This window comes from Coregonus clupeaformis, unplaced genomic scaffold (genome assembly GCF_020615455.1).
Source record: "Coregonus clupeaformis isolate EN_2021a unplaced genomic scaffold, ASM2061545v1 scaf0226, whole genome shotgun sequence".
NCBI lineage: Eukaryota > Metazoa > Chordata > Actinopteri > Salmoniformes > Salmonidae > Coregonus > Coregonus clupeaformis.
The window spans coordinates 433,560-505,648 of NW_025533681.1; the positions used below are offsets into that span (position 1 = coordinate 433,560).

General features: G+C 41.1%; 2 protein-coding genes and 1 long non-coding RNA gene across 3 annotated transcripts; 1 reads left to right on the forward strand and 2 right to left on the reverse strand.

Moving 5' to 3' along the window:
* Positions 1 to 527: 527 nt before the first annotated feature.
* Positions 528 to 4,220, reverse strand: LOC123484197 (ribosomal RNA processing protein 36 homolog). Its single transcript, XM_045214257.1, has 8 exons — positions 4,100 to 4,220; positions 3,105 to 3,588; positions 2,704 to 2,836; positions 2,371 to 2,437; positions 2,154 to 2,258; positions 1,879 to 1,956; positions 1,665 to 1,782; positions 528 to 1,247 (listed from the first exon to the last, which is right to left on the reverse strand). The coding sequence occupies exons 2-8, from the start codon at positions 3,580 to 3,582 to the stop codon at positions 1,111 to 1,113; spliced, it is 1,116 nt and encodes a 371-aa protein (XP_045070192.1). The 5' UTR covers positions 3,583 to 3,588; positions 4,100 to 4,220; the 3' UTR covers positions 528 to 1,110.
* Positions 4,221 to 6,451: 2,231 nt separating this feature from the next.
* LOC123484200 lies at positions 6,452 to 7,116 on the reverse strand. Its single transcript, XR_006658427.1, has 2 exons — positions 7,027 to 7,116; positions 6,452 to 6,660 (listed from the first exon to the last, which is right to left on the reverse strand). It is a non-coding gene; the product is annotated as an uncharacterized LOC123484200 (long non-coding RNA).
* Positions 7,117 to 24,890: 17,774 nt separating this feature from the next.
* LOC123484201 lies at positions 24,891 to 59,571 on the forward strand. Its single transcript, XM_045214265.1, has 20 exons — positions 24,891 to 25,797; positions 31,758 to 31,922; positions 32,296 to 32,414; positions 32,828 to 32,945; positions 33,288 to 33,365; positions 33,894 to 34,009; positions 44,302 to 44,455; positions 44,769 to 44,911; positions 45,012 to 45,105; positions 45,420 to 45,572; positions 47,413 to 47,562; positions 49,369 to 49,578; positions 49,874 to 50,020; positions 50,378 to 50,530; positions 52,898 to 53,115; positions 53,390 to 53,573; positions 53,761 to 53,919; positions 54,264 to 54,602; positions 56,443 to 58,170; positions 58,994 to 59,571. The coding sequence occupies exons 1-19, from the start codon at positions 25,291 to 25,293 to the stop codon at positions 58,144 to 58,146; spliced, it is 4,911 nt and encodes a 1,636-aa protein (XP_045070200.1). The 5' UTR covers positions 24,891 to 25,290; the 3' UTR covers positions 58,147 to 58,170; positions 58,994 to 59,571.
* The last annotated feature ends 12,518 nt before the right edge of the window (positions 59,572 to 72,089 follow it).

Here is a 72,089-nt window from a genome sequence, read left to right on the forward strand (position 1 = left end):
TTCAAGAAATGTTCACATTGTATCTGTGGTGGCACCAATGATGTTTTGGGACAAATGCTTGCAGTTTTCCCACTATTGACTAATGCATTCCATACTTAGTGAGTGTGCTTGAGGGTTAGAGAAGTCCTAACAACAGATAAATCAATCACGAGTAGTATAGGCCAGCACTGAGGCACTTTGGAAATACATTTTGCGAACAGCTCCATGCACCTAATGGAATGCCAAATGTGTACAGGGGAGAAGTACATGGTGTAGCATTGTGGTTGAGTACCCAAAATATATTTGAAAGATGTCTATGACCCATCTAATGCATTTTCTTGCAAGTAAACCCATTGATTAAACAAAAACTGTTTTTAGTCAGGATACAGTCTCGAACTACACACAAAAGTGATCCGCTGTGACACACCATTGGTGAAAACAATGATTTGACAATGTGAGTGCACTTGTGTGCCATCCGACCAAGTTTGTCAATTAATAATCTTAACATTGATGCTAGGTTTGTTTGAGGAGAGGATTGACACTCATGATACTTTCAATTACGTATATTTAATACAAAAATGACCCTTCTGCATGTTCCAATTAAATAACATGATACATACAAACCATATGCAATTGCATTGTTAGTCCTCATAAAAACATACAAAATCAACAGTGTGCTTTCAGCAATTCCTCACCGGGAAGACGATATGAAGTACTAGATTATATACCGTAGTTGTGATTAAGTCCTCCCCTGTGACACCTCCATGGCCATGATAGGTCCGCATTTGCTTGGCTTCAGTCTCTTTCAGCCCTCTCCTAACCTTATTGGCTCAGTCCAAACTTGAGATGCACGCAAACATCTTGGACTCTCACATAAATCATACATTGTTAATGGGATTTCAGACCAAAGTTCAAGTTACTCACATGCATCTCAAGTTAGAAGAGTGGCCCTTGGTTGATTGCCCCTTAGTAAAAAAACTAAGCTGTGTAAACTGTTCCTGGGACAGCTTCTGAGGCCAAAATGTCCCATCATCATCATCAGGACAAATAAAACTGCAATACTTTTCCTGGGCCAGTTTCTGCGGCCAAAATGTCCCATCATCATCAGGACAAATGTCCCAATCAGGACGGTCACTTCTGCTGGAAAGGCAGCTTCCTACGGTCTTTGCCAGCATTTCTCTTCCTCTTCTTGCTGAGGAAGTTTTCCAGCTTGCCGCTCTTCTTCAGTTCGCTGTACTTCTCTGCCAGCTCCAGCTTCTTCTTGTCGGCTGTGAGAGGGTTAAGAGAGCAGAGTAAGGCTTTGAGTAACCTATCTGCACTTTCACCGTAATGGCATTTCTACAACAAGTGTCTTGTGGTCAATGAAGATGACGTTTGGACAGTGATACAGTCTCTTATTCCATTGTAATATGTCTGAATCACTATGTGAAAAAAACATAAGAGATTCCCCACCCAACCAAACAGGGTACGGCATTGTATTACAGTCCAGTGACAAATTCAGAGAGGGGTTCAACAATATTGCATTGTTGTTGCCTTGACTATAGAACTGTATCATATCTGAAGTTAAGAGCTTTACAACATAGAAAAATAATGTCTATAGAGCAGAATAAATAGACTTCAGAATAGAATAAATAGACTATAGAATAAAATGTCATGCTTTACACCCCGACTGGTAATACACTTACATTTCTTGAGGAAGAAAGGCTTCAGTCCCTGGCCCGCCATCTCTCTCTGTTTCCTCTTGAACTCTAGCTCCTTCTCACGCTGCTGTTCCCGGCTCTTCCGGGCCCGCTCCTGGTTCTCCTGAATTGAGAAGGAATCAGGTGAGTTCTAAGAAAAAGCAGCCCTCATTCTAAAACTTATTTGCATGGGTGTGTGTGTGTTCAGCAGTTAACTCACCATTCTTTTCAACAGGAACTGAAGTTTCTCCTTCTTCTGGTTGCTCTTTAATGGTTTCTTGAGCTTCTTCTGCACTACCTATATATACACACACCACAAAGAATGGACACAATTAAAATCAGTGATAGTCAAATGTAAAAATCTTGAGGACAAGCAGGACCATGATGTACAAAAGATATGCAGAACAAGTCCTATTAAAATGAATGTCTAAAATGAAAAACAGACTGATATGGACTAGACAAATATGGACTGATTAGACTTTATCGTTTTCACACATCTCTCTCGCGCTGTTTGATGTCGTTGATGAATCTGTAGGTTTTCTCAAAGATCTCCGGTTTGTATTCACCAGACAGATCGTCAAATCGAGGGTCTCTTGATACCTGGGGGGAAAAACACGTGACATACAATTACAGCATGCAACAAGATGGGTTGAGAGGTCAACAGCAACATTTTGGAGATGTCAGTCTACAAGAGACTTCAGAAGTGCCTTACTGTTTTCTTGACAGGAACTACTTGTCTGAGAAAAGGGGCGGGCCTCTTGGCTGATATCTCCATGGGCCTTAAAACAAAATACAATGTTTGAGAAATCATTTTTAGAAGTTTAAATACATATACCATCCCCACAGTTCTGAAATAACAGCTTTTCTCCAAAACGACTTACCGATACTGAATGTATGTATTGAGTGTAACACATACAATGTGGTTCACATAGGAATCAAAAACCCATAACACTGGTATTGAGAGCGCCATCCATGCTCCAACCAACTGAGCTATTGGAATGGCCTTATTCTAATGCATGAAGGTGAACAGACAATTGGACATTACCTATTCTTGTTGAGGCGTTTCTTCGTGAGTGTTTGTTTTGCCTTGGTTGTGCCGTAGGCTATTTCATTATAGACCTTTGTCCCCACCTTGTTTTGAAGCTCCAGAATGTCCTCAAAAGACATTGTTGAAAGTTCTGTAAAAATGATAAAGAACAATGAAGGATTCGCTGGCTCGCTTAGAATACATCACATTTCACTAGTAGATAATATTTTATTACCTTATGTTTAAATTACAAATGCAGACAATTTCCATTTGGTTACAAATTGTATAGGTATAGTTCAGTATGGCTATAGGATTTGTTCTTCGTAAATGAGATGGAGAACACACCAAACTATCCTATAGACCTAACATTTGTTCCTGGGAGATCAACTGCAGTGAATGAAACTGTGCTTACGATTTACCTTTTTTAATGTCGTCTTTTGTTTGTATTTCACCACTGTTTACAGTTTCCGGTTGTTCTGTGTCATCTTCGACATCCTCGGAGTCCTCAGTGTCACTACCCAAACCTGTCTGGTCTTCATCATCATCATCACCAGTACCAGCAGCACCATCACTCTCTACATTTTCAACCTCTGCATCATCTTCATCATTAGCCTCCTCTTCGTCACTGTCATCCTCAAGAGATTCTCCCCCACTCAAACTGTCCTCCTCTTCCTCTCGTCCAGACTCTTCCTGGTCTTCCTCGCTGATACCTGAGGAGCTCCTTTTACTGAATAAGGCAAAGTTTTGTTCCAGCTCGGAGTCTTCATCACTACTGTCAGGGGATTTCTTTGACAGACTTTTGGTCTTTTTTGACTTGTTATCCAAGCTAGACACAGTGACAGCCACTTCTTGATGTTGCTTTCGCTTCATGGTTGCTTTCTGGTGCCCGGAGGACATTGTGGACTGTGAAAAGAAACATACACTTTGTAAGCGAGTGAGCTAAGGCTATGTGGCCTGAAATGGATTTAGGAAGCCTACTTTGTGATTGTTGTTATTGTTTAAAATCGACTAAGGGTGAAACACCTCTACACATAATATGTTGCTATGAGGCTGCACGTTCTAGCTACACGTAGACCTACAGGTACCAGAAACAGCACGCGTATTTAGAGTCCTTAGAAACGGTGGCTCACCTGCCTATGGCGAGAAAGGTTACATAAAACCCCTTTATTTTGTGACATGTAGAAATAATATCTCTCAACGCAAGTCCCCGGCGTTCACTCCACCCCCCGAATAGAAAACAGCTCGTGTACCAGGCGTAGTGAGGCCTTGTCTTACATGGCTAATGTTACTAGTTGACGTTAGCTATAGTGGCTAGCTTGCAACAAAAAGCCAAACCAACAACAACAACGGTGGATATAACACGGTAGCGTATTGTTTTTGGCGAAAGAGTTAAGTAGGTACGTTAACGACTTACATTTATATGAACGACGATCCTTAGAAACGAACTATAATAGCAACGAGCCCAAGATGTTATCCACGTGGGTTTATCTTTGAGTTGTGTACTGTTAGCCAGCTAGCTAAATTCTGTCTGAATGATTCCCGTGTAGTATTTAATCGACCAACGGGGGGCACTGTTGAATAGGTATTGAGATGCAGGCAAATGCGGGACCAAAGATTTCTGTGTGTGGGAAGTTGCCTTAAATTTGACCTTGTTACAATGCTGAAATGTTCCAATTCAATGCACCTTTCTCTGTCTATCCTAACAAAAACGCGTTGCTCAGTCCCCGATGCACTTCATAGCTTTACTCTGGATAAAATTGGACAACAATGTTCAATTTTTTTTGTCATTCTCATTGGTAGGTAGGCTTACTTGCAGAGTGAAAAAAACGGTCCTGCTTTAAATTATGTTCAGCTTATAAAGGCTTCATAATGCCTTCCTAAGCACTACATGAATGTGTTACAAAGCATCTATAACCGTATGTTATGCATTATAAAGGGTTCATAAATGTGGCATAACTGTGTGAAATAATCACCAATATCAAATGTGACATAACCCACTTATGTTGAATATGATATAAACATGTGACATGTTGTGCTGTAGGATGGCCCTCGCTCTAAAGTGAAGTCATGTTAGTCACATTACACCTAATCTCGTTCCCAGACACTTCTGCCCAAATGCTCGGAAGGTCCAACGCATCAAACTTGGCCTTCATTAGTTAGGATTAGGTTTCAAATCACATTTTAAGAAGATAAATTGTGGAAATAGGTAGGGTTTAGCAATAATTATGACTTTGTGGCTGTCCTTCCTTTTTATTGACACTTTATGTAGTGTCCTGTAATACTTAGTTTGAAGTGAGACACTTTCAGTCATTCATAACACATCCATAAAGACTATATCACATGACACTGTACTTACTTTAAAGTCAGAACCCTTTGGTAATGTATAACACATACAGTACCAGTCAAAAGTTTGGACACACCTATTCATTCCAGAGTTTTTCTTTATTTTTACTATTTTCTACATTGTAGAATAATAGTGAAGACACCAAAACAATGAAATAACACATCTGGAATCATGTAGTAACCAAAAGTGTTAAACAAATCAAAATATATTTTATATTTGAGATTCTTCAAAGTAGACACTCTTTGCTTTGATGACAGCTTTGCACACTCTTGGCATTCTCTAATTTGTACATTTACATTTTAGTCATTTAGCAGACGCTCTTATCCAGAGCGACTTACAGTTAGTGAGTGCATACATTTTTCATACTGGCCCCCTGTGGGAAACGAACCCACAACCCTGGCATTGCAAGCGCCATTCTCTACCAACTGAGCTACAGGGGACTCTCAACCAGCTTCATGAGGTAGTCACCTGGAATGCATTTCAATTAACAGGTGTGCCTTGTTAAAAGTTAATTTGTGGCATTTCTTTCCTTCTTAATGTGTTTGAGCCAATCAGTTGTGTTGTGACAAGGTAGGGGTGGTATACAGAAGATAGCCCTATTTTATAAAAGACCAAGTCCATATTATGGCAAGAACAGCTCAAATAAGCAAAGAGAAACGACAGTCCATCATTACTTTAAGACATGAAGGTCTTTGAACGTTTCTTCAAGTGGAGTCGCAAAAACCATCAAGCGCTATGATGAAACTGGCTCTCATGAGGACCGCCACAGGAAAGGAAGACCCAGAGTTACCTCTGCTGCAGAGGATACGTTCATTAGAGTTGCCAGCCTCAGAAATAGGCAATTAACTGCACCTCAGATTGCACCTCACAGAGTTCAAGTAACAGACACATCTCAACATCAACTGTTCAGAGGAGACTGCATGAATCAGGCCTCCATGGTCGAATTGCTGCAAAGAAACCACTATTAAAGGACACCAATAAGCCAACAGGTGCTCAGCATATGTGGGAACTCCTTCAAGACTGTTGGAAAAGCATTCCTCATGAAGCCGGTTGAGAGAATGCCAAGAGTGTGCAAAGCTGTCATCAAGGAAAAGGGTGGCTGCTTTGAAGAATTTGTTTAATACTTTTTTGGTTACTACATGATTCAATATGTGTTATTTCATAGTTTTGATGTCTTCACTATTATTCTACGATGTAGTAAATAGTAATAATAACAAAAAACCCTTGAATGAGTAGGTGTGTCCAAACTTTTGACTGGTACTGTACATAAATTCCATGTATCATATGATCCTGTACATACTATAAAGTCAGACACCTTTGGTCATTCATAACACATACATAAAGGCTTAATGATGTAAACACAAATGTATAAACACTTAGGGAATTCACTAACAGCTAAAACAAATAAACATGAAAGACATGTTTAAAGCATTTCCTTTTATTTTTACATTTTTAAAACAATACAAATACATTAAGTTTTAAAAAGTCCAGCAATTTAATTAAATTGAACATTACACAGGGCTGTGAATAGTGTAGCCTGTGACAGGTACCAGACACAAAGATCAGGAGCTTGTCCCTGAGTTGGTGGTTGGTGGTTCTTGCCTGCTGGAGGTACTGTATGTTGGCTAAACCTTAAAAGTAACAACAAAGAAAGTTAGCAGGTCGGTTAGGAAACACCATCTGGATAAAGGCATTTCTGTGCTGCGCCAGAAATAATCTAAATGGGGAGATGGGAAACTCCATTCTCTTCGTATTATTATATTCCTCTTTCATTTGCTAATCTCATGATGTGACTATGAGACGTGGCTGTTTCCAGGGGGATTTTTATTTAGCTGAGCATTCTAGCTAGCTAAATCTCATTAGCTAGCTACCTAGCTAGCAATTGCTGTGAAGTCACCAAAATTATTTGAAATAAAGATTGAGCTACGTATGTAATCTAAATCAACACTTAACTACTACAAACTCATTTTAATTACAATAAATAAAGGTTCACTTACTTGTTTTTCGCTATCCAGTGGGCATTTGATTTGTGAACTCATCATGTGTGCTTACTGCACTGCAGAAACACTGCTAACCAAACAACAGTGCAGGGCATGTGTACTGAATTAAAGGGCAACTACACAAAAAAATTGAAGTTTCTTAGATTTGTCCTAGATCTCAAAAGTATTCCCCTGATGTGGTTTAAGCATTGTTGTGAACACAGAAAATCTAATGCTGTTGTTTTTCTATTAAAAAGGTATGAAAAAACGGGGAAAACCAGATTGGCTAGGCATCCAAGTGGGAAAGTGGTTGGGCCATCCTAGATATGTTTTAGAGTAAAAAAATATATACAATTTAGCAGACACTTCTATCCAAAGAGACTTACAGGCATGTGTGCATACATTTTTACGTATGGGTGGTCCTGGGACTCGAACCCACTATCCTGGCATTGCAATGCTCTACCAAGATGCATGACAAGGTGATAAATGCTTTGTGAAGCCTCAATATGATTTATGACGCCTTTATTAAGTGGTGCTTATGCCACCCTTTATAAAGCACAGGTTTATGTCATATTTGACCTAGTGGGTTAAGTCACATTTGACATTGGTAGTTATGTCACACAGTTATGCCACATTTATGAACCCAATATAGAGCATGACATATGGTTATAGATGATTTGTGACACATTTATGTACTGTTTATGAAGGCTTTATGAAGGCTTTATGACGCCTTTATAAGCTGCACATCATTTAAAGTGGGACCAAAAAAACATCTGAATCATGATATTCATGACATTTATTATAGGAAGACTATGCAACAGCAGCCAGGTCCCCGCCACTGTCAGAGCACCTCAACTGTTACACCAAGAGGTCTCAACCTCTTCATGAGGTTTCTAGATGTTGTAAGGTCTAGTTTCAATGTCTGTTTTACATAGGCTTAATTACACAGGCTACATTTGTACTTTGGGATATTGATGTTGGAATATGAGGCTTAATTGTGAAAAATTAATATATGAAAATGTAACTTTTTTGTGACCCACCTTCTCCTCAGAAGACAATCCGTTTTTGCGAGAGAGAGAGAGAGAGAGAGAGAGAGAGAGAGAGAGAGAGAACAGCAGATCAAGTGGTGTAGAGGTGCTATTCTACCTGTACCTCAAAAGTCCCGGCCTTGGGTAGAGGCAAGAGAACAGTATCCCCACTATCCTGAGATACATCCATATGCACAATGAAGCCCTACCTTTCAACAGGAACACCAATGCTCAAGAGACCACCAGAATGATCCTGCGGGGCAGAGGTGAATGCCACCTGTACCACAAAAGCTTGGGCCTCGAGTAGAGGCAGTAGAACACACTTGAAGGGTTAATGTACAGTGCATTCAGAAAGTATTCAGACCCCTTGACTTTTTCCACATTTTGTTACCTTACAGCCTTATTCTAAAATTGATTAAATATTTTTTTTGATCATCAATCTATACACAATACCCCATAATGACAAAGCAAAAACAGGTTTTTAGAAATGTTAGCAAATTTATAAAAAAGAAAAACTGAAATATCACATTAACATAAGTATTCAGACCCTTTACTCAGTACTTTGTTGAAGCACCTTTGGCAGTGATTACATCCTTGAGTCTTCTTGGGTATGATGCTACAAGCTTGGCACACCTGTATTTGGGGAGTTTCTCCCATTCTTCTCTGCAGATCCTCTCAAGCTCTGTCAGGTTGGATGGGGAGCGTCGCTGCACAGCTATTTTCAGCTCTCCAGAGATGTTTGATCAGGTTCAAGTCTGGGCTCTGGCTGGGCCACTCAAGGACATTCAAAGACTTGTCCCGAAGCCACTCCTGCGTTGTCTTGGCTGTGTGCTTAGGGTCATTGTCGTATTGGAAGGTGAACCTTCGCGCCAGTCTGAGGTCTTGAGAGTTCAATCGTGGTTTCATCAGACCAGAGAATCTTGTTTCTCACGGTCTGAGAGTCCTTTAGGTGCCTTTTGGCAAACTCCAAACGGGCTGTCATGTGCCTTTTACTGAGGAGTGGCTTCTGTCTGGCCACTCTACCGTAAAGGCCTGATTGGTGGAGTGCTGCAGAGATGGTTGTCCTTCTGGAAGGTTCTCCCATCTCTACAGAGGAACTCTGGAGCTCTGTAAGAGTGACCATCAGGTTCTTGGTCACCTCCCTGACCAATGCCCTTCTCACTCGATTGCTCAGTTTGGCCCGGGCGGCCAGCTCTAGAAAGAGTCTTGGTGGTTCCAAACTTCTTCCATTTAAGAATGATGGAGGCCACTGTGTTCTTGGGGACCTTCGATGCTGCAGAATTGTTTTGGTGCCCTTCCCCAGATCTGTGCCTCGACCTAATCCTGTCTCTGAGCTCTACGGACAATTCCTTCGACCTCATAGCTTGGTTTTTGCTCTGACATACACTGTCAACTGTGGGACCTTATATAGACAGGCCTTTCCAAATCATGTCCAATCAATTGAATTTACCACAGGTGGACTCCAATCATTTTGTAGAAACATCTCAAGGACGATCAATGGAAACAGGATGCACCTGAGCTCAATTTCAAGTCTCATAGCAAACAGTCTGAATACTTATGTAAATAAGGTATTTCCGTTTTTTTATTTGTAATAAATTTGCAAACATTTCTAAAAACCTGTTTTCGTATTGTGTGTAGATTGATGAGGAAAAAAAGGCATTTAATCCATTTTAGAATAAGGCTGTAACGTAAAAAATGTGGAAAAAGTCAAGGGGTCTGAATACTTTCCGAATGCACTACAGTACTTTCGTGAAGTGAAACATCAGGGTGGTTGTCTGTAGAGTATGGAAGTGGAACTGAGACTAGTGAGGGAGAAGTCTCCACGACCGATTCTTCTGTCCTCTGAATCTTATTTTGTTTTCTGATTAAGTTGATTAATTTAATTATATGTGAGCAATGATTTATAATTGATTTTGAGGTCAATGTCAAAATAAGTACAAATAGCTGGGGGATTCCAGCGTTATGGACATTACATTTGCATGCAAAATCACAACTTTAATGTCTCAGAATGGAGAAACAAAATATAAATGAAACTTTTGATCTGAGTTTATAAGTCTTAACGCTGCAACGACAGTGTTGCAGTACTTGAGTCCAGGACTCCCAATTTTCATGACTTGTGACTCGACTTGGACTCGAACATTGTTGACTTGGACTCGCCTTCTCGACCATTGGTGACTTGGACTCGCCTTCTCGTAACTTGTATTTGCACTTCCACTGGATAGGCTAATCTGATAAACAGAATATGAGCAGCACTTGGTGCGCAGAGCGGAGAGGGTTCGGTTCTCTAGCTGCGGGAAGGGATGCGCCACATCTGGCACACACAGCCTACATCAGCTGGTGAGCTGCAGGGGCGCAATCGATGATTGTGGGCAGGCAGGCTTCGCTCAGGTTCTTACTCCGATCATAGGCTACACATCGCGCAAGTTACTTTCTTGCTTCCCTGTAACCACCAGTCACCAGCCTAATATTTTGCTTTGCCTGGTTAAGAAACACAAACAGCTTTGCGAAATTGCAAACAATAGTATTGAGTTTAATAGTAAAACAACAGTCTAGCTCTCTCTCCCCTTGAGTAGGCCTATAGAAAAGTAGACTGTATTTGAATTTGTCGTCTCTCTCTACCCTCCCAATCCCCCACCCCATCCCATAGCCAGGTTCTGACAAGTCATCCTTTTGTTTTTACTCTGTAATAAATAAATAAAAACACATATCAGTGGGTGATTACAAAAAAGTATCTGAGAGCCTGACAGGAGCAATAGCCAATTCAATCTGACATGAGCAATAGCCAATTCCGTCTAAAGACCATTCATCCATTCAAAACACCATTACTGATTTGACATAACTATTGAACATTATATTAAAATAAATATATGTGTGAGCCTGTGTACTGTATGAATGACATTTGTTTCATAGGCTATTGCATATTGAAGGCAATTATGACCATTGGGCAAGGAGGAAAATCTTTGCGTTACTTCAATACTCACATGTAAATCTTCCCGCCAGCCCGCCACTAGTTGTTGCTGGGCAGGTTTCTACCAAATCGAAGCCACATCAATAGAGGTGTTAATCTAGAAACAGAAGAGCATTGAGCCAGTAAGCCGGCAGTATGAGCGAGCAAAAAAAACAGCAGTAAACAAAATAGCAAATACTGTATGTCTAAAGAACCCCTAATCATGTGTTTTGCTTTCAAAAGTTTTTCAACAGATGGTGCAAAGAGAGTGGCGCAATGTCAAATATGTAACAGAAAAATAGAAGAGAAAACCGGAACCACGTTGAACTTCAAAACTCAGACCCAGTGACTCAGACTTGAGCACTGGGACTCGGACTTCAGCCATAGGGACTTGTGACTCGACTCGTGGTCCTCTGTAGCTCAATTGGTAGAGCATGGCGCTTGTAACGCCAGGGTAGTGGGTTCGATCCCTGGGACCACCCATACGTAAAAATGTATGCACGCATGACTGTAAGTCGCTTTGGATAAAAGAGTCAGCTAAATGGCATATTATTATTATTATTATTATTGACCATTGGTGACTCTGACTTGGACTCAGACTCGACTCGGACTTACCCATAGGAACTCGTGACTCGACTCAGACTCAAGCACAGGGGACCTGGGACTCGACTCGGACTCAAGGTTTAGTGACTCGACTACAACAATTTTAGTTGCAGTTGCAGGTTGCAAGTGACATCATTTCAAGCAACTTTGCTGTTACATGAAGCAACTCAAACACGATTAAAATTACATGCAACAGCCAATCAAATTGAAGCTGCTTCTGTCATATTGTTTGAGAATTCGTTATTGTATAAGGATCGATTTAGACAAAATGTTGGCTGTACAAGTTAGCTAGCTAGACACAATTTAATTGCCAGCACTGTTTGATCAAGCTAGCTAGCAACAAGCTAACCAAGCTAGCAACAAATTTGCTACAATGAGGGAAAAAAGTATTTGATCCCCTGCTGATTTTGTACATTTGCCCACTTACAAAGAAATTATCAGTCTATAATTTTAATGGTAGGTTTATTTGAACAGTGTGAGACAGAATAACAACAAAAAAATCCAGAAAAACGCATGTCAAAAATGTTATAAATTGATTTGCATTTTAATGAGGGAAATAAGTATTTGATTTCTGGCTCCCAGGTGTCTTTTATACAGGTAACGAGCTGAGATTAGGAGCACACTCTTAAAGGGAGTGCTCCTAATCTCAGCTTGTTACCTGTATAAAATACACCTGTCCACAGAAGCAATCAATCAATCAGATTCCAAACTCTCCACCATGGCCAAGACCAAAGAGCTCTCCAAGGATGTCAGGGACTAGATTGTAGACCTACACAAGTCTGGAATGGGCTACAAGACCATCGCCAAGCAGCTTGGTGAGAAGGTGACAACAGTTGGTGCGATTATTCGCAAATGGAAGAAACACAAAATAACTGGCAATCTCCATCGGCCTGGGGCTCCATGCAAGATCTCACCTTGTGGAGTTGCAATGATCATGAGAACGGTGAGGAATCAGCCCAGAACTACATGGGAGGATCTTGTCAATGATCTCAAGGCAGCTGGGACCATAGTCACCAAGAAAACAATTGGTAACACACTACGCCGCGAAGGACTGAAATCCTGCAGCGCCCGCAAGGTCCCCCTGCTCAAGAAAGCACATATACAGGCCCGTCTGAAGTTTGCCAATGAACATCTGAATGATTCAGAGGAGAACTGGGTGAAAGTGTTGTGGTCAGATGAGACCAAAATCGAGCTCTTTGGCATCAACTCAACTCGCCATGTTCGGAGGAGGAGGAATGCTGCCTATGACCCCAAGAACACCATCCCCACCGTCAAACATGGAGGTGGAAACATTATGCTTTGGACAGGACAACTTCACCGCATCAAAGGGACGATGGACGGGGCCATGTACCGTCAAATCTTGGGTGAGAACCTCCTTCCCTCAGCCAGGGCATTGAAAATGGGTCGTGGATGGGTATTCCATCATAACACTGACCCAAAACACACGGCCAAGGCAACAAAGGAGTGACTCAAGAAGAAGCACATTAAGGTCATGGAGTGGCCTAGCCAGTCTCCAGACCTTAATCCCATAGAAAATCTGTGGAGGGAGCTGAAGGTTCGAGTTGCCAAACGTCAGCCTCAAAACCTTAATGACTTGGAGAAGATCTGCAAAGAGGAGTGGAACAAAATCCCTCCTGAGATGTGTGCAAACCTGGTGGCCAACTACAAGAAACGTCTGACCTCTGTGATTGCCAACAAGGGTTTTGCCACCAAATACTTATTTCCCACATTAAAATGCAAATCAATTTATAACATTTTTGACATGTGTTTTTCTGGATTTTTTTGTTGTTATTCTGTCTCTCACTGTTCAAATAAACCTACCATTAAAATTATAGACTGATCATGTCTTTGTCAGTGGACAAACGTACAAAATCAGCAGGGGATCAAATACTTTTTTCCCTCACTGTAGCTAGTGCATGTTGAACAATTTTAGTTGAAACTGGTCAGAGAGAGGTCTGGGTTCAGTTAAAATATATATATTTATATTTATTGACTTCCAAACCATGTACATAAACCTTTACTAGCCCTGACGCCAGTATTTATTTATACAGCTCCCGTTTTAGGTCTCTTCTGTCCACCTTGATCACGGTTCCAGTAGCACTGACAGCTGTGTTGTCGACATAACAACTGGGCCGGAGTTCCGAACCTTCGAATGGATCATGTGGCAAAAGCATTCATTTTGATTGGCTGTTGCTTGCAACCAGTTGCACAAAGTTGAAAAGTTTCAACTGGATGCAACCAAGTTGCAGATCAGGGGCATAGGCACAGGTGGGCCTGGGTGGGCGCAGGCCCACCTAATCAGAAGTCGGTAGTTTACATACACCTTAGCAAAATACATTTAAACTCAGTTTTTCACAATTCCTGACATTTAATCCTAGTAAAAATACCCTGTCTTAGGTCAGTTAGGATCACCACTTTATTTTAAGAATGTGAAATGTTAGAATAATAGTAGAGAGAATGATTTATTTAAGCTTTTATTTCTTTCATCACATTCCCAGTGGGTCAGAAGTTTACATACACTCAATTAGTATTTGGTAGCATTGCCTTTAAATTGTTTAACTTGGGTCAAACGTTTCGGGTAGCCTTCCACAAGCTTCCCACAATAAGTTGGGTGAATTTTGGCCCATTCCTCCTGATAGAGCTGAGTCAGTTTTGAAGGCCTCCTTGCTCGCACATGCTTTTTCAGTTCTGCCCACACATTTTCTATAGGATTGAGGTCAGGGCTTTGTTATGGCCACTCCAATACCTTGACTTTGCTGTCCTTAAGCCATTTTGCCACAACTTTGGAAGTATGCTTGGGGTAATTGTCCATTTGGAAGACCAATTTGCGACCAAGCTTTAACTTCCTGACTGATGTTTCGAGATGTTGCTTCAATATATCCACATAATTTTCTGTCCTCATGATGCCATCTATTTTGTGAAGTGCACCAGTCCCTCCTGCAGCAAAGCACCCCCACAGCATGATGATGCCACCCCCGTGCTTCACGGTTGGGATTGTGTTCTTCGGCTTGCAAGCCACCCCCTTTTCCCTCCAAACATAACGATGGTCATTATGGCCAAAAAGTTATATTTTTGTTTCATCAGACCAGAGGAAATTTCTCCAAAAAGTACGATCTTTGTCCCCATGTGCAGTTGCAAACCGTAGTCTGGCTTTTTATGGCAGTTTTGGAGCAGTGGCTTCTTCCTTGTTGAGCGGCTTTTCAGGTTATGTCGATATAGGACTCGTTTTACTGTGGATGTAGATACTTTTGTACCTGTTTCCTCCAGCATCTTCACAAGGTCCTTTGCTGTTGTTCTGGGATTGATTTGCACTTTCGCACCAAAGTACGTTCATCTCTAGGAGACAGAACGCGTCTCCTTTCTGAGCGGTATGACGGCTGCGTGGTCCCATGGTGTTTATAATTGCGTAATATTGTTTGTACAGATGAACGTGGTACCTTCAGGCGTTTGGATATTGCTCCCAAGGATGAACCAGACTTGTGGAGTTCTACAATTGTTTTTCTGAGGTCTTGGCTGATTTCTTTAGATTTTCCCATGATGTTAAGCAAAGTGGCCCTGAGTTTGAAGGTAGGCCTTGAAATACATACACAGGTACACCTCCAATTGACTCAAATTATGTCAATTAGCCTATCAGAAGCTTCTAAAGCCATGACATCATTTTCTGGAATTTCCAAGCTGTTTAAAGGCACAGTCAACTTAGTGTATGTAAACTTCTGACCCACTGGAATTGTGATACAGTAAATTATAAGTGAAATAATCTGTCTGTAAACAATTGTTGGAAAAATTACTTGTGTCATGCACAAAGTAGATGTCCTAACCGACTAAACTATAGTTTGTTAACAAGAAATTTGTGGAGTGGTTGAAAAACGAGTTTTAATGACTCCAACCTAAGTGTATGTAAACTTCCGACTTCAACTGTATATATAGATATCAAAATGTCTTACCTGCTTGTGACTGTAGGAGAATCAGCAACAGTCACTTTTTGGCACTCTGTTTTCAAATCAAATCAAATCAAATTTTATTGGTCACATGCGCCGAATACAACAGGTGCAGACATTACAGTGAAATGCTTACTTACAGCCCTTAACCAACAGTGCATTTATTTTAAACAAAAAAAGTAAGAATAAAACAACAACAAAAAAAGTGTTGAGAAAAAAACAGCAGAAGTAAAATAAAGTGACAGTAGGGAGGCTATATATACAGTAAAATAAAGTGACAGTGGGAGGCTATATATACAGGGGGGTACGTTGCAGAGTCAATGTGCGGGGGCACCCGATAGGAGGTAGTTGAAGTAATATGTACATGTGGGTAGAGTTAAAGTGACTATGCATAAATACTTACTTAACAGAGTAGCAGCAGCGTAAAAAGGATGGGGTGGGGGGCAGTGCAAATAGTCCGGGTAGCCATGATTAGCTGTTCAGGAGTCTTATGGCTTGGGGTAGAAGCTGTTGAGAAGTCTTTTGGACCTAGACTTGGCACTCCGGTACCGCTTGGCCATGCGGTAGCAGAGAGAACAGTCTATGACTAGGGTGGCTGGAGTCTTTGACAATTTTGAGGCCTTCCTCTGACACCGCCTGGTATAGAGGTCCTGGATGGCAGGGAGCTTTGCCCCAGTGATGTACTGGGGCCGTACGCACTACCACTCTGTAGTGCCTTGCGGTCAGAGGCCCAAGCAGTTGCCATACCAGGCGGTGATGCAACCAGTCAGGATGCTCTCGATGGTGCAGCTGTAGAATTTTTGAGGATCTGAGGACCCATGCCAAATCTTTTTAGTCTCCTGAGGGGGAATAGGCTTTGTCGTGCCTCTTCACGACTGTCTTGGTGTGTTTGGACCATGATAGTTCGTTGGTGATGTGGACACCAAAGGAACTTGGAAGCTCTCAACCTGTTCCACTACAGCCCCGTCGATGAGAATGGGGGCGTGCTCAGTCCTCTTTTTTTCCCGTAGTCCACAATCATCTCCTTTGTCTTGGTCGTTGAGGGAGAGGTTGTTGTCCTGGCACCACACGGCCAGATCTCTGACCTCCTCCCTTAGGCTGACTATCGTTGTCGGTGATCAGGCCTACCACTGTTGTGTCGTCGGAACTTAATGATGGTGTTGGAGTGCGTGCCTGGCCATGCAGTCATGGGTGAACAGAGAGTACAGGAGGACTGAGCACGCACCCCTGGGCCCCCGTGTTGAGGATCAGTGTGGCAGATGTGTTGTTACCTACCCTCACCACCTGGGGCGGCCGTCAGGAAGTCCAGGATCCAGTTGCAGAGGGAGGTGTTTAGTCCCAGGATCCTTAGCTTAGTGATGAGCTTAGAGGGCACTATGGTGTTGAATGCTGAGCTGTAGTCAATGAATAGCATTCTCACGTAGGTGTTCCTCTTGTCCAGGTGGGAAAGGGCAGTGTGGAGTGCGATAGAGATTGCATCATCTGTGGATCTGTTGGGGCGGTATGCAAATTGGAGTGGGTCTAGGGTTTCTGGGATTATGCTGTTGATGTGAGCCATTATGCTGTTGTTTTCTCCCCCTGCCTCTGTGTTAATTCCAAGCTGTGCTGTTCATGAGATTCTTCATATACAATTTATAATATTCTCACCCACCAGACTATTGTCAATGTAATCTTGTCTTTAGGCTAACTATTATTATATGTGTCAAATTTGTTTTGATATAGTTTAGGTGTAGTATCAATTGACATGTCCTCTTAAAACTGCTTATAAAAAAATAGTGTGTTAGACTTATTTAGGATAAGTCAAGGATGGGGGGACATAACTTTTAAAATGGCAGAGGAATTTAAAAAGTACATTCGTTTTGAGTCAATACGGAGCTCTCGGCTCTCCTAGTGTTAAATTACATTTGTGGCCACCTAGCCTAATATCTCCTGGTTGCTGAGCCAGTGAGAGGTTGCTAAGCCTATTGTGATTATTACTATTATATCTGGGCATTATGTTTTATTCTCATAGTCTATTAATTATAGGCCTTTGGTTTAATATGTGTAGTTCTATGTGAGTCGCTTGTTAAATGCAAGAGTCATGGATTTACATAGGCCTAGAAGACTATTTGGTCTGTAATACTAAATCACATGTTAGATGGTTTGTTGTGTGCGATTGATTACAGTAGGGTATAGGGTATGCTTTTATGATAATTTAATGATGATTTGAGTGCCCAAAAACAGTTTTCCCCTTACAGAAATGGGAAGTTGTGAAATGTAAACATACATTTACAGTGGGGAAAAAAAGTATTTAGTCAGCCACCAATTGTGCAAATTCTCCCACTTAAAAAGATGAGAGAGGCCTGTAATTTTCATCATAGGTACACGTCAACTATGACAGACAAATTGAGAAAGAAAATCCCAGAAATTCACATTGTAGGATTTTTTATGAATTTATTTGCAAATTATGGTGGAAAATAAGTATTTGGTCACCTACAAACAAGCAAGATTTCTGGCTCTCACAGACCTGTAACGTCTTCTTTAAGAGGCTCCTCTGTCCTCCACTCGTTACCTATATTAATGGCACCTGTTTGAACTTGTTATCAGTATGAAAAGACACCTGTCCACAACCTCAAACAGTCACACTCCAAACTCCACTATGGCCAAGATCAAAGAGCTGTCAAAGGACACCAGAAACAAAATTGTAGACCTGCACCAGGCTGGGAAGACTGAATCTGCAATAGGTAAGCAGCTTGGTTTGAAGAAATCAACTGTGGGAGCAATTATTAGGAAATGGAAGACATACAAGACCACTGATAATCTCCCTCGATCTGGGGCTCCACGCAAGATCTCACCCCGTGGGGTCAAAATGATCACAAGAACGGTGAGCAAAAATCCCAGAACCACACGGGGGGACCTAGTGAATGACCTGCAGAGAGCTGGGACCAAAGTAACAAAGCCTACCATCAGTAACACACTACGCCGCCAGGGACTCAAATCCTGCAGTGCCAGACGTGTCCCCCTGCTTAAGCCAGTACATGTCCAGGCCCGTCTGAAGTTTGCTAGAGTGCATTTGGATGATCCAGAAGAGGATTGGGAGAATGTCATATGGTCAGATGAAACCAAAATCTAACTTTTTGGTAAAAACTCAACTCGTCGTGTTTGGAGGACAAAGAATGCTGAGTTGCATCCAAAGAACACCATACCTACTGTGAAGCATGGGGGGTGGAAACATCATGCTTTGGGGCTGTTTTTTCTGCAAAGGGACCAGGACGACTGATCCGTGTAAAGGAAAGAATGAATGGGGCCATGTATCGTGAGATTTTGAGTGAAAACCTCCTTCCATCAGCAAGGGCATTGAAGATGAAACGTGGCTGGGTCTTTCAGCATGACAATGATCCCAAACACACCGCCCGGGCAACGAAGGAGTGGCTTCGTAAGAAGCATTTCAAGGTCCTGGAGTGGCCTAGCCAGTCTCCAGATCTCAACCCCATAGAAAATATTTGGAGGGAGTTGAAAGTCCGTGTTGCCCAGCGACAGCCCCAAAACATCACTGCTCTAGAGGAGATCTGCATGGAGGAATGGGCCAAAATACCAGCAACAGTGTGTGAAAACCTTGTGAATACTTACAGAAAACGTTTGACCTGTGTCATTGCCAACAAAGGGTATATAACAAAGTATTGAGAAACTTTTGTTATTGACCAAATACTTATTTTCCACCATAATTTGCAAATAAATTCATTAAAAAATCCTACAATGTGATTTTCTGGATTTATAATTCTCAATTTGTCTGTCATAGTTGACGTGTACCTGTGATGAAAAGTACAGGCCTCTCTCATCTTTTTAAGTGGGAGAACTTACACAATTGGTGGCTGACTAAATACTTTTTTCCCCCACTGTATAGGAGCAGTTTCCCAGACAGAGTTTAATTCAATTCAGGACTAGGCTAATTCTACTTAAATTAATCCAGATTTTTAAAAATTGCTTTCTGAGACGTTGCTTAACTTCAGATTAATTAGTTCTACACTGGGGAGTCCCAGACTAAGGTAAGTAAGGACTAACCAGTTAATCTTTGTGAAGCCTAATTAGATTAACGATGTACACTTGGTGCTGACCCGAGGATGCTTCAAAAACCAGAGATGGGACACTAATACATAAGCATTGTGTGGAATTGGAGCAAGTCACCTAAACCAAACAAAGGAAAGGAGGTAAAAGGAAAACGTTCAAAGAATTTCAGTGACTGAAAAAACCCTCTTGAAGTGAATTGTGTCAAACCACCAAATTATCGATAACAAACAGCATGATTCATCAACAGAAAACAAGAAAAATAATGCCTGGACTCCCATTTGTAATGAAATCAACTCAAATAAAAAAGAAACAAAAGGATGCTACAATAACTTCAGGTAAGATACTGTATTTATTTTTGGCCCACTTTTACAAATCAGAGTCACTTTTAAATGTTTGTTTTCTTGTGTAACACTACACAGTGGGGCCTAAATGTATTTGTGTGACAGAAATATAACACAAACAGTATAATATATCATTGCTAATATAATTTCTATATCGTCTTGTCTTTCTAAGGTACCCTGGAAGGTATCCCTGATGATGACCATTTGGACAGTTCAGATGTGGACCTTTCCAGTCCTCATTTTGTAGGACACATTCATTCAACATGTGCCATCCCCGGACTGCAGGGAATATGTAATGTTGTCAGTCATCTCGTGCGCTCCCATAATAAAAATTATGTCATGAACTCAACTCTTGAAGAAATGTCTAGAGGCAGATGATCACCATAGCTTGGAGGGGATAAGACAGGATGAAGGTCAGCCCGCTACATCTGCAGCAGCCAGGAGGGAAGATTGTGTCACTAACCCGGGCCGGAGGACAAAGACAAAGAGGCTGAGCATGCATGAGAAACTGGCCATGGAATTTCCTGAGCACAAACTAATGTATTTAAAAGAAGAGCATGATATGAAGATGCAAATCCTTCATGTTGAGTTGTCTATGAAGGAGGAGGAGAGAAACAGGAAGCATCAGCAGTACCAATGTTCTTCTCGAACCAGCACCAGTTTGGGGTCCCGATATTTCCCTTTGTGAATTAAAAACCTTTTTGTTACCAATCCATGGCTATTGTTTGCTTCAATCACTTGAGCTATCTTTGTTGTGAGAAGTGCTGCATAGCAAAAGCTTCTCTGCAGGGTTGTCCAGTTCTGTCATTGTCTGCCTCAACCATGGGAACATATGGGACATCTTCATCTTCAATGCGAGGATCTGGGCAACCATGCTGTTTGAGGTCATTGATCTGGGCAGCCATGCTGTTTGAGGTCATTGATCTGGGCAGCCATGCTGTTTGAGGTAATTGATCTGGGCAGCCATGCTGTTTGAGGTCATTGATCTGGGCAGCCATGCTGTTTGAGGTCATTGATCTGGGCAGCAATGCTGTTTTGAGGTCATTGATCTGGGCAGCCATGCTGTTTGAGGTCATTGATCTGGGCAGCCATGCTGTTTGAGGTCATTGATCTGGGCAGCCATGCTGTTTGAGGTCATTGATCTGGGCAGCCATGCTGTTTGAGGTAATTGTGAAGCACTGCTGTTGCAATTATGACAATGCAGCATCTTCTTGGTTGAAAGCGCAATGTGTTTCTGAGACACTGGAAACGACTCTTCCATTTGGTATTTTTTGTATTTTATTAGGATCCCCATTAGCTGTTGCGAAAGCAGCAGCTACTCTTCCTGGGGTCCACACAAAACATGAAACATGACATAATACAGAACATTAATAGACAAGAACAGCTCAAGGACAGAACTACACATAGCACACATAGCCTACATATCAATACATACACACAAACTATCTAGGTCAAATAGGGGAGAGGCGTTGTGCTGTGAGATGTTGCTTTATCTGGGTTTTTTTTAACCAGGTTTGCTGTTCATTTGAGCAATATGAGATGGAACGGAGTTCCATGCAATAATGGCTCTATAAAATACTGTACGCTTTCTTGAATTTGTTCTGGATTTTGGGACTGTGAAAAGACTCCTTGTGGCATGTCTGGTGGGGTAAGTGTGTGTGTCAGAGCTGTGTGTAAGTTGACTATGCAAATAATTTGGGACCACACGACTGGACAAAACTAGACTTTCTTTTTGGAGTGTGGTGTCAAAAAAGCAGAGCATCTCTTTATTACAGACAGACCTCTCCCCATCTTTACAACCATTGGATCTATATGTTTTGACCATGACAGTTTATAATCTAAGGTAACACCAAGTAATTTAGTCTCCTCAACTTGTTCAACAGCCACACCATTCATTACCATATTCAGCTGAGGTCTAGAACTTAGGGAATGATTTGTACCAAATACAATTCTCTTAGTTTTAGAGATGTTCAGGACCAGTTTATTACTGGCCACCCATTCCAAAACAGACTGCAACTCTTCGTTAAGGGTTGCAGTGACTTCATTAGCTGTGGTTGCTGATGCGTACTGTATATGGACACACATGCTTTGTTTAATGCCAGTTGCAGGTCATTGGTAAAAAATAGAAAAGAGTAGAGGGCCTAGGGAGCTGCTCTGCGGTACAGCGCACTTTACATGTTTGACATTAGCGAACAATCCATTAAAGAAAACCATTTGAGTTCTATTAGATAGATAGCTCTGAATCCATGATATGGCAGAGGCTGAAAAGCCATAACACATAGGTTTTTCAACAACAGGTTATGGTCAATAATATCAAAGGCTGCACTGAAATCTAACAGTACAGCTCCCACAATCTTCTTATTATCAATTTATTTCAACCAATCATCAGTCATTTGTGTCAGTGCAGTACATCTTGAGTGCCCTTTTCTATAAGCATGCTGAAAGTCTCCATATACCAAAAATACGCTCCACTGCACCTCTGGTGCGAATATGAGCTTGGTTGTACCGTTGTTGCTCAGGTCCTATTGCATGAAGATAGGGGGTGAACATTAAGTTGGTCTGTGCATACCCACTGTCCCAAGTATGATTCCACTATGTTGTCCTCCTTCAAGCTGAGCATACAAAGAGTAGTTTTGGAAAATCCTTGAGTCATGAGTTACACCTTTCCGACGTGCAACAATGTTGGAGAACTGCAAATTGGGAGTGCACACACTTTGTACATTTATTGAGAACCAGTTTTTAAGATTCCTGTACTCCTCCGCATCTGCTGTAGAGGGACACTTGATGGGAATATGACTTCCATTTATACAGTCAATGACTCCAGGGAAGTTCCCATAGTCATATAACTCTACCTTGTAGTTGGGCAACAGCATAAGGGAACTTCATGTAATCGTCTTTCAGTTCACATACACCATTGCAGACTTGTGGACTATTATGCATGATGGAAGGTTCCAGATGCCAAAAAACTAAATGTCAGCTGCATTTTCTTTGTATGGAAACAGTCACGAAAATTGATTTAATCAAAATCATTCAGTGGGTTGCTCCTGTCTATAACCGCCCTTCTGTCTTGCCTTGGAGGTGCTCTTTGATCCTCATTGAAATAGTCCAGGTAATCCATTTTCTTCCTTTGCCAAGGTCAACCTGGGGGCCAACATCCATTCATCTGAAGACTGAAGACTTTGACCAGGTTTAATTTAAGCTTTCACTTAGATCTAGATTCATTCTAATCGTACTTCTGGAAATCAGACTTTTAAAATCTAGACTAGGGCAAATCTGAGACTATTTTAAGCAATGTCTGAGAAATGTAATTTCAGTTAGTCCAGTTTAAAAGTTAAATTTAGTCTAGGATTAGGTTTAATTTGTGTCCGCGAAACAGCCCCATAGAGTTTGTTTTATGGTAGGATCAAGATGGTCAGATTTATATTTAGATACTGCATATTGAAATTAATTCTGGAATGTTTAATGTTTCATTAGCATCATGGCAAAATGAAAATGTCTAGTTACCCATGGTGGTATAAGTGTTGCATGAAAACGCAGGAGTACGTCACTGAACTCTTTGTTCTTGCTATCAGCAATACAAGAGCTGTCAAGACATGGTAAGGGGATGAGCTATAGCCATAGGAATTTGAGGTCATGTAGCTACAGTACATAAGATGGTTGGTTGTTGGAACAGGAAATGGACAGGGCTATTTCATGATTTAAGTGTTTTTGGTCCTCATGGTGTTGACCCAAAGTCACTTCAGTTGAGCCTCGAGGGAAAGGGGGTATGGGGTGTAAGGGTAAAATACAAACATGAGAAGAGTGTTCATTTGTGAGAGTGAGCAAGTTAGCATGGTGTAATGGTGTTGTGTTCATAAATCAACTAGGGAATTTCCCTACATCTTGTATAAGCCAAATATGTGAACACCGTTCCACCAGAGTATAGGATTACACAGTGAAATATTTGAGAAAACAAATAATCTTCTTTCTACAAAACCCCAATCTATCTCCATGAAACAAAAACAGGTATTTTCTCCTGTTCCTATTAGAACAAACAACATTGTATAAGTCCCAGTCCACATACAGTATAGGCCTATGGCTTATAACATGGAAAATACCTGTAAGTGATTGCCAAAGAAGTACAGAGGATGTTACAGTAGCCTGATGTAGTTTGACCCATAGATAGGACACCTGGTTCAAATCAAGTGGAAGCCTGAGGTCTGAGTAAGCACAATGTGTTTCCTATGCTTGTCTGTAAATGTTTGGACGGTGACTGTGGAACTAGGAAAAGAAGTGGAAAAATTGCATTGGATTTTGTTACTCCTCAAAACAAACTCATAGCGATTGTTATGAAAAATGTGTGAAAACTATTAGAAAAGACAATTGAATCTTGAGGCATATTTGAGAACAAACAAATACCTACACCTTTCGTCTTTGTGGAACAAACATTTTACAATTTGACCAGTTATGGAGAGAGAGAAAGAGAGAGAGCAGACTGTGCAGACGTGAGATCTAGAGGTGCTGCATGTTTGTTGTTCTTGGTAAAAGCATTACCTCATTGTCCAGCTGTGACTGAGCAGAACGAGAGAGCACGAGAGAGAGAATTTACCCCTCTGTTACTCTACTCATATCTGAGCATGGAGCTTTTTGTTTTGGGAGGACGTTTTTACAGCTCCAGTTTACAACCCTCAGTCACTCTAACTCTGCCCAGCCCTTGACAGAAAGTGGTGACCTCACTCCTCTTTAATGAAACTTCCCCCTCTCTTTCCCTCCCTATTTTTTCATTTTTTCTAAGAGAGCAGCCAGGCAGCAAGCCAGACACTTTCCCTTTTTGCTCAGCTCTCTCTCTCTCTCTCTCTATTCGCTCAGCTCTCTCTCTCTCTCTCTCTCTCTCTCTCTCTCTCTCTCTCTCTCTCTCTCTCTCTCTCTCTCTCTCTCTCTCTCTCTCTCTCTCTCTCTCTCTCTCTCTCTCTCTCTCTCTCTCTATCTCTATCTCTCTTTCTTTCTCTCTCTCTCTCTCACTATCAGCTTTGTGGTTGCTCAGAAGAGGCACTCCTCCCTCCTCGGCTTCTCACATTGGTTTCCCCTGACATGACACAGGCGCTGTAGCTCAGTTGATAACTTCGAAACAGACAGAAGGGGACGTCCTATTGTGTGTCCTTTCCTTGTCTTCCTCTCCATGAGGTGCAAGGAGACGGGTGGATTTTTGAGTGAGTTTTGCTCCTGACTATTCTTTGGGGAAAAGTGCGTTGTTCATTCAAGGATTCGTCTTGTTTTTCCTCTCACTCTGAACTTCTGATACTGGACATTGCGGTCGATGAGGTGAGAGATCTGTATTGTTTTGTTAGTTCTTGTCACAGTATGCCCATCTAGACTAAACTGCAGAGCTATCAAGAACCATGTCTGAGGGTGTCGTCAGAAAAATCCAACCCTTTACCATTGGGACCAGGCTGTCTGTCCCCTCCGAAGCCAAATGCCAGGAGTTCGTAGACGTCTGTCTGCCGAAGTCTGCTGCTCCGAACAAGTTGGAGCTACAGAACAACCTACATGACCAAATGTCCCTTTACATGGGCCAGTCCCAGGGGTGGCCTGGGACTGGGAACTCAGAACTCCCACAACTGGCCGCCCAGATCGACGCTTCAACTCTAGAGGGACATCAGGATGAGAGAGTGGAGGAGGACAGGAATTCTGTGTCCCCCACTGCGTCCTCCAGGTCCATCAGGAAGATCGCTATTTGCCGGAACGCCGAGACGGTCCCCGACATGTCCCTGTGTGACTCTGACCTGGCCACCTCAGTCAGGTCCACATCGGAGACCATCCGAAGCAACAACAACAGTGTTCACCCAAAACCGCCCTCCTTGATGGTAGAGGACGACTTGGAGAAGAGGTCCAACTCTCAGTCTAAGGTAACCTTGGATTGCAGTTGTTTTATTCATTGTGTCTCACATGTTATTGAGTTGGGATAGGCTACAAGCCATGGTGAATGTCTCAACCAGTGTTGTTATGGACATTTGTTTTGTTTCTGTTAGTTAATGTAACCAGTGTTAACCATTCTCAAGCTTTCTGAAAGCAAATTCATTGACTTGTTTACTCTAAAGAGAGTAAGAGCCAAAAGGCAATAGGAGGATTGGGAATTAAATCCATAACCACAAAACCCAGTGTTAGTAATGTTTTGTTTTTCTCCCTCATTTCACATACTATGTAATGCTCTCATTACGTAATAGTGTTTTTTCACATACTAATAATTACTGAATTTGCGGTTACTGACTAAGCTGAGTAACAACATCAGAATCTTTCCGTTGGACGCCTTCCACCCTGCAACACAAGATATATATATATATTTTTTGCATGTTACCAAAAGCCACACGACATAAACACCACCATAACGTGCATTGTTCCAACATTAAACCCTCCACACACACACACACACACACACACACACACACACACACACACACACACACACACACACACACACACAAACACACACAATGTGTGCACTATTACCTCAGTGTTGCATTATCCCCACTGTACTCTCGAGCTATGAGATCATCAGCAGGCTTTCATTAAGCAAGGCAAAAGGCCACGTTTCGAATGAACTTGTTATTTCCACAGAATAAACGACTCGAAATTCCATAATTGAAGGGGTTGCGTGATGAAAATAGCAATCAGGCACATTGCGTTGGTGGATAAAATGATGCCGAACTGAAGTTATACCTGTGATTAAGTGTTTCTCCAGATCCACAGCTGGCAAACGGGTTATTTCAATCTTTGTGAGTGCCTTTCAGAATTTAAGGGGCTCCCGGTAGTATTTAATGGTGACATTGAACAACTATTTTGAAATATAAATCCTTAAGTTCCACACCAGTGGCACAAGCATGCCAAAATAAGCTTACAGATAAGGAAGATAGTGTACTTACTATCACGTACCATGTTAAGATGCATATTTAATGCACTCAGAAAGCATGATACAGTGGGGGAAAAAAGTATTTAGTCAGCCACCAATTGTGCAAGTTCTCCCACTTAAAAAGATGAGAGAGGCCTGTAATTTTCATCATAGGTACACATCAACTATGACAGACAAAATGAGAAAAGAATTCCAGAAAATCACATTGTAGGATTTTTTATGAATTTATTTGCAAATTATGGTGGAAAATAAGTATTTGGTCAATAACAAAAGTTTCTCAATACTTTGTTATATACCCTTTGTTGGCAATGACACAGGTCAAACGTTTTCTGTAAGTCTTCACAAGGTTTTCACACACTGTTGCTGGTATTTTGGCCCATTCCTCCATGCAGATCTCCTCTAGAGCAGTGATGTTTTGGGGCTGTCGCTGGGCAACACAGACTTTCAACTCCCTCCAAAGATGTTCTATGGGGTTGAGATCTGGAGACTGGCTAGGCCACTCCAGGACCTTGAAATGCTTCTTACGAAGCCACTCCTTCGTTGCCCGGGCGGTGTGTTTGGGATCATTGTCATGTTGAAAGACCCAGCCACGTTTCATCTTCAATGCCCTTGCTGATGGAAGGAGGTTTTCACTCAAAATCTCACGATACATGGCCCCATTCATTCTTTCCTTTACACGGATCAGTCGTCCTGGTCCCTTTGCAGAAAAAACAGCCCCAAAGCATGATGTTTCCACCCCCATGCTTCACAGTAGGTATGGTGTTCTTTGGATGCAACTCAGCATTCTTTGTCCTCCAAACACGACGAGTTGAGTTTTTACCAAAAAGTTCTATTTTGGTTTCATCTGACCATATGACATTCTCCCAATCCTCTTCTGGATCATCCAAATGTACTCTAGCAAACTTCAGATGGGCCTGGACATGTACTGGCTTAAGCAGGGGGGACACGTCTGGCACTGCAGGATTTGAGTCCCTGGCGGCGTAGTGTGCTACTGATGGTAGGCTTTGTTACTTTGGTCCCAGCTCTCTGCAGGTCATTCACTAGGTCCCCCCGTGTGGTTCTGGGATTTTTGCTCACCGTTCTTGTGATCATTTTGACCCCACGGGGTGAGATCTTGCGTGGAGCCCCAGATCGAGGGAGATTATCAGTGGTCTTGTATGTCTTCCATTTCCTAATAATTGCTCCCACAGTTGATTTCTTCAAACCAAGCTGCTTACCTATTGCAGATTTAGTCTTCCCAGCCTGGTGCAGGTCTACAATTTTGTTTCTGGTGTCCTTTGACAGCTCTTTGGTCTTGGCCATAGTGGAGTTTGGAGTGTGACTGTTTGAGGTTGTGGACAGGTGTCTTTTATACTGATAACAAGTTCAAACAGATGCCATTAATACAGGTAACGAGTGGAGGACAGAGGAGCCTCTTAAAGAAGAAGTTACAGGTCTGTGAGAGCCAGAAATCTTGCTTGTTTGTAGGTGACCAAATACTTATTTTCCACCATAATTTGCAAATAAATTCATAAAAAATCCTACAATGTGATTTCCTGGATTTTTTTTTCTCAATTTGTCTGTCATAGTTGACGTGTACCTATGATGAAAATTACAGGCCTCTTTCATCTTTTTAAGTGGGAGAACATGCACAATTGGTGGCTGACTAAATACTTTTTTTCCCCACTGTATACATTTGAAGTAAACAGGTAAATTAAGTTAGATGTTTTTACAGACAACAGTCCCATGGTTACAGTTTTCAATGCTGAGCATGCAACTTGCAAAAAGACAGTAGGAGGAAAAAAAGGAACTGGAACAGCGAAAAGAGGAGCAATTATTTTGAGATGAGATCATGGTTTTGGCTCTCTTCGCTCCTCATCTCGGCCCTGTGTAGGTGGGCTGGCTGAGTCACACAAAGCCTGCGTTATCTCATCGCAGTGTTTAGTACACAACTTACATTTTTCACCAGGTTGAGTATAGCTCTGGGGGTGAGTTTGTGTGCATCTGTCTGTACATTGCCCTGTTTCTCATGATAATGTCTACATCTCTTGAAATGTTCAACTATTCAAGTACCCAAGACTAAATAGACACTTGTTCAGAGACTTGGCACATTGTTTATAGCCAGACTACAGGGGCATTCAGTTTTTAGGTCTTTTGTAGCCTACCTGTGGCTGGAACTTCCAAGGCACATGGAAATCTTGCAACATGGTGAAACCTGTGCAACAGGCCTTACAGTGGTACGTTATTATCAAACATTAGGCTCATATACACGCATCATCATGCATTATAACTGCAAGCTTTAAGTAAACTTTTACCAAAGTTTGTATTTCACTGCAGAAAATACAGTACATTGCGTTCCAGGAAAACAAACATCTGTCTAAGATGAAAACCAGGCAGGCCTAACAAGTTTCAGATTATTGTGGAGACTTTAGGGAACCAGCAGCAGGTTGCTCCATGATTTAGCTACATACAGTGGTGATGTAAGAGGTCTCGGAAAGATAATATTCATCATTCAACGGTCTGCATGAGGTCATCAGTACAGAATGCATCGGCATGGCAAAGAGAGAACGGAGACAGACAGGGAAAGGTTCCACGAACTTAAGGTTATGAAACCGCAAAGATGGAGACGGAGTAGTGCTCTGCAGCTTGCAGAAAATGATTAATTGCAAAGTAGCAGAAGTAAATGATTCACCTATACAGTGAAATTAATGTATCGCCTGTTGTGATTTCACAGCTGTGGCAAAAAATACATTACTTTCACATTTGTATGTTACAAATACTGATAACCATCTGTATAATGTATGACCACGCTCATAGTGCAGTAAAACACTTGCGATAACCATTCATAGCATATCATGGGTACTTTTAAAAGCACTTATAAATGAAAAACAGCTACATGGATCCCTGTAACAGCCTATGTACTGCAAATGCTTAAATGGCCATACAGAAATCCTTTGTAATGCATTACACACACGTGGTTCAGATATATACTGAACAAAAATATAAACGCAACATGCTACAATTTCAAAGATTTTACTGAGATACAATTCATAAAAGGAAATGTGTCAATTTAAATACATTCGTTAGGCCCTAATCTATGGATTTCATATCACTGGGAATACAGATATACATCTGTTGGTCACAGATACCTTAAGAAAAAAGGTAGGGGCGTGGATCAGAAAACCAGTCAGTATCTGGTGTGACCACCACTTGCCTCATGCAACGCAACACATCTCCTTCGCATAGAGTTGATCAGGCTGTTGATTATAGCCTGTGGAATGTTGTCCCACCCCTCTTCAATGGCTGTGTGAAGTTGCTGGATATTGGCGGGAACTGGAACACGCTGCATCCCAAACATGCACAATGGGTGAGTATGCAGGCCATGGAAGAACTGGGACATTTTTAGCTTCCAGGAATTGTGTACAGATCCTTGTGGAATGGGGCCGTGTATTATCATGCTGAAACATGAGGTGACGGCCGCAGATGAATGGCACGACAATGGGCCTCAGGATCTCGTCACGGTATCTCTGTGCATTCAAATTGCCATTGATAAAATGCAATTGTGTTCATTTTCCATAGCTTATGCCTGTCAATACCATAACCCCACCGCCACCATGGGGCACTCTTTCACATCAGTCATACACGTTGTCTGCGGTTGTGAGGCCAGTTGGACGTACTGCCAAATTCTCTAAAACGGCGTTGGAGGCATTCCTGCAGTCAGCATGCCAATTGCATGTTCCCGCAAAACTTCAGACATCTGTGGCATTGTGTTGTGTTTCAAAACTGCACATTTTAGAGTGGCCTTATTGTCCCCAGCACAAGGTGCACCTGTGTAACAATCATGATGTTTAATCAGCTTCTCGATAGCCACACCTGTCAGGTGGCTGGCTTATCTTAGCAAAGGAGAAATGCTCACTAACAGGGATGTAAACACATTTGTGCACAACATTTGAGAGAAATAAGCTTTTTGTGCGTATGGAACATTTCTGGGATCTTTCATTTCAGCTCATGAAACATGGGACCAACAATTTAGATGTTGTGTTTATACTTTTGTACAGTACCAGTCAAAAGTTTGGACACACCTAATCATTCAAGGGTTTTTCTTTATTTTTAGTGTGCAAAGCTGTCATCAAGGCAAAGGGTGGCTACTTAAAAGAATCTCAAATATAAAATATATTTTCATTTGTTTAACACTTTTTTGGTTACTACATGATTCCATATGTGTTATTTCATAGTTTTGATGTCTTCACTATTATTCTACAATGTAGAAAATAGTAAAAATAAAGAAAAACCCTTGAATGAGTAGGTGTGTCCAAACTTTGGACTGGTACTGTATATTTGTATGTATACAGTACCAGGGACTTATTCATCTTGTTTACAGACCAGCGTGGAATTGAACTAACTGTCCAATGAGAAATGTAAGGAATGGGAGCTAGAATCATATTTTTTATTCTATCACTTATTTTTAATTTATTTGTGCAATTGTGAAACATAAGAATTATGAGTACCACTAGAGACAGGCTTGCAATTATCTCTCAGTGCACCTGCAATGCTTGCAATTTGACATGTGTGTGTAAATAATATTGGGAAATATAAAAGAATGTATTTCATGATATATTGCAGTTTTACTTTGTAACAAATGACTATCAATAATAGTATATTTACTCATTTTTGCTTGCTCTCTACCAGATGTTTAATCCCAGGCTCCAAACTGTTTAGTTAGCCAAACACTGCCAGACCTAAGTCAGTATTCCAGTATATTTTCATATACTTCTTTCAGTATATTTTCTGTATTTTTAAACAATAATCTCCTCACTAAAGGCACAGTATAGTATGCATATACTCATCAAATGTCTTCATGTCATCATGGATGGATGCTTTATTGAAAGAGCAAATCTGCTACAGTAAACATCCCTTGAGCAAATTTCGTATCAACTTGATTTTAAGGACCTGTGATTTCTCAATGGTGTTTCTATACAGGTAGACTCTTGGTTCAAGAGGAAGCTTTGGGATCTGAAGTATGGCTGTAGTGTCCTTGGATGTCCTTCGCAGGGCCCAGAGGACGCATCTCCGACCCAACAGCGAGACCTCAAGGACATTGAGAATTCCCTCATACAGATGACGAGAAGTCTGGATGTCAAACAGGTTTGTTCTTCAATTAATAAATCAATGTGTAGTGCTCAAAGGCCCATGATGTGATAAAGCTCATAATTCAGTGTTTCTCAATACATACAAAACATTTTGTTCTAGCCCAGCACTCACACCTGACTCAACTAATCAACTGTTAAGTTAGCCATTCAGTAGTTGAATCCGGTGTGTTGGTGCTGGGCTTGAACGAAAATGTGCACCCTGTAATGGATAAAGAAACGTCATTATGTCGTGGTCCTTTATGCACTACATATTGACTACATTTACTTCATACAATACTGTACTGTATCCACATACATGCCCTCAAGTGTCAGAACCATGCATTGAGTATACTGGTTCACAGGTTTTTCCTTTATAATGACCTCTATAGGATGGACATCCGTACGAGACGCTTGACGTGGAGACCGACAACAAGGGAGAGAAGAGGAAGAGACTACAACAGATAGAAGGCAACAAAATCCCTTCTAGAGAGAACACAGTTAACCAAACGTAGGTCCCATTTTTTACTGTCCGAGCAGCAAGATATATCAGTAACACCTTACTTTAATTAACAAATAAAGCAATAACAGTAAGGCACGAGAGGCCCCTAAGCTGGGATATATTAATGATAAATCATGGCCACTCGTGCTTTATTGCTTTATTATAGTTTACTTCGATTTTTCTATGACTAGTCTACATATACTTTGTCCTTGGTGCTATGGATGTATATTTGTTATGGCTACCGTTAACATGTTGTTTTCCTGACTACTACTATGTAACTACAGCTTTCCATGTTATGTAACAGTAATTGGTCTGACTTGAATTACTTCCACATCCATCTTGGATTTCAAGTCATATCTGGGAATTTGACCCCATTGTGATCCCATTGCCAAAGCACTGAATTAGATACTGTATCTCTTTAGTAGCTGGCTGAGGTTCCAGTCACTGTTAAGAAACTATCACCAAGACCTCAAACTGGCTCTGGACGTCTCCTCCTTCTACCAACAGGCTGACAACATCATCTGCACCATCAACAGGAAGGTAAAAAGGCAGAATAGGAATTTGGACAAGAGTCCTATTTTGCACCAGTGATCCTTTAAAGGTACAATCTGCAATATTTACATGCTGTTAAATGTTTATTTCATTTGATTGATTCTTGAAGACTATATGCGCCATGAGCTTAGTACAACTGTCCCCATCATAACATCATAACCCAAAATATAAGATTGTTTTACAACATTGTTTATGTCTTTGTTATCATTTGAATGTTATGTGGAAATGCGGTCCCAAGGCTCTGCAGATTATCATTGTTTTGTAATGACACGTTATTACACATGATTATTATCATTAGATTGACTCTATATTATTTTGTTTGTTTGGTAGAGAAGTGTCCTGCCTGGATCAGATAACCAGGGGAGCTGCAGTCAGACAGAGATCTACAATATTGGCAGCCAAATCATGGTGCGTGGCACATGGGGAAGAATGTAGCTAAAAATAATTAATACATTTATGGTGAAATGCAGTAATGCATCATTCATACATCAGGGTTGTGTTGAATTCCATTTCAAGTGAAATTCTAGTAATTAAAAACAGTTCTCATTGAAAATATGACCAACATAAATTGTTCTCCAATATGAATTGAATTTCACTATTTCAAAGGGAATGCACTACAACTGTAATGTTTTTAAAGGAATGCACTACAACTGTAATGTATGGTCTAAGCACATGCTCAGTACTCAAGCCTACTTCAATCCTAAGTAGAGAGAAACACAGAGAAACTATCACAAGACAGTGAAACTTAACACTATAATCTAGAGTACTTCTTCCTAGACCTTCTCTGGATCTTTTTGGGGGGTTTCCCCGTTAACCATAGAAGAAGCCTTCTGTGACGTGATGTTATACTTCTGTGTTCCATCTAAACATAGCCAAATTAATTGTGTAATTTCCTTCCACTGCCCCCATCCCCTCCCTCGACCACACTCTCTTCAGATGCTGAACGAGACTGTTTCACGCCTTTCGGACCTCCATCCTACCCTGGCTGCCAGAGTGACACGGAAGCAGGCTGAGGTGCAGGAGAGCTGGGGCCTTCTCCAGGAGGCTTTTGGGTAAATAGGGGTCCTGAAGCCCACATAGTTTGTTTGTCTGTGTCTCTAATTGCAGCGTTTCCCAAACTCGGTCCTCAGGACAAGGGGTGCACGTTTTGGTTTTTGCCCTAACACTACACAGCTGATTCTAATTATCAAAGCTTGATGATTAGTTGATTATCTGAATCAGCTGTGTAATACTAGGGCAAAAACCAAAACGTGCACACCTTGGAGTCCAGAGGACCAAGTTTGGGAAACCCTGCTCTAATGGCACCCTATTCCCTATATACTGTAGTGCACTACTTTTGACCAGGGCCCATGCGACTCTGGTCAAAAGTAGTGCACTATATAGAGAATAGGGTGTCATTTTGGAATACCCTATAAAGTCATATGATCTAATACAGTGGTCCCAACTCCGGTCCTTGAATAACCCCAACAGCACACATTTGTTGTAGCCCTGGACAAAAACACCTGATTCAACTTGTCAAGGGTCTGATGATTACTTGAGAAGTAGAATCAGTTGTGCTTGTCCAGGTCCACAACAATATGCACTGTTGGGGGTACTCAAGGACCAGAGTTGGGAAACACTGATCTAATATCATATTATCTAGGGGCGTATTACAAGGATGCCATCTATCACCGTATCTATATATTATGGTGATATTTGCTATAAATGTAACATCAAAGGATTTTGAGAATGTTTGCAATGTTCACACATGGTTCCCTTTGGTTGGAGAACGTTGGCTTCAAAATGGCAGAGCTAAAATGGTAAAAACAAGGACTAAAAGATTAAACCCAAGAATAAAATAATAATCTTCAGTGGTCTGTCCTTGCTTACCTCTCTTCCCCACTGGCACTCTCCCACAAACATTTAAACATCTGTCGCTCATTATCTCATTTAGTGCGAGGGGCCTATAATTATCTCTTTAGCCAATACCTAATTCAGACACAAACACTCAATTACTAGACACTTAACTGGTTCAGGTGAAATGGTGGAATGAGATCTCAACTATGGCATGATATGAATAATGTATGTTAAGCAGGAACCTGGAATACAATTAACATAAAAAAGAACACTCACAAATACAATTTAAATAAGGGGCAACGTTCAAATGTTCAAGTGAGGATGTGTCCGCATCACTCAACCCTATTTGTTTATTGAAGACTGTGCATATTTCCCTCCTGAAACCACAGTCTGAGAACCAGGTTGCTTACCTGTAGCCTATTTTTCAGTGGTGGAAAAAGTACCCAATTTTCATACTTGAGTAAAAGTAAATAGCTTAATGGAAAATGATACAAGTAAAAGTGAAAGTCACCCAGTAAAATACTACTTGAGTAAAAGTCTTAAAGTATTTGGTTTTAAATATCAAAAGTAAATGTAATTGCTAAAATATACTTAAGTATCAAAAGTAAAAGTAAAAAAATAAATAATTTCAAATTCCTTATATTAAGCAAACCAGACGGCACAATTTACGGATAGCCAGGGACACACTCCAACACTTACAAACGAAGCATTTGTGTTTAGTGAGTCTGCCAGATCAGAGGCAGTAGAGATTACCAGGGATGTTCTCTTGATAAGTGTATGAATTGGACCATTTTCCTGTCCTGTTAAGCATTCAAAATATAATGAGTACTTTTGGGTGTCAGGGAAAATGTATGGAGTAAAAAGTACATTATTTTCTTTAGGAATGTAGTGAAGTGAAAGTAAAAGTTACACCCCAAAAATACTTTTCATTTTTACTTAAGTACTTTGCACCATTGCTATTTTTCCCTCCATAAAATCGCTTACAAATGGTAGTGCTGAATAAAGTCATCAATGGAGGTCACCAATAACTGAATTAGCGAGCCGTTGCTACAGTATAATGATACAAAATGGGCAGCCCTTTTGACCCAACACACACACGTTGACTCTAAACTTTCCAACATGTTGATAAACATTACTTAATTTTTCACGCACAAGTCCAACAGTTTACGTTTGTGGGGGGGGTGGGGATGTTGGGGGGGGGGGGTATGGGATGGACCGCGGGAATTATTTGCTAGGATAATAATTGCTTGTCAATGAATTAAATGTAATACAATGGTAATCCTGGTTATATGTTAGAATCCTATGCGTGAACTGCCGACATTATTACGCATATTAATTGATAATGATGGAAAATAGGATATGCATTAATAAAAAAAAAAAATAGTTATATAGATATATATATATAGAGGTGAAAGCATTGGAAATATCACGGTACAGCTATATGGACACTCAATCATTACGCTATTTTTTATTGGTAAATTTACAAACATATATAATGATAAATAGACTTGAAACTTGTATCTCATTATGGTGTATGGTGAAATAAGTATAGCCAGTTATAATTGTAATGGCTTAGCTGATAATAACAAAAGAAGAACAATATTTACATGGCTCAAAGAGAAGGAATATAATATCTATTGTATACAGGAAACTCATTCAACAATTCGAGATGAAGTAGCGTGGAAAAAAGAATGGGGGGGGGAAATATACTTCTCCCATGGGCAAAGAAATTCAAAAGGGGTGATGATATTAATTAATAGTAATTTCGATCCGAATGTGCAAATTGTCCAAATAGATACGCAAGGTAGATGGATTATTTTAAATATGGCTCATTAACCTTTACGGACCAAATAATGATGATCCACAATTCTTTGACAATATATATAATAAATTATCAAGCCTGCAAGCAACTCAAGACAATATTATTATGGTGGGGGATTATAATACTGTTTTAAATAGCTCAATGGACCGAAAAGGAAATCACACCACAAACAATCACCCACATGCTCTTAAGGAAATTGTGAATGTCATGGATACATTAGAACTAGTAGATATATGGAGGCTTAAATATGCTGATCTAGTGAGATATACATGGCGGAGACTGAATCAAGCTAGTCGTCTTGACTTCTTTCTTATCTCATTCTCGTTGGCACCAAAAGTAAAAAAAAGTGTTGATAGGGGACAGAATGCGGTCGGACCATCATATAATAGGCATATACATTACTCTGACTGAATTTCCACGTGGGCGAGGATATTGGAAATTTAATCAAAGCCTATTAGATGATAATTTATTTATAATTAGAACAAAGGAATTATAACTGACTTTTTCCAACATAACATAGGTACAGCGAATCCCCTTATTGTATGGGACACCTTTAAATGTGCCTTTAGAGGCCATGCAATTCAGTACTCATCTCGAAAACAAAAGCAATTTAGGTCAAAAGAGTTTATACTAAGAAAGGAAATAGAAAGTCTAACAGAACAGATAGATGGCAATAAAAACTGTAACATAGAGGCTCAGAATAAATTAGAGGAAAAACAAAAATAAATGGAAAAACTTATTCAAGAAAGATCTAGTGTAATATATTATAAAAATAAAGCAAACTGGATGGAATATGGGGAAAAATGCACAAAATTCTTTTTTAATCTTCAACATAGGAATGCTACCAAAAGAACTTAATGAAACTGGTTACAATTGACGGAGTCACCCATAATTCACCTAATGATATTTTGAAGGAAGAAACAAAGTATTTTAAGCATATGTTTTCTTTTCAGTCGCCTCCATCTCCTCTAACTGAAGCTAATTGTAGAGATTTTTTCTATTGATAATGTCAAATTAACAGCCACACAGAAAGACTCATGTGAAGGTGAAATTACAGAGGAGGAACTTCTGGATGCAATTAAAGACTTTAAGTCCGGGAAAACTCCAGGGTTGGATGGCATACCAATCGAGGTATACCAAACCTTTTTGATATACTAAGAGGACCGTTATTAGCATGTTTTAACCACTCCTATGTAAATGGTAGATTATCTGACACTCAAGAAGAAGGTCTGATCTCATTATTACTGAAACAGGATACAAGTGGAAAATATAAAGATCCAGTCCATTTACAAAATTGGAGGCCCCTTACACTTCAGTGTTGTGATGCAAAAATCCTAGCAAAATGTATAGCGCATAGAATTAAAAAGGTATTGTCGGATATTATTCATTCTAATCAGACAGGTTTTTTACATGGAAGATACATTGGAGATAATATAAGGCAAGTATTGGAAACAATAGAACACTATGGAAAATATGGGAAACCAGGCCTGCTATTCATAGCAGACTTCGAAAAAGGCATTTGATAAAGTTCGACTGGAATTTATATATAAATGCCTGGAGCATTTCAATTTTGGAGAATCTCTTATAAAATGGGTCAAAATCATGTATAGTAACCCTAGGTGTAAAATAGTAAATAATGGCTATTTCTCAGAAAGTTTCAAACTGTCAAGAGGAGTGAAACAAGGTTGTCCACTATCGGCATATCTATTTATTGTGGCCATCGAGATGTTAGCTATTAAAATCAGATCCAATAATAATATCAGAGGATTAGAAATACAGGGCTTAAAAACAAAGGTGTCATTGTACGCAGATGATTCATGTTTTCTTTTAGATCCACAACTAGAATCCCTCCACAGCCTCATAGAGGATCTAGATACATTTTCTAACCTCTCTGGATTAAAACCAAATTATGACAAATGTACTATATTACGTATTGGATCACTAAAAAATACAATTTTTACATTACCATGTAGTTTACCAATAAAATGGTCTGATGGTGATGTGGATATACTCGGAATACATATCCCAAAGGAAATAAATGATCTCACTTCAATAAATTTTAATAGAAAGTTAGCAAAAATAGATAAGATCTTACTACCATGGAATGGAAAATACCTGTCAATTTGTGGAAAAATCACCCTGATTAACTCTTTAGTATTATCCCAGTTTACCTATTTGCTTATGGTCTTGCCTACGCCTAGCAAACAGTTTTTTAAATTATATGAGAAAAAAATATTCAATTTTATTTGGAACGGCAAGCCAGACAAAATTAAAAGAGCATATTTATATAATGAATATGAATTCGGAGGACAGAAATTATTAAATATTAAAGCATTAGACCTATCACTAAAATCTTCAGTCATCCAAAAGTTATACTTAAATCCGAACTGGTTCTCAAGCAAATTAGTAAGATTGTCTCACCCACTGTTCAAGAAAGGCCTTTTTCCCTTTATTCAGATTACAACCTCTCACTTTCAGTTATTTGAAAAGGAAATAATCTCCCAAATGTCACTATTTCTAAAACAAGCCATAGAAAGTTGGTTGCAATTTCAATTTAATCCTCCAGAAACGACAGAACAAATAATGCAACAAATATTGTGGTTAAATTCAAATATACTAATTGACAAAAAACCTTAATTTTTTGACAGAATGTTTAAAAAAGGTATAATCTTCGTAAATGATATCATCGGTAGGAATGGTGGAGTTATGTCGCACATGCAGCTAACAAAAACATATGGAAATGTCTGCTCTACCCAAAATTACAACCAAATAATTGCAGCCTTACCGCAAAAGTGGAAGAGGAAAGTTGAAGGGGGAGAAAGTAAGGAACTTGTCTGTCGGCCTTGCATTAAAGAACATAATTGGTTAAGGAAAACTGTGATAAATAAAAAAGTATATCAGTTTCACTTAAGGACCAAAGGATTGACAGCCGTCCCATATAGATTGCAAAATAGTTGGGAAGAGATCTTTGACGTACCGATCCCATGGCATAGTGTTTATGAACTGACACGCAAAACGACACCGGATTCAAAAATTAGAATCTTTCAATTTAAATTATTATATAAAATTCTTGCTACCAATAGAATGTTATTTATATGGGGGATACAATCTTCCCAGCTCTGCAGATTTTGCTGTGAAGAGATAGAATCATTAGATCATTTGTTTTGGTTCTGTCCATTTGTAGCTTGTTTTTGGACACAGGTCCAGGAATGGCTAAAGGATTGCAATATTTACCTGGAACTAACCTTGCAGATAGCATTACTGGGTGATCTGAAAAGTCATAGTCAATCAATCAATAATATAATAATACTTTTAGCAAAAATGTTTATTTTTAATTCACAATCTGTAGAAGCAATGAGAATAGAAAGGTTCAGAACTTTTGTAAAACATCACAGTACGGTTGAAATATATATGGCAAATAGAAATCCTATATGGATGGTGTTAAGAGATAGATGGGAGGTATTGAATAGAGTTGAAGGATGGGACTAATAACAAATAACAACAAATAATAACAAAGATAGCTAATAATGTAAGCATACTGTGTCCATAATAAGTATATAGGTTGTATGTTGGGAGCTTTTGGGAAAGAGCACAGTTAGAAAGATATGGCATTTAGAAGCAAACCGGATGGACATCATGAAAATGATCGGAGAGGTTGAGAGTAGAAGAAGTTCAGGAGCAAAAAAATAAATATATATATATATATATATATATATATATATATATATATATATATATATATATATATATAGATATAGAATTATTGTAAAATTAACTCTGTCCATAAGGTGTAGATAGTAAGTATAGACCGGAAGTAGAGGCCTGGGCGTTGTTGTTCACTAATTTACTCCAAGTAGGGAAAGGATGGTGGGGTTGAAAAGTAATAAAGGGGAATATATATATAAAAAATAAAAATAAACATGGGGGATTGGAAGTGATGCAGACAATTACATTGATAGAAGATACAATCTATCTGCAATATTAAGCTGATCCATCCCCCAAAAAAAAAAAAAAAAATAAATAACAGTTTACGTCAGGATGAACTCATGGAAAATGTATTCAAGATGAAAGGGTTTGATGTTTACAATTGGATGAATGGAAAACATACTTGGTGAATAAGATTATGTATTGTTTTTCTATTAACACTCCTGTTGCGTAACTAACAAGACATTCTGGCATTAGAACCAATGCCCTAATGGCAACTGAAGCCGACATTGAAATTATTCTTGCCATAGTCTGAGTTTCACTCATAACAAATGCGGTCCAGATAATTGCCATGGAATCAATTCGGGGGAATTCATTCCTGACATTCTCTTTGTATTATCCAATGCTCCAGCTTTTAGCATGACACGGATTTCGCAAGCCCCTGTGTCTCAGTAAAAGTGTTCTGTGTCGGAGTTGGAGCGACAAGTGTATGCCAAAAGCATATATAGATGAATATAGTGAAAGACATTTTGGGGGAGATTATACTATATGATAAACCTGCTCCTAATTTCTTCAGCAGATGTGTGCAGAGTGCCTCATAAGTATGGTATGGCCTAGTGACCAGGGACACAGACGGATGTAGCTTATAAAGCTTATTGAACAGAAGTATACTGGTCAGTTACCATGTTAGTCATTCGACTGTGGGTTAACTGCACTTGTGTATTTAAAGTTACATTTTGGAAGTTTAATTACAAATGTTCCGATTTTGGATTTAAATTGTATGGCTTACAGAGGCAGTAACACATGTCTTAACCCATTGAACCATAAAATCCAAAGTTTTAGGGTATCAAACTTTTGAAATATAAACAAATGACCCACATTCCAAGCATCTGTGTGGAGAGGTGTGCCCATTTCTGTCCAGTGAGTATCAGTATCACAAACTTTGTATTTTAGTTGTAAGGGCGGCAATGGGCTCTCTTCTGTCAAAACCAGAAATAGGTTTCCTTAACGGTCGCCAGAAAGCACGTTCGAATTAAAGACAACCGACAAGACACGACATACACAAAGTGTTCCTTTTTGATTCCGAGATTTCCGACTCCTCCCAGCTGTTCCCTCGCTGTTTAATAGTTTCTTTAAAAAACAAAAGCACTTTCCTGAAACCATGACCTCACCCCTTCAGAGGGGGGTGACATCATTACTTTGTACCCCTGCCAGCCCCAGTCACTCACTCCAAGGACAAAGCCCTCTGTCTGTTCAGATTGTCATGGTTGTCATGGTTGCATAACATTTTGTTAGCTAGTTCAGCATATCTGGTGGATCCAAACAGTGTTGTTCATCCTGGTATTTCTGAGTCATGTGACACGTCTCCAAGCAGAAGCGCTCTAGACATGTTGAGGAGTGCTCAAACTTGTGGGTATGACTCGAAAACCCTAAAGAATATACAGTAAAACTGATTAAGAGGCATCCGCAGCTGCTACAAATGATCCACTTTGGACATATTGTCTCTAATGCATGACAATAGGTGCTAAGCTGTGGTTAAGTGGCATCACTCCCATCGCTATGTACTACGGCCCTGGAGACCAGAGTTCAAGCCTCGTGTCCACCCTTCTGACCTCTCCCCCACATCTATCTTCCCCTTGGTTTCCAATCTGCCTACACTTGAAGTCGGAAGTTTACATACACTTAGGTTTGAGTAATTAAAACTAGTTTTTCAACCACTCCACAAATTTCTTGTTAACAAACTATAGTTTTGGCAAGTCGGTTAGGACATCTACTTTGTGCATGACACAAGTAATTTTTCCAACAATTGTTTACAGACAGATTATTTCACTTATAATTCACTGTATCACAATTTCAGTGGGTCAGAAGTTTACATACACTAACTTGACTGTGCCTTTAAACAGCTTAGAAAATTAGAAAATTCCAGAAAATTATGTCATGGCTATAGAGGCTTCTGATAGGCTAATTGACATAATTTGAGTCAATTGTAGGTGTACCTGTGGATGTATTTCAAGGCCCACCTTCAAACTCAGTGCCTCTTTGCTTGACATCATGGGAAAATCTAAAGAAATCAGCCAAGACCTCAGAAAACAACTGTAGACCTCCACAAGTCTGGTTCATCCATGGGAGCAATTTCCAAATGCCTGAAGGTACCACGTTCATCTGTACAAACAATAGTAAGCAAGTATAAACACCATGGGACCACACAGCCGTCATACCGCTCAGGAAGGAGACGCGTTCCTTCTCCTAGAGATGAACGTACTTTGATGCGAAAAGTGCAAATCAATCCCAGAACAACAGCAAAGGACCTTGTGAAGATGCTGGAGGAAACAGGTACAAAAGTATCTATATCCACAGTGAAACAAGTCCTATATCGACATAACCTGAAAGGCCGCTCAGCAAGGAAGAAGCCACTGCTCCAAAACTGCCATAAAAAAACCAGACTACAGTTTGCAACTGCACATGGGGACAAAGATCATACTTTTTGGAGAAATGTCCTCTGGTCTGATGAAACAAAAATATAACTGTTTGGCCATAATGACCATCGTTATGTTTGGAGGAAAAAGGGGGGTGTCTTGCAAGCCGAAGAACACCATCACAACCGTGAAGCACGGGAGTGGCATCATCATGATGTGGGGGTGCTTTGCTGCAGGAGGGACTGGTGCACTTCACAAAATAGATGGCATCATGAGGAAGGAAAATGATGTGGATATATTGAAGCAACATCTCAAGACATCAGTCAGGAAGTTAAAGCTTGGTCGCAAATGGGTCTTCCAAATGGACAATGACCCCAAGCATACTTCCAAAGTTGTGGCAAAATGGCTTAAGGACAACAAAGTCAAGGTGTTGGAGTGGCCATCACAAAGCCCTGACCTCAATCCTATAGAATATTTGTGGAAAGAACTGAAAAAGCATGTGCGAGCAAGTAGGCCTACAAACCTGATTCAGTTACACCAGCTCTGTCAGGAGGAATGGGCCAAAATTCACCCAACTTATTGTGGGAAGCTTGTGGAAGGCTACCCGAAACGTTTGACCCAAGTTAAACAATTTAAAGGCAATGCTACCAAATACTAATCCCACTGGGGATGTGATGAAATAAAAAAATAAAAAATTCACATTCTTAAAATAAGGTGGTGATCCTAACTGACCTAAGACAGGGAATTTTTACTAGGATTAAATGTCAGGAATTGTGAAAAACTGAGTTTAAATGTATTTGGCTAAGGTGTATGTAAACTTCATACTTCAACTGTACATAAAAAGCACTAAAATACAATATGTGTTTATATTAACACTCCACACCACAATGCTATTCTCTCATCTTGTTTGTGGTACTGGAAATAAAAGCCTCAGGAAACACAATTTCCCTAGTATATCACCAGGGTGTATAAACCAGTGTTTGCTGTGGAGAATAAGCATAATATCATTCATTGTAAAAGACTACTCCCGGACACGCGATTACCTCTGCATGTTTATTGTTGTCAACATTTTGGACGGTGACAATTTTGAGTGAGGTCTCTAACCGAAACCACAACCACAACAACAGCAACAACAACGTGCAGAGGTAATCAAATGTGCAGGAATAGTATTTTACAGTGATTTATCATGATTATGGCCCATTCACTCACATTAACCGTTCTATTTCATTACCAATTAACCTAGCACTGAGAGTGTCAACTGGCCTTCCGGATGAGGTAGGGTAGGGTCACTATCATTGATAGAACCAGGGTTACAAGAAGTAACACACAATGTTTTGCCATGCAGGAGCGAGTGGCCAGATTTGCCCACCACCCCTGCCATAGACTTCTCCTGTGATGAACCTGACCCACTGAGTCAAACCAGAGATACGGAACATGAGGCCCAGAGGATCATGGGAAAGGATATCAAAGAGGAACAGAACCGTCTCAAAGGGTTCGAGGTCAGCAGATCCATTTTTCAAATATCTCTGATATTCTCGTAAAAAATTGAAAGTTGTTAAAGGGAAAGTTCACACAAATTACACAATTAAGATAGTTCACCCAAATTACAACATTACATGTAGGTTTCCTTACCTTTTAAGCAGTCGATTAAAAACAAATATGTTATTTTGTAATTTGGGGTGTAATTTGGGTGAACTATTATGAAAAGGGTAACTCATCAGTATAGGTGGTACTTGATACCTCTGTAAAATAGTATTTTCACTCTAATTATATGACCTACTAATGACCTGTGTAATTTCCTTTTGTTTTTAGAACATGAAAGACTGTGGGGTCCCCAGGAAGCTGACTGTTAGTCAAGTTGAAGAACAGCCTTCCAAAAGCTATGCCCGAGTCTCCTGTCACACCACCAGCCAGCTGGATGACTTGACTGGAAGACGGCGCATGGAGAGGCAAAGGTATAGACTTTCATCAACTTCTTGTTTTCTGAAACCAGATGAAATTGTTGATGACACTTCAAGCAGAACATTAAGTTAAACACATCTGCTTGCTTTGCAGAAAGGACCAGACAACCTATTTGAACACTTGTTCTCCATGTTGCCAATCAGAACTTGGTGTTCAGTTGCAAAGTTCTACCACATCTGCTGATAAGGTAGCTATGGATTGATTTCTGGTGTTTCTTGTGGTCTGCTACTACAGTACTAATCCTTTAGTGTAAATATCCAATGACAATGTCCGCGAGAGGAACAGGGTGTTGATTTTAATGGGGTTTACAACTTTGATACGGTGTAAACATCGAGAGTGAACCCCCAGTGTACTGTAGTTTTCCTTGATCTGCAATTGATTGAAATTGGGCCTGGATGCATCCCACTGGGTTAACCAAACATCACTTCCTCCTCTTGTTTTCTCTCTTCCTCTCCCTGTTTCCTCACTTCCTCTTCCTTTCCTGTTTCTTGATGGTTGAAGACTCTGTCATGGCTGAAAGACAACCTTGCTATGGCAACCCCCAGCCACCACACAGCCAGTCTGAGTGGTCCAGAGGTGACTAAAAACCTGCCAGCTGATATGCACCAGGATAATGTTGTTTCAAACACCATCTGCTTAGACCTGTCCAAGACGGTAAGTCTGGTAGCTTTTCTTTGCATAATATGCAGTCCTTGCAATAGTACTTATCGGATTCAGAAAGTTTTACATTGGGCAATTGGACTGAACAAAAATATAAACGCAACATGTAAAGTGTTGGACCAATGTTTCATGAGCTGAAATAAAAGATCCCAGAAATGTTCCATATGCACATAAAGCTTATTTCTCGCAGATTTTGTTTATATCCCTGTTAGTGAGCATTTCTCCTTTGCCAAGATAATCCATCCACCTGACAGGTGTGGCATATCAAGAAGCTGATTAAACAATATGATCATTACACAAGTGCACCTTGTGCTGGGGACAATAAAAGGCCACACTAAAATGTACAGTTTTGCCACACAACACAATGCCACAGATGTTTCAAGTTTTGAGGGAGCGTGCAATTGGCATGCTGACTGCAGGAATGACCACCAGAGCTGTTGCCAGAGAATGTAATGTTCATTTCTCTACTGTAAGCCGCCTCCAACGTCGTTTTAGAGAATTTGGCAGTACGCCCAATCGGCCTCACAACCGCAGACCATGTGTAACCACGCCAGCCCAGGACATCCACATCTGGCTTCTTCACCTGCGGGGTCGTCTGAGACCAGCCACCCGGACAACTGATGAAACTGTGGGTTTGCACAACCGAAGATATTTCTGTACAAACTGTCAGAAACCGTCTCAGGGAAGCTCATCTGTGTGCTCGTCATCCTCACCAGGGTCTTAATCTGACTGAAGTTTGTCATAACCGACTTCAGTGGGCAAATGCTCACCTTCGATGGCCACTGGCACATTGGAGAAGTGTGCTCTTCACGGATGAATCAACTGTACCGGGCAGATGGCAAACAGCGTGTATGGCGTTGTTCGGGTGAGTGGTTTGCTGATGTCAACGTTGTGAACAGAGTGCCCTATGGTGGCGGTGGGGTTATGCTGTTATGCATTGTATGCATTATGCACATTGTTGACATCAGCAAACCGCTCACCCGCAGGCATAAGCTACGGATAACCAACACAGTTGCATGAATGCCATGACGAAATCCTGAGGCCCATTGTCGTGCCGTTCATCCGCCGCCATCACCTCATGTTTTAGCATGATAAAGCACGGCCCCATGTCGCAAGGATCTGTACACAATTCCTGGAAGCTGAAAATGTCCCAGTTCTTCCATGGCCTGCATACTCACAAGACATGTCACCCATTGAGCATGTTTGGGATGCTCTGGATTGACGTATACGACAGATTGTTCCAGTTCCCACCAAAATATCCAGCAACTTCGCATAGGCATTGAAGACGAGTGGGACAACATTCCACAGGCCATGATCAACAGCCTGATCAACTATGCGAAGATGTGTTGCACTGTATGAGGCAAATGGTGGTCACACCAGATACTGACTGGTTTTCTGATCCACGCCCCTGGCTTTCTTTGAAGGTATCTGTGACCAACAGATGCATATATGTATTCCCAGTCATGTGAAATCCATAGTTTAGGGCCTAATTTATTTATTTGAATTGAATTACTTCCTTATATGAACTGTAACTCAGTAAAATCTTTGAGATTGTTGCATGTTGCGTTAAAATGTTTGTTCAGTATATGTATGATGGGGTTTACAGAGGCTATCAGAGTTGGGGTCATTAATTCTGGCAAAGGGTTTAAAGGGTTTAAATTGATCTGATAAATCAAGGACGCCACTTTCAGTATCAGGATTATCCAATTCACTAATAGAATTGCCAATTCAGAAATGAATTAATGTCACTGTTAAAATGGAACAGATTTTATTTTATCCTACAAAATGACATAATAGACTAGAGCAAACATTCATGTTCCATGCTTTGGGACAGGAAAAGCCAGTGTCAACCCAAGGCCAGCACCAAGGAGGTGTGAAGATGAAGGACCTCCTTGGCCAAGTGGAGACGTTATGGGACGTTCTGAGGAGAAGACACCATAGAAGAATGATTGATGCAAACTGCTCTGAGATGCTCAACTTGGAGGTATTGATTATTGGTGTCTATACAGTGGGGGAAAAAAGTATTTAGTCAGCCACCAATTGTGCAAGTTCTCCCACTTAAAAAGATGAGAGAGGCCTGTAATTTTCATCATAGGTACACGTCAACTATGACAGACAAAATGAGAAAAGAAAATCCAGAAAATCACATTGTAGGATTTTTAATGAATTTATTTGCAGATTATGGTGGAAAATAAGTATTTGGTCAATAACAAAAGTTTCTCAATACTTTGTTATATACCCTTTGTTGGCAATGACACAGGTCAAATGTTTTCTGTAAGTCTTCACAATGTTTTCACACACTGTTGCTGGTATTTTGGCCCATTCCTCCATGCAGATCTCCTCTAGAGCAGTGATGTTTTGGGGCTGTCGCTGGGCAACACGGACTTTCAACTCCCTCCAAAGATTTTCTATGGGGTTGAGATCTGGAGACTCCAGGACCTTGAAATGCTTCTTACGAAGCCACTCCTTCGTTGCCCGGGCGGTGTGTTTGGGATCATTGTCATGCTGAAAGACCCAGCCACGTTTCATCTTCAATGCCCTTGCTGATGGAAGGAGGTTTTCACTCAAAATCTCACGATACATGGCCCCATTCATTCTTTCCTTTACATGGATCAGTTGTCCTGGTCCCTTTGCAGAAAAACAGCCCCAAAGTATGATGTTTTCACTCCCATGCTTCACAGTAGGTATGGTGTTCTTTGGATGCAACTCAGCATTCTTTGTCCTCCAAACACGACGAGTTGAGTTTTTACCAAAAAGTTCTATTTTGGTTTCATCTGACCATATGACATTCTCCCAATCCTCTTCTGGATGCACTCTAGCAAACTTCAGACGGGCCTGGACATGTACTGGCTTAAGCAGGGGGACACGTCTAGCACTGCAGGATTTGAGTCCCTGGCGGCGTAGTGTGTTACTGATGGTAGGCTTTGTTACTTTGGTCCCAGCTCTCTGCATGTCATTCACTAGGTCCCCCCATGTGGTTCTGGGATTTTTGCTCACCGTTCTTGTGATCATTTTGACCCCACGGGTGAGATCTTGCGTGGAGCCCCAGATCGAGGGAGATTATCAGTGGTCTTGTATGTCTTCCATTTCCTAATAATTGCTCCCACAGTTGATTTCTTCAAACCAAGCTGCTTACCTATTGCAGATTCAGTCTTCCCAGCCTGGTGCAGGTCTACAATTTTGTTTCTGGTGTCCTTTGACAGCTCTTTGATCTTGGCCATAGTGGAGTTTGGAGTGTGACTGTTTGAGGTTGTGGACAGGTGTCTTTTATACTGATAACAAGTTCAAACAGGTGCCATTAATACAGGTAACGAGTGGAGGACAGAGGAGCCTCTTAAAGAAGAAGTTACAGGTCTGTGAGAGCCAGAAATCTTGCTTGTTTGTAGGTGACCAAATACTTATTTTCCAGCATAATCTGCAAATAAATTCATAAAAAATCCTACAATGTGATTTTCTGGATTTTCTTTTCTCAATTTGTCTGTCATGGTTGACGTGTACCTATGATGAAAATTACAGGCCTCTCTCATCTTTTTAAGTGGGAGAACTTGCACAATTGGTGTCTGACTAAATACTTTTTTTCCCCACTGTATATTGGTCTGGGCCTGTATTCATAGTGTCTCAGAGTAGGAGTGCTGATGTAGGATCAGTTATGTATTTTAGATCATAATGAATACAATTATATGGATAGAGGGACCTGATCCTAGATCAGCACTCCTATTCTGAGACGCTCTTTGGTCCCCAGAGGGCAATTTATGCAGCATTGAAGGCAAATCCATGCTATCCTTTGTAGAGGGATAGCAATCATGAGACGGACAAGGATCGGCTCGAAGGACGCCTGTCGGAATACAGGGCAACCACGGAAAATGTGGAATTCTGGAGCGCCCCAGATGTCAAGGATCTCTCTGAGACCTTGGAGGAAAACGACAGAGGAATGCTGACAGAGCTGATGAGGTGTCTTGACCAGGATGAAAATGTTTATCATTGTGAGGTAGAGGAACAGGTAAGGTTTCCGCTTTATCAGTTTACGTGGTTTTCCAATACCACTTTATTCATGTCCTTCTTTCAACTATGTGTCCTCAAACCTCCGTAAAAGGAAGGTGGGGTGCGTTTTTTTTCTAGAGACATACACTCCCACTAAAACTCCCATTAGACCTCAACAAGACATGTCACTGGCTGTGCAGGCAAAGCTAACCACAAAGCAAACCACACTCGAATTCTTTCATCAGATAATTTATTAGATTAATACAACCACAATCTACCAAAATACTGAGTAATTTATTTGAGTATCATGGCAGACCCTTACTGGACAAATGGATGACCAGGGGTGCATGGACGACCCTATGGAGGAATTGGTGGGGGTCCAGGAGGACCTCAGTGAAGCAGTGGAGAAAAGAGGACATTCCTTCTATCAAAGTCAAGACACCCAAGAACTTATGAGTCAGGTAGGAGATGTCTGAACAGTTTTTTATTTGGATATGGTCCTCTGTAGCTCATTTGGTAGAGCATGGTGCTTGCAACACCAGGATAGTGGGTTTGATTCTCGGGACCACCCGTAAGTAAAATATATGCACGCATGACTGTGTCGCTTTGGTTAAAAGCGTCTGCTAAATGCCATGTATTATTTTCTATTGATTTTAACATAAAAAACACCACAAATTAGCACACTAAAGAGGATGGCTGAAGTAGTGTAACCAGTCAATGCTAGTAAAATGTTTCTGTTACTATTGTTCAGTTTGCGAAACTCTACAAGCACAAACATACATTTTTTACCACCCTTCCCCTCCCCTCTCCTCTACTAGCACTCAACACTGACGCTGCGCATTAACCAGCTCCTGTCCAGGTGTGCAGAGTTCAGCATGGACATTCTGGACACTGAGACAGACATGGCTGTCAGATGTGAGCCCTATAGTTCTGAACACGAGGGACTACAGGAGCAACAGGATGAGCTAGAGGTATATACAGTGGGGAGAACAAGTATTTGATACACTGCCAATTTTGCAGGTTTTCCTACTTACAAAGCATGTAGAGGTCTGTAATTTTTATCATAGGTACACTTCAACTGTGAGAGACAGAATCTAAAACAAAAATCCAGAAAATCACATTGTATGATTTTTAAGTAATTCATTTGCATTTTATTGCATGACATAAGTATTTGATACATCAGAAAAGCAGAACTTAATATTTGGTGCAGAAACCTTTGTTTGCAATTACAGAGATCATACGCAAAATCGGCAGTGTATCAAATACTTGTTCTCCCCACTGTATATAGTGTTGTATATATAGTCCACTGTCTTCAGATATATTATGTATGCTTCTGTTTGCTTTATCTCTCTATAGCATTGTACACTGCTCAAAAAAATAAAGGGAACACTTAAACAACACAATGTAACTCCAAGTCAATCACACTTCTGTGAAATCAAACTGTCCACTTAGGAAGCAACACTGATTGACAATACATTTCACATGCTGTTGTGCAAATGGAATAGACAACAGGTGGAAATTATAGGCAATTAGCAAGACACCCCCAATAAAGGACTGGTTTTGCAGGTGGTGACCACAGACCACTTCTCAGTTCCTATGCTTCCTGGCTGATGTTTTGGTCACTTTTGAATGCTGGCGGTGCTTTCACTCTAGTGGTAGCATGAGACGGAGTCTACAACCCACACAAGTGGCTCAGGTAGTGCAGCTCATCCAGGATGGCACATCAATGCGAGCTGTGGCAAGAAGGTTTGCTGTGTCTGTCAGCGTAGTGTCCAGAGCATGGAGGCGCTACCAGGAGACAGGCCAGTACATCAGGAGACGTGGAGGAGGCCATAGGAGGGCAACAACCCAGCAGCAGGACTGCTACCTCCGCCTTTGTGCAAGGAGGAGCAGGAGGAGCACTGCCAGAGCCCTGCAAAATGACCTCCAGCAGGCCACAAATGTGCATGTGTCTGCTCAAACGGTCAGAAACAGACTCCATGAGGGTGGTATGAGGGCCCGACATCCACAGGTGGGGGTTGTGCTTACAGCCCAACACCGTGCAGGACGTTTGGCATTTGCCAGAGAACACTAAGATTGGCAAATTCGCCACTGGCGCCCTGTGCTCTTCACAGATGAAAGCAGGTACACTGAGCACGTGACAGACGTGACAGAGTCTGGAGACGCCGTGGAGAACGTTCTGCTGCCTGCAACATCCTCCAGCATGACCGGTTTGGCGGTGGGTCAGTCATGGTGTGGGGTGGCATTTCTTTTGGGGGCCTCCATGTGCTCGCCAGAGGTAGCCTGACTGCCATTAGGTACCGAGATGAGATCCTCAGACCCCTTGTGAGACCATATGCTGGTGCGGTTGGCCCTGGGTTCCTCCTAATGCAAGACAATGCTAGACCTCATGTGGCTGGAGTGTGTCAGCAGTTCCTGCAAGAGGAAGGCATTGATGCTATGGACTGGCCCGCCCGTTCCCCAGACCTGAATCCAATTGAGCGCATCTGGGACATCATGTCTCGCTCCATCCACCAACGCCACGTTGCACCACAGACTGTCCAGGAGTTGGCGGATGCTTTAATCCAGGTCTGGGAGGAGATCCCTAAGGAGATCATCCACCACCTCATCAGGAGCATGCCCAGGCGTTGTAGGGAGGTCATACAGTTACGTGGAGGCCACACACACTACTGAGCCTCATTTTGACTTGTTTTAAGGACATTACATCAAAGTTGGATCAGCCTGTAGTGTGGTTTTCCACTTTAATTTTGAGGGTGACTCCAAATCCAGACCTCCATGGGTTGATACATTTGATTTCCATTGATAATTTTTGTGTGATTTTGTTGTCAGCACATTCAACTATGTAAAGAAAAAAGTATTTAATAAGATTATTTCATTCATTCAGATCTAGGATGTGTTATTTTAGTGTTCCCTTTATTTTTTTGAGCAGTGTATTAATCATTTTTCTAGAATTGTCAGATCTCATCTCAGATATATAGACTTTACTGTGTTTAAAGTCCAAACATTATTATTAAAGGGATAGTTCTCTCAAACTATCCAGCAGATAGCTGTCAATAGTGTAAGGTGCTTAGCTATCCAGTCATGATGAGTTCAATCATACTAGCCATGGTAGCCCTCTGTAGAATGAAAGACCAGAAAAAATATAGATTTTGTTTTCATAGCAAACCCTATGTCCAATATATATCATAAGATTATGACAGGCGTTATTAGTTCAGAACTCACTAAATTTGATTGGTTTTGAGACTCTGTCAGGCTTAAACTCAGATGCAAACATATTCATGCCACTTGAAAAAGTTAATTGTTCCACATATAAAACATACAGTATGATCTTCTTTCAGATGGACTATCAGGTCATAAAAGAGGAGGTGGAGGAGATGGAGGGACTGGCTTCGCGACTACAGGTCCTCCTACCTGAGAAGGCAGGGGCTTTGGGGGAGGATGCCCATGCGACCCAACAAGCTTGGGAGGAGTTTGGCTGGAGCATGGCGGAGAACCAATGCCGCCTCCAACAATTTCGGCAACTGCAAGACTTTCTTAGGGCCTACCTGGCCATGATGTGAGTGATTACACATGATGTCAAATATTGTTCTTGGTACAACTGGTTCTTGGTGCAATTGGTAATTGGTACAACTGGAAGGTTGTGCCTGTTTTGTCCTGAGTAATGTACTGTATTACAGCTGCATGTATATTTTTGTGCTCATGAATGCTTATTAGGTTTATTGTAATAACCAATGTACCTACTGAGCTCTCTCTCTCCCCCCTCCCTCTCTCTCTCTCACTCTCTCTATCTTTCTTTCTCTCTCACTCTCTCTCCGATGTCTCCCCTACAGCTCATGGACAGAGGACACGCGGACTTGCATTTTCTCAGAGGCTTCAGCCCAGCAGTGGTTACTGGCAGAATCGAGTGTTCCATCGGAGCTAGATCTGAGGATAGAGCAGAAGTTTGACGAGTTTGACAAGCTCGCTGCTGCTGGGCAGAAGCTTATCAAGGAGCGACATCACTTGGCAGATATTGTGAGTTATTTTACAACAGGGGTCACAAACATATTTTGCCCTGGGGGCCACAGCCTTTGAAAAGACTGTGTTTAATTAAATTATTTATACTTTCACGTGTTTTAAAAATGGAACTAGTCTAGTTGGACAAACCCCAATGACCCAACCATTAGAAGAGACTGAAAATATCTGGCAACTGTTTCTACAGATAAAGGAGAGGACTGAGGAACTTCAAAGCATGCTGGGATGGATCCTGGTGTACTGGAGAGCTCAGAAAGACCAGCTGGGTCAGGAGAAGTCAAGGGATTCAAGAACAAGTGATGCCAATCAGGCAGACGCAACCAGATTTTCACAAGATCAACCCCAGGTAGGATAACCCCCTAAAAAAAATAGAATAATAATAAATACATTTTAAAAAGGATATCCCTGCTTTCACGCTAATACGATTGATTCGTTATAACAAATTGTTTAAGAACAACACCACTGTTCTCTATTAGAATTAGACACATTTAAAGCACTGAACTACATTGATGTGGTGAAGCTACTGTAATGATGTGTATAGAAGACCAAGTGCTCTCTGACGATATTCTACCTGCCCAAATATTGGCAAAATATGCTCCTAAGGATCAAGGCTATTGCAAAAAAACTAAAAACAATGCAAAAATACTAGAAATAGGAGTTATTGAACAAAATCTTTGGTTTCCTTTGCAGAATCTCTGCTCTCTGGCAGAACACAACAAGTCCTCGGAAAGCCTGTCCACAAAGCACAGGCTGATGGTGGCGAGCAGGTTTGAAGGACCACAAAAATCCCAACCGGGGATAGGTCACCATGGAGAAAACTTTGCCAAGCCGGTAAACGTCACACCACACGTCCCCTTGGCTGTGGCAGTCAACTCGTCGCCCAGCATTATCCTTGAAGAGCCCTGTGCTACTGTCACCCCACTGAGCAGCAGCATCAACCTCATCCTCAGTTTTGATCAACAGCCACCAGGGGGCAGTCTGCAGCAGCGGCCAGTAGAGCCAAGGGAGGCAGTTGAACCTGTGCATAGGGTGAGTACAGATCACCACATATTAATATCTACATACCACAAGACAACATCAACCAAATTAAAGGGAGGACGCAAATTCGACAGTCAGATTTGAATTCTGTTGCTGTTGATGTTTGTAAGCAGGAAGTTGACCAAAACGTGTATGATGATGTCATACTGCCAAGTCTACCTATAAGGCACAAATACACTACATGACCAAATGTATGTGGACACCCCTTCAAATTAGTGTATACAATCGAGCACACAGCCATGCGATCTCCATAGACAAACATTGGCAGTAGAATGACCCGTACTGAAGAACTCAGTGACTTTCAATGTGGCACCGTCATAGGATGCCACCTTTCCAACAAGTCAGTTCATAAAATTTCTGCTCTGCTAGAGCTGCCCCGGTCAACTGTAAGTGGAAACGTCTAAGAGCAACAACGTCTCAGCTGCGAAGTGGTAGGCCACACAAGCTAAAGCGTGTGCTGAAGCGCGTATCGCATAAAAATCGTCTGTCCTCGATTGCAACACTCACTACCGAGTTCCAAACTGCCTCTGGAAGCAACATCAGAACAAGAACTGTTAGCCGAGCAGCCGCACACAAGCCTAAGATCACCATGCGCATGTCAGTGTAAAGCTCGCCACCATTGGACTCTGGAACAGTGGAAATGCATTCTCTGGAGGGATGAATCACGTTTCACCATCTGGCAGTCTGACAAACTAATCTGGGTTTGGCAGATGCCAGGAGAACGCTACCTGCCCAAATGCATAGTGCCAACTGTAAAGTTTGGTGGAGGAGGAATGATGGTCTGGGGCTGTTTATCATGGTTCGGGCTAGACGCCCGAGTGAAGGGATATCTTAACGCTACAGCATACAATGACATTCTACACGATTCTGTGCTTCCAACTTTGTGGCAACAGTTTGGGGAAGGCCCTTTCCAGTTTTAGCATGACAATGTCCCCGTGCACAAAGTCCATACAGAAATGGTTTGTCGAGATCGGTGTGGAAGAACTTGACTGGCCTGCACAGAGCCCTGAACTCAACCTCATCGAACACCTTAGGGATGAATTGGAACGCCGACTGCGAGCTAGGCCTAATCGCCCAACGTCAGTGCCCGCCCTCACTAATGCTCTTGTGGCTGAATGGAAGCAAGTCCCTGCAGAATTGTTCCCACATCTAGTGGAAAGCCTTCCCAGAAGAGTGGAGGCTGTTATAGCAGCAAAAGGGGGACCAACTCCATATTAATGCCCATGATTTTGGAAGGAGAAGTTCGACGAGCAGGTGTCCACATACTTTTGGCCATCAAGGCTGAAAAACCCATCCCCACAGCTAATAACACAAAACATATAGTAGAACCTCAAGACATTCATGCACATTTCTATTGTGTTTATCTTAAAAAGGTTTAGATTGGGACTGGGATAGGGAGAGCTGATCCTAATGGCTTAGAGCAGCTATTAGTAAAGGAATGTGCTGTAAGATTTCTGTAAGGTCCCACATGCCAGAAGTGGTGTTTCATCAACTTGGCTCACACTCAGTGGATTAGTCATGGTCAAGCCATTGCCACTGCAGCTGGGTATGAGACCACCTCATACCCATGTGATTTTGATAAGGTTTGCAGAACGTGTGATCCCATTTTGAAGGCTTGCAGCTGAAGTGATGTCTTAAAATAACGTAGTATTTTCCTACAGAATCAACTGCATATTTCATAAAGTTTGCACGAGTATCAGAAATTGGTTCTTCGTAAATGTATCCAAGATGTCTTTGATCATGGTTGCATAAGCATTTAACTTCAATGATCATGAAAGTCACATTTTGCTGAGTTTTGTATTTGATTTCTAATTCTCTTCATCTTTTCCAGGTGAGCACCTATCTGCAAGTCACAGACGGAAGTCCTGTTTGTGAAGACGTGGCATCGCCTCATATCACAGACATGAGCCACGTGTCAACCACCTTTTCCACAAGCTCAACCAACGCTGCTTTCATACCCCAAGTCAGCACTGTCTTGCTCCCCACCTTACCCAGGACCAGTTCCACCTCTACCTTAAAGCTGAAGGGACCGATAAAGAGGAGGAAGAATATGACACACAGGCACACTGTGACTGGCATTGTTGGAATGCCCAAGCCGGAGGGGGTTCCTACCGTGCCCACCGGTGCCACACGCAGAGCCTACACCTGGCCACTGGAGGATAAGAAGGAATGCCATGCCACACAAGGGAGTCCAGTTAATACAGAACTCCAACTGTATATCAAAAATAATTCTGTGGTGAGTGTCATGGATGGCAACTCTTCAGGCACGTCAAGCGTTCCTACCGTTCCTACCATGCAGGGGCATTTCTTGCATGGACTCAATGAGATGACCATTAGGCAACACAAGAGCCACTATGGCGTTATCCCTCTCGGGTCGATGTTGAGTTTTGACCTGCCCAAGGATTGGGGGCAAATCTCACAGATAAGTGCAAAAGACCTCACAACAGAGAAAGTGCCTTTTGAAGCCAATGGGGACAATGCCAGTCCACCTTTGAATCTGTACAGACCATCAGGCTCAAACGCACTCGGTCAGACTCTTGCATCGTCCAAAGTAATTGGACAGACTTTCGCCCTCAGTCCAGAGAAGGAAAGGCATCTTGAAACTGATGGGGAACATGACAGTCTGAATGGTTCACCTTCGAATCTGTGTAGACCGTCAGGCTCAAATACACTCAGTCTAACTCAGAAAGTGATTGGGCAGAATTTCACCCTCAGTCTAGAGGAGGAAAGTATCTGCGAATCAGGGGACTTTGCTGGTCAAAATGGTTCACCTTTGAATCTATACAAATTGGTAGACTCAAATAGACTCAGTCAGATTCACAAAGTGATTGGACATACTTTCGCCCTCAGTCCGAAAGAGGAAAGGAGCTGCGAAACAGCTAGGCAGGACTCACAGAAGGTCAGCTCAGAGTCTGTTTCTCTTTTGGTTCAGTGTATCTCGCTACCTGAGAAAGACGACGTCTATTATGACCTAAGAAGCGCCACAAGGAGTCCTGCTCTTGCTGCAGGACATGAGAACATTTTCTCCAGCACTGTTGGCATCCACGATGAGGATAAGGTCGAGATTTCCATTCCAGTGGCCATTTTGGACTCTAACAAGCAACGCACTGAACCAAACTGCAGCAGCTCGATGATGTATGACCACACCCGCACTGAACTGTCACAGAACCACAAGCACAACTGTTTAAGTGTTCACACCAAGATTCAAGACCTCAATAACCACATATACTTCCCTTCTGCAAAGAGGCAATTCGCTTTCCAAAGTGAACTTCGAGCCGTAGAGATCAAGGGCTTGTCTACTGTGTCTGAAGACTCCACATGGATGGGTGTGCGCAGGTCTGGACGAGTCATTGTGTGCTCTGAGGACAACTGTTGCGTTTGCTCCGACAGCCCTGCACCAATGATGGTATTGGGAAAAGAAACTTCACCCAAACGAGAACCAGATCATATTCATCCTGATCATTGGCAGTTTGAGGAGGAGGAAGAGGAACTGGAGGATATTTGGAATGGCACAGACCAGGAAAGAGCGCCTTGAATTACTGTGGTCCAAAAATATGAGGTACGTAGATCAACTAAAGTGTCCATCTTATATTTGTATATATCTGCACTCAAAACACCCACACGGACACACACACACACACACACACACAATGCATCTGCAAAAGTGTAATATACATACATTCCTGCATCAATATTTCTACACACCAACCAACTGTGATTTCTGAGGTGGCTCTTTTCCACATATGCAAGTTTGAGGTGTGAGTTGGGTATATACAATGGCTTATGAATCAATAGCACCATCTGATGGATACTCAAAGAAGCAACAAAAATGAAATTGACAAGCATTTGCACCCAGAAATATTAGGGATTGGGTAGGTCTGATGCATGCATTGATAAGCTAAAAGCATGCAGTTGAACAGTTCTGTTATGAAATAACAAATCAGTTTCTCTTGATGAGTTTCATGATCACTAATTCTCATGAAATATGCATACATTTGTACATCACAAAACCATTTTGACCATATGCTGATAGTCAATTGGTTTCATTTTGATGATCAAGAATTCTCATGAAATACACACACACACACACACACACACACACACACACACACACACACACACTGCAAAGTGTAGCCTAAGTAAATAAGTAAAAGTGATTTAGATTTCAGACTTTTAGATTTCTATTCTAAATCAAGTTCTACATGGACACCGCATTAGGAAAAGCTTGAAGTGTATGTCTGTTTTAACACAGATAACACCTTTGATACAGCCTGAACATTCTGAGTGAACCATTGTCTGAAATAGATTGAACTGGTTTTGCCTTGAACAACTCAATTTTAATCTTCAACGTATTCTCATGATGTTCCTTCTCCTCCCACCAGGTGGTGCCCATGCCACACTGCAGCACAGACCAGTGACCAACCAGCCAGAGATTAAAGTGGCCCTAAACATAAAGAGTAGGAGTGCTGATCTAGGATCAGTTTGCCTTTTAGATCATAATGAATACGATTATATGGACTGATCCTAGATCAGCACTCCTGCTCTGAGATGCTTTGTGGGATACGGACACAGATCTAGGATCAGCTTATTCTCCCCCTTTTCCAACCTTGACTCCAAATTTACTTTTACTTCACACGTCCTCAGTGACATTAGAGGACTATCGTGTGCAAGCAGTCTGCAAGAATCTCACTACAGGAGACTGAAAACATCTATACAAGACCAAAGGAGTCATGAATGTATTGTGATGCCACATTTTACATAAGGATTCATGTCTTCTTCTTTTTGTTCTGTGTAATGCTTTGATGGGAATAGATCTTCAATAAGGGGAATTAGCTAGAATTCCCCATATTAAACTATTACCTGTGATTTTGACTAGGTATACTCATCCCTTTTAATTTTTAAATTTTATTTTACCCTTATTTTACCAGGTAAGTTGACTGAGAGCACATTCTCATTTACAGCAACGACCTGGGGAATAGTTACAGGGGAGAGGAGGGGGGATGAATGAGCCAATTGGAAGCTGTGGATGATTAGGTGGCCATGATGGTATGAGGGCCAGATTGGGAATTTAGTCAGGACAACCCTACTCTCACGATAAGTGCCATGGGATCTTTAGTGACCACAGAGAGTCAGGAAACCCGTTTAACGTCCCATCCCAAAGACTGATTTGCACTCAATTATTGATGGAGGGCCGAAGAACTACAGTCTTCTCTGTGACTTTTTAATTGGTTACTGGCTGTTACCATGACTTGACTGTCTGATACAACATAAAACAATATAACATTACTGTATGAAGCAGACACATGATGTAGGGTCACAAATAGTGCAATACACTGAACTGAATGGACTTACCCCATTGAATACCATACAAGATTATCTAAATGTATTTGTGTTGTCTCTTTAATGCCACTTGGTGTCTTATTTCTTTCAACTGTGTATGAATTGCATGCAGGGCACATAAAGAAAGAACTGCCATTGCTACCTATTTTCATCTGCTGTACAGTAGACTATCATTTATCATTTTCATCACTTACTTAAAGAAAAAATAAATAAAGCAAAGATAATTTGCAGTCTCTGTTCATTTTGAATTGAAGTGGTTTGTCAGTTCATTAGTTGTAATAGAGAAGACCTCTTTTAGGTTATCATGAAGAAGTTCAACCTCTCATACTCTTTCAATGAATTTGAAGGCTTAACATCCTAGTCTTAACATCCTAGTTTTCGATGGCAAGGCTTCAGATATATTGTAGTACAATTCGTGGCTCTGCAAACTTTCAGTTGGGGCCAGTAATGGACCATTTAAGTGCATTCATTTAGATAGGCGACTCTATGTAGACACAATGTGGGCCATTACGCAATTAATTGTCGATGGATAGATCATGTGTCACTACTATTATTTATGCTCATGTTTTCATTACTGTATGCTCATTCTTCCTGCATTATTTGTGTCTATGTTTCAGTAATTGCAAGTGATGATTGACATCTCAGAGAACAAACGAGCAATAACGTCACGGTAGTTCAGCCTATCCCTAAACAAATTACCGCATGGGAGAGGCGGGACTTCTACCGATGCTGCCAGAGCGACTCAACAGAAAGTAGTTGGATCAGACAGACACGGCTAGGCCTATTGATGCAGTTCATGAATTGTAGGGACGGGGCTTTGTCTAGTTGCAATTGCAAAAAGTCACTGATAAACACAGTTTATTCTTCAACTAGGATGTTAAGCCTTCAAATTAATCGTTTTGGATAAAATGGGATTGGCGTTATCTAGATCTTGCCGGAGGTAAGATATTTTTCATTGAGAGGTGTTGCTTTTTTGTTGTTGAAGTAATTCGATTAAAGTATACAAATTTATAAGAATTACACGTTGGCATGAGTTGATTTGAAAGCTGTTCAAATTGTATCATAACCGAATGCAACTTAAAAATTCGGCCTGACCATCTAAAGCTGGTGTCGAATGGTAAAAACAACAGCGAGATCTGAAAAGGTTCTGCGATTCTATTGTGCTGCGAGTTCGCTCTCAACCGCGGGCTCTCTAGCCTAAGTTACGTTGTAACTTTTAATTAGAAACAAAAGCACCGTTAATAAATTGTAAACTGGACTGATATTTTGTAGCCAGAATTGATTCGATACGGCTTCGTGGTTATTCTTTGAATAACAGGGATCGCGCAACTTCAACTTCTTCACTTTGAGTCAAATTGTGATTGTTTGCAAAACTCAATGCACGTTCTGTTGAATCTCAAAGTAAAGAAGTAAAAACAACAGTGGTGCCTGGAGAAGTGGGTATACAAAAATGTTGTCAAAATTATGAAAACATTTTTTGTGAAAAATTATATGAAAACCGTGACATGCACTCTAAATGACCTAAAATGATAAATCACATATTGGTCTTTCACTCAAGACAACCCAAGCTGTAGTCTACTGTGCATGTAGGCTTAAGGCGTTCGCATACTTCCCATTTGGAACAGTTCATGCATATATTATGACGATATTTTGTGACGTTTTGGTCTTAGGCAAGTTTTTTTTTCCAGCTGTTCGTGCTCACACATTTTTTCTCTCGAGGCAAACCGAAGTCGGTAGCCGAAGATAACGCCCCTTCGTTGGTGATTGGTCAACAGTAGGGATTCTTCATTGAAGGGTTTGTCATTCAAGGAGAGACAAATCGTTTTCATGCACATTTTTTGACCGCACCAAACATCTTAGTTAGATGTAAAATTGCCCCACTATGATCTCCTCGACAAAAAAGTCAAGATTAATTACAGTTTTCTTGAGTTATTTTAGATTAATTCAGACTATTTTGAGGAAGTGTATCTGGCTACGGCGTCTCAAGATGGACAAACAGTACTATTGCAGCTTTTTTCGAGTTTTTTTTAAGGTCTTATAAGGGAGTATGCAAGCACGCTCGTTTGGTTCGCCTAGCTGAAGCATGCAGAAGGCTTAAAGGCGTCTGCATGCTTCCCATCCAAAATATTCGGAACAGTTCGTGCATATATTATGACGACATTTTGTAATGTTTTGGTCTTCGGCAAGGGTTTCTTAGGCTTTTGGTGCACACACAAAAATCTAGATGCATGCTGAATTTCGGTAGCCGAAGTCTACGCCCCTTTGTTGGTCAACAGTAGGGATTCTTAAATGAAGTGTTGGTTGTCATTCAACGATAGACGACTCATTTTCATGCACAATTTTTCACTTGAGAAATACTGGGGCTAAGTTCTCCTCAGCAAAAAAGGTCAAAATGAATGACAGATTTCTTGAGTTATGTAATTAATTCTGACTATTTGTGGAAGTGTATGGCTACTGGCTATGTCGCATCAAGATGGACAAACGGTACTATTGCCGCTTTATTCTCGTTTTTCAAGCAAAGGTCTTTTTAAGGGAGTATGCGAGCGCACTCGTTCGGCTATGTGCCAGCCGAACTGAAGCATGCGGAAGCCTTAATAGTTAGCCCTTGATCATGACTCTCAGTTCCATTACATTACACAAGTCATTGTACAATGGCATCTTCTGTACAGGGGAGTTTTTTTAAGAGCTCCAACCCTCTTTCTGAATATTAACACGCATTGCTTGTGGTACGGTTTTGGAAGCATAACGACCTTATCTTTCATATCAGCGAGAAACGTAAAATTGATACACACCTTTTTATAGGGTTAGGGTTAGTGTTCCCATACGGCCATATCTCCATGTTACAGCATGTTTACGGAAGACAGAGGGACCACTGTGCTATTTAGCTATCTAGCATGCTCCGAACACCTGTGTATAACGGAAGACCGCCAGAAACATCACAGAAAAATACTGCAACGGTGATAAAGCTGATTAAAACAGAGCGTATTTTGCATTTGTGAAATTATTTTGTTGGGATATGAAAGAAAAGCTGTTTATGTTTCTAGAACCGTATTGCAATTGAGAATCAATTCATGTTTAGATGGAGCATTTGGCTGTTTTGGCTGCCAGAGCCATTCTACCTCTGAAAATAACATAAGGTCCTTTGACCTTTAGGAGTAATGGTAACGTTAGGATCCTTAAGAGTACCTCTTGGGCTAGATAATAGTAGGCCTACTATTGAAACAGATAAATGAGTCTGTGAACTGAGTCAAAATTTCACAGGTGTTCACATTTTTCAGGTTTTTGCTGTCACACTTTTTGAAATAGAAGATCAAATTTTTTTGTTTTTCTAAGTTCACAACAATGCGTAAACCACATCAGTAGACCACTTTTGAGATCTGGGAAAAATCTAAGACGTTTTTATTTTTGAGTGTAGTTACCCTTTAATTCAAGGTCTCAGGCACCTAGCACTGTGGTTAGTGGTGTTTCTGTAGCACATGAGATGGAGTTTGCAACACAAATGGCCACTGGATTGATAATAATAATCATGATATCATTCTGCCAGGTAGGCATAGGCTACTTTGTAGCTAGTTAACATTTAATTGAGAAGGTTTTTGTTAGTTAATATTTAATTAAGAAGGTTTTTGGGAAAGTCTTTCCATCTATCGGATGACGGTTAGGCCTATTGTTAGCACTCCTATATTTTTCCTGTTCCTTAATTATTTGAAACCTGGACATTTTATTTCATATTATGAGGCATTTCTTACCTTGCTTCAAAGTAGCCTATAGCTAAAATTCCACCTTAGAAATGTGGAGGCTATTTATTTTATAAAGCCTTCCTCATTTGCGTTCTCCTGTTCTATTGGTTTTCTTTCCACTTTCTTTCATTGTCTAGCAGCTAAAGGCATTATCCTAATCATATTAGCAACCCATAGTGGTTGTTGCATCTTTAGATCCCTCTCTACATTTGTAATGGATATTTCAATCTCTGTTCATGAAATCGCTCGCATGTGCAGTGCACATTTTAGAATGGTGTTTTCCCACAAATTGCATTTTGGAACATTCACCTCATTCTAGGCCTACCGCCGTGTGCACATAACTGTGTAGAAAATGTGAAGAATAAATAGTTTATCAACATTTTAAGCTAAACATTCTGATCTGTTCCATTAGCCTTATACGGCGTATACCTACACTACTTTGATATGCATCCTGGGGATTAAGAAGTGAGTATATGCAATGACCACTGAAAAATACATGGGTATACGCCGTATACATGCGTATACCCTCCACTACACCACTGAGTATGCCTTCTCAAATTGGCAAAGTTTGCTCTGCAAGACATTTTGTATAGTTTCTAATGAAACTATCCTAAGTATGTAGGCTGTTGCTAAAAATATTATTTTGATAGCATAATAATGATATCATCACTATGCTATCAAATAAGTATCATATACTTCAAGCATACATGAGGACAATTTGTAAACTATTCTAGTTGGTACCTGTGTAAGGGTTTGGGTTATATTGAAACCAAGTCTGTTTCTTCTACCTAGTGTGGCAGTGCTAACCTTGACAGTCCAGCTGTTGTCTTCATCAGCCTAGTTGGCTGCCTTGCTAATCCTTGGTTATTTTTGCAATACAAAGCGGTACTTTGGATTTCAGACTTTTAGAGAAACGCCTGCTAAGTACATCTGCTTATAGCTCCCTGGTGTTTGAGATGTCAAACAAAATGATGACTTGTGAAGTGGTTTATCGGCCATGACAAAACTAATCTGACAGAAATGCTCAACTTTGGCAAAAAAATGGAGTAGTTTTCTCCAGGATAGACCTTGGTAGTTCAAGAGGCAGCCAAGAATACAGTAGCCTAGATTATCATTCAAACCAAATTTAGAATACTAAATTAAATCCTTATGCTTGGTCAAGTAGAGATCCCCTTGTGCTTTGGGGACTTTAATATTTAGGGGAAACCTATGAGGATCCTTAAAAAATGGCTATGGGAACAAGTGAAGTGCTGTGGTCCTTTGGCTCCCAAAATCCTTCCACTCATGAACATGCCTAAAATGCTCAAAACTGGCAACCAATTCTAGCCTGCATACCCTCCTCATATGGCTAAAATCAATAGCATTTGTATTGCCAAGCGCCTGAGAGGACAAGCTTAAGGGTGATTTGTTTGGCCAGATTAGCTCCTTTTATCTGAATTTGCAAAAGTGCCTGTCAGCACTCAAGCCCACTCAATGGGGATCCAAGTTTCTTTACTGGAGGCAGCTAATTAAAAGGCATAGCTTTTGTTTCCACTCAGTTTTCTAATCCTGTTCCTGGAATGCTGGACAGCTGAGACGAGCCAAGCCCGTCTATAGATGCAGTCCACACTCCAGAGCAGTGTATTCAGTGTATTTTCTGTCTGCCTTAAGGTCCCCCTGAGCAGGCCAGGGAAAGTCCTCCCTCTGCAAGGTGTTCACTGTAGATGAAAGTAATCCACAAATCCCTATCTGCGTTCCCTTTTTCCTCCTCCCCACTCTTGATGTTTGAAAACCCAGAGTACTTCTTACTGTATTGCATAGTGCTTTGGAGTGTAATGTTAGCTGAATCTGTCGTTTGCGGGTCAGAGTTCTCTACTAATCTCCATATTCCTCACCTCCTTGTACGCTGCTTCTTTGGTTCCCCCATGGAGGTTAAATAATTGGAGTGTGGTGTCATTGCCAGTATCCTACATGGCAGGGAAGATCATGTGCATAGTTTGCATGTTCATAGATAATGGAGTGAGAGAGAATCAATCCTGATGTGTTTCGTATTCCTCCAAACATGGTCAAGAGAGGAAGGACAGAGCCTAAGTGCCGTACTGCTGTAGACTAAACAAGTTCTCTTCTTGTCCTTCATTTGACCTTTTTCTTACCCTGCCCAGTACTCTACTGCACATATTTCAATTCCTAACCAGGTGTCTGCAACTTTGTGCCTCATACTTTTCTTTCTCTATACCAAATCCTGTGTGGTGCAGAACAGGAAAATGGCCACCGGCAATAGGAGACTCTGCACACCGAATCATCCATACGTGTAACCTGAGCGCAGGCCAGCTTGTAGACCTATTTCAATGTGCGTGACTAGAAAGGCTGCATGATAGTGTTACAGACAAGGGGTTTTAGGACTGGGGTAACCACATGTTTAAAAGGGCCTTCATCAGCTCTCTTGTGACCCGGTATCTGGTAACAAGGGAATGCATAGACGCAGACTGGGATTAGCTAGCCAGGGCCATCTGTGCGAAGGACAGCGGTAGCCAAGCCTTTTCTTGGTGTCCCTGCATGCAGTCCGGAAGTCTGCTGTAACCCCCATTGATGTCCTTATGCATCTGGGCCATCCTGGGGTCTTTAATGATTTGATTTCACCATGAAGCTGGAGGGAGGAGCTGCCTCCACAGTCACCTCCCTTCATTCCCAATTCTCCATACCACAAGAGAAAGGAGACTGTGGCCAGGCAGGCGCCACACCGCCGTAAACCCCACAGAGAGTTAGGTTGCAGGTTGATGAAGAAACGACTCCTTCCCCATGATAGCAGCAGAGAGCCCTAAAGAGGCGATGCCAGATCGGGGAAAGGCCTCTCACTTCCGCTCTACTGATCGTGGTGACATTCAAATGTGAATCACCTGGTCTTAGCACCCTGCTTTTCCAGCCAGCCAGCCCAGCTAGCCAGTCACGGGGGCCATAGCCCTTGCAGGGTGAAACATGGGATTAACAGGTTTACCAGTGCATACGGCTTTATTCACTCTACTCGTTTGTGTGTTTAATCTATTATTAGCTGTAAGTACTATACGGCGACTGTGGGCCTACGCCGTGTCTGGGCTGGCGCCATAAACTGGTCAGATGATTGACTTAGGTCACGGACCATGGTCAAGGTTTAAGGTCACTGAAGTGGATTGACTTAATTTAAGTGGAAGGAGTTAAACCAATTAAATATTTAAATACTGAAGCAACTTTTTGATGAACTTTCTAGATGGCACAACTCTACTTTTAGAGTTTCTAAGAATGCAAAATAATTTCTGGTGTGTAATATGTCAGCATTTCTTCATAGCTATGGCTCTGTGGGTACTTGGAAAAAGAACAATGACTTGAATCAACACTACTGCTATTCTCATATACTCCTGATAACATTTGGCCTACTCTTGTGTTGTAGCCCCATTTCCAGTCTCTGTAACAGTTTGGAACCTCTATGCTATCATCTGAAATTCTCTCTAGCCAGCACCACAGACTCCCAAGGGAGTGGATCAAGCTGCTGGCAAGGCCTTTCCCAAACATGCAGCCATCTGCCTCGACACCTGACACCATAGCCCACACTGCGATCCAATTTGACTTCTCTTCAGAGACACGTTTGTTCCTATTAAAGACTGTTTAAAAACTGACGACCAAGCATTATCACAACCAATGGAATAGATAGCCCATTTCCATTCAAAGGAATCGTCCACACGTTCCTTCCTTTTCTGGGTGAAAACAATCTGTTGACAACATGTTTAATATTTGAAAATGACTGTGGACTGCTGTGAATGTGGACCACTCAAGTGTGCCTGAATGCTTGTGTGCTTTGGCTGGGGCAGCGTTGAATCGACCTCCCGTTGCAGTACGTACTGGATGTGTTGCAAATTAATGTGACAAATGGATGCTGTGTGCATTTTTGCTGACAAGTATAATTGAGGACTTTGGGCCTTTGTAAATGTATTAGTTTCATTGGTTTGTGCAAAGGATGTTTTTGACTGATGTGCTGAGAGTTTATTTTGTAAAATTTTAATTTGGCTGAATTTATGATTTATTGAATCTGAGGTAGTAGTAATAATAGGCCATGGCTGATACAGTTACTAAGTGTACACGCTTTGTTTCCCGAGTGCTCAGTGAAGGTAATTTTAAGATCTTAGACGTTTTGAACTTTACATCAAACTACTAACAAAGACAAGTGCAACGTTGCTCAAATCTGTGTTTAAATTAGACAGCCGCCTTTAATTTCCTCAAGGTATGACAGCAAACGCCTCTAGGTGAAAATGTGAAGAATTTCACCTCTTAATAAACCTAGTTGACAGGCACTTCCTCGGTCGGTTTCCACCTGAGGAACCACAAAACATCTAATCGAGCTTGATGGGTCTATGAAAAGAAAGAGCAGCCTTACGCTGTTGTAGAAACACCTACCAAAAGGTCGGTAAAGCAGCACCAGATGTTGTCATGGAGGTGTATGCTGTAGAAAATCAATCAAAAGACAGACTGCGGTTTATTTACAGTGTTTTGACAAGCTATTGAGTAGCGATGAGCTACAAGGCGGTAGTGTGGGTGTCCACAGAGATGAGCGTCTGGGGCTTGTTTTAACTGGTCAAAGCAAAAAAGGTTATCATATTTGGTCACCTTCTCGTTTAAGTTATCTATTGGATCTTGACAGCTGTGCTGACAAGTTTCTTGTGTTTTTCATCTTTAACACTTTAGTAATGCATTTGAGGATTGAGCAAGGCTTTTTTCGAATGACAGTTTCAGTGACAATGGTTCTGCAATTATTAGTGAATGACAAGCAACTTTGTTGTATTAATGCATATATTAGCCCTTGGGGTACATTACTCTCCATTTCTGTGCTTTGCGTCATATTTGTTTGCTCAATTTACTAATCATAGTTTATTAGTGTAGCTCAGTTGGTAGAGCATGGCGCTTGCAATGCCAGGGTTGTGGGTTCGATTCCCACGGGGGACCAGTATGAAAATGTATGCACACACTAACTGTAAGTCGCTCTGGATAAGAGCGTCTGCTAAATGACTAAAATGTAAATGTAAATTACAGAGCTATCAACTCCAAATGGGAATCCATCAGTTTGTGTTTTCAGCGACGACATGGGAATCAGTATAGAATTTCCATTTTTCATTGCCAGAGGAGACAATAACTTTCGAGCCATTTGTCTTAGAATTAATGAGGATGTAGACTAAATAAATAAACAAAATGTCCTCGGCGTTGACAATAGAGTACAAATTATGTTGTTTGTGGCCTACAATTCCCTCCATATAACACTGATGTGATTTCCCATGACATTTCTATTTTTCTTTGTGGGTTCGTTTGTGTGGGTGGATGATGAGCCGTATATGCTTGATTCATTTATGTAATCCTACTTAACCTTTTTCTTGTGCTGTAAAGGAGGATATGTTTGCTCTGACTGCTTTCATAAGAAATCTGTCATGTTCAAGTATAGTTATTCTTCGTAATTTACAGTGGATGGTGATAAATATTAGTGCAAGAATGTCCTTTTTTCTGGAATACACTATCAGAATGACACTGGGTGGGTTATGGTATTGTTACACCCATTTGTAGACAGCACCCAATTGCAATCGTGGGGTGATTTTGGTGGTCAATGCACCAAAGTGGATGTGGCTGACCCACGTCTGTCAATCACAGTTTTAACTCAATCAGAAGGCTGCGATAAAGCCTTTTCTGTTTGTTTGGCTCACAGAGAGATGTTCTCACTTAATCCCTATAGGTTGCTGACGTCAAACTATGATAGGTCACTCGCGTAACCCTTGTATAACTCCGGAATCCACAGATTCTCTGAGGATTTGCATGTCAAAAGTAAAAGTCCTGTAAATGACCAATCACTGCACTGAAGTTCTCCCCTTAGTGTCGCTAAGGTGAAGGGGCACATTTACTAAGTATTTTATAAGTGCTTGCACCTGTATGGCTGTCTACCAGATGTCTTCCAAATAAAATATTTGTAAAAGATTAAGAGAATTAATTATTTTTTTCTTATAAATAAGTGTAATTTGGCCTAATGACCTTTCATGACAAAAACATTTAAAAGGGCAAGGGCTAAAATAAAGAACACCATGAAAAAATAGTCAAATTGTTCTATCTTTCAGATAAAAACTAAGCCCACCTTACCAGTTATTTTCATATAAAGTCAGGAAAGCAAAGTTTGCCATGTCATTGACCCAGAAGTCAAGCTACGGTTAACTGCAGCCCCTCTGAGGCGAGACAACCTGGGGGAATGTGTTGTGTTTTCTCCGGCCCAGAGCAGAAGGGGGTTACTGACCTCGCTGGCCCCAGTCTCGAACGAGAGATAAAAAGATTACCGGCCTTCCCTCCCTGCATTCCTTCCCCTCATTGAGGCGAAAGTGTCATCTCAATAGGAAGCCCTCAGGGATCTGCTTTGACATTCCTGGATCACTTGACTCTTCTATCTCCACTGATGTCGTTTATGAATTGGGATGGGAAGTCATCTTATCAAGTGCTGGCGAGCAGAGCTGGCTGAGGGAAATGATGGGTGTGCTGATATTGGCAGGAAGTTGTTTCTCGCTGTTAGTTTTAAAGGACGTGTACACGCAAACACAAATTCATTTTTTGTAGACACGTCAAAAGGTAGAAAAAGATGAACGCATATTGGTGGTTCAGCTATTATAGGAACCAAGAAGGACTTAGTTGGTTGGAGGATGGTGCTTGGTACACCAAGGGTGTGGGTTTGATTCCCTTTTAGGCCACATGTACTGGAGGCCTAAGTGGCTTTGGATGCTAAACAACCATATTGCCCTAATGGTTTTGATTACTGTCACCATGGTGGCTTGCATGTTAGAGGAATGTTCTGAATCAGACAATTTTGTCTTATTCAGGCTATTAGACTAATGCATGACTACAAATTAGGGCTGGGCGATGTATCAAAATAATGTTTTAGTGCAATGTTCCAAATGCCTGTATCGCAAGAATACAAGGTTTACGTTTTCTGTTGTGCAACAAAGCTTATTTAGAGAAAACGTTAAAGAAATTGAGATGTATAGTGCCTTCAGAAAGTATTCAGACCCCTTGACTTTTTCCACATTTTGTTACGTTATAGCCTTATTCTAAAATGGATTCAAAAAAACTCCCCAGGTACAGATGTGCCAAGCTTGTAGCGTTATACCCAAGAAGACTCGATGCTGTAATCGCTGCCAATGGTGCTTCAAAAAAGTACTGAGTAAAGGGTCTGAAAACTTATGTAAATGTGATATTTCCGTTTTTTGATTTGTATAAATTAGCAAATATTCCTCAACCTGTTTTTGCTTTATCATTATGGGGTATTGTGTGTAGATGAGGGGGGAAAAACAATTTAATCAATTTTTGAATAAGACTTTAACATAACAAAATGTGGAAAGAGTCGAGGTGTCTGAATACTTTCCGAAGGCACTGTATATTGTGAATCGCCCATAAGTTTGGAAAAAATCTAAATATGATTTTTAGGCAATATCGCCCAGCCGTACTACCAACTAGCTAGTCGTAAGACCTCATGAAAGATGTTCCGTTATGTAGTCGTTTACCAAAAGTGTGACCTACTCCTATTGGCTTTGGATTTGTATCCAGTACTATTTTTGTTGTCGTGCTTTTTTAATTACAGTTTCCCTATAGGTTTTAAAATCTGTTATGTTGTTTTGCTTACACCATCTGTGTGTTTTGGTTATTTTTCTGATCCACGTCTTTCAAATCTCCAAATGTATTTCCCTGCCGCCACACTAAACTGTTTACTCACCGTTTGCTGCTCCCAAAAGGGATTGTGTAAGAAGCTTTAGGGATACAATAACAAAGATTTTAGATACTGACTGGTTGAAATGTTATTCCGTAACTAAGTCATCTAAATCTTCTTCACTTTTGGGAGCAGCTTTTCTGCTACCTTTTGGATGTGTTTGTAGAGTGTCCTCAGCACGGTAGGCCTCACCAGACACAGGTGGAAGAGCTGTATGCTTCACACAGAGAAGCTAAATCTTTTAAAAGTGCTACTCAGAGTCTTATTCACCAAGAGATTTGATTTCACATTGGCTTGTCTATGGATTCAATTAATAATTCATGGAATACGTATTACCTCATTGTAACAGCTTCACATACGAAAAAACTGTTTTTTTCTCTTGTTGCTGGCACTGCACTCAATTCCCCCACACGCATCCAGCCAGATAACAGTGACCCCAAGTTGACCCTGCTAACCAGGAAGCCCATCGATATCCCATTTCGGCTATCCACTCGAAGCCATTTCGGAAACTGTGGAAATGATATAGTGAACATGCTAACCGTGCTCATCGCCCTAGCGTCGAACCGCTGATGAACTGATTTACCTGCGCTGTCTTTCGTGTGGGGAGTCCTCCGTTCGATTGAAGACTACCCCATCCGTTCCAAGGTTAGTTGGAGTTATGGTCACTAA

Excerpts from the sequence above, each read along its gene's own strand:
- LOC123484197 (XM_045214257.1), bottom strand. The coding sequence starts at position 3,582 with ATGTCCTCCGGGCACCAGAAAGCAACCATGAAGCGAAAGCAACATCAA. Across the intron at positions 2,837-3,104 it reads AAAAGACGACATTAAAAAAG|AACTTTCAACAATGTCTTTT; the intron begins GTAAATCGTAAG and ends TCATTTTTACAG. Across the intron at positions 2,259-2,370 it reads TAGTTCCTGTCAAGAAAACA|GTATCAAGAGACCCTCGATT; the intron begins GTAAGGCACTTC and ends TTTTCCCCCCAG.
- LOC123484201 (XM_045214265.1), top strand. The coding sequence starts at position 25,291 with ATGTCTGAGGGTGTCGTCAGAAAAATCCAACCCTTTACCATTGGGACC. Across the intron at positions 32,946-33,287 it reads TCTGCACCATCAACAGGAAG|AGAAGTGTCCTGCCTGGATC; the intron begins GTAAAAAGGCAG and ends TTTGTTTGGTAG. Across the intron at positions 44,456-44,768 it reads ACCGTCTCAAAGGGTTCGAG|AACATGAAAGACTGTGGGGT; the intron begins GTCAGCAGATCC and ends TTTTGTTTTTAG.